Source organism: Phragmites australis, chromosome 14 (genome assembly GCF_958298935.1).
Source record: "Phragmites australis chromosome 14, lpPhrAust1.1, whole genome shotgun sequence".
Lineage (NCBI taxonomy): Eukaryota > Viridiplantae > Streptophyta > Magnoliopsida > Poales > Poaceae > Phragmites > Phragmites australis.
Window position 1 is genome coordinate 5,643,786 of NC_084934.1, and position 72,089 is coordinate 5,715,874.

General features: G+C 40.4%; 3 protein-coding genes across 4 annotated transcripts; all 3 read right to left on the reverse strand.

Moving 5' to 3' along the window:
* Positions 1 to 321: 321 nt before the first annotated feature.
* LOC133891784 (probable serine/threonine-protein kinase WNK3) lies at positions 322 to 3,261 on the reverse strand. The gene is given in 8 exon segments (XM_062332533.1): positions 322 to 960; positions 963 to 1,307; positions 1,414 to 1,867; positions 1,988 to 2,145; positions 2,239 to 2,459; positions 2,537 to 2,764; positions 2,904 to 2,941; positions 3,064 to 3,261. Coding segments are annotated over 8 exon segments (1,707 nt in total). The 5' UTR covers positions 3,166 to 3,261; the 3' UTR covers positions 322 to 799.
* A 20,507-nt stretch (positions 3,262 to 23,768) lies between these two features.
* LOC133890828 (uncharacterized) lies at positions 23,769 to 28,189 on the reverse strand. The gene is made up of 6 exons (XM_062331412.1): positions 27,706 to 28,189; positions 26,884 to 27,043; positions 26,137 to 26,313; positions 25,977 to 26,060; positions 24,588 to 24,669; positions 23,769 to 24,452 (listed from the first exon to the last, which is right to left on the reverse strand). The coding sequence occupies exons 1-6, from the start codon at positions 28,086 to 28,088 to the stop codon at positions 24,016 to 24,018; spliced, it is 1,323 nt and encodes a 440-aa protein (XP_062187396.1). The 5' UTR covers positions 28,089 to 28,189; the 3' UTR covers positions 23,769 to 24,015.
* A 1,154-nt stretch (positions 28,190 to 29,343) lies between these two features.
* On the reverse strand, positions 29,344 to 34,089 carry LOC133891319 (ylmG homolog protein 1-1, chloroplastic-like). Of its 2 annotated transcripts, none has more exons than XM_062332037.1 (2): positions 33,456 to 34,089; positions 29,344 to 29,789 (listed from the first exon to the last, which is right to left on the reverse strand). In XM_062332037.1, the coding sequence occupies exon 1, from the start codon at positions 33,990 to 33,992 to the stop codon at positions 33,474 to 33,476; it is 519 nt and encodes a 172-aa protein (XP_062188021.1). In that variant the 5' UTR covers positions 33,993 to 34,089; the 3' UTR covers positions 29,344 to 29,789; positions 33,456 to 33,473. The 2 variants fall into 2 exon arrangements, with proteins under 2 accessions (XP_062188021.1, XP_062188020.1); XM_062332036.1 differs by having other exon boundaries at positions 29,344 to 29,737; positions 33,456 to 34,088.
* Positions 34,090 to 72,089: the final 38,000 nt, after the last annotated feature.

Sequence of the window (72,089 nt, forward strand, 5' to 3'; positions counted from 1 at the left end):
TTGGTCTTTGGATGCAACTTTAGACAAGACTCTTGTTTCTCTAGCATTTCCTGCCTAATTGAGTACATAAAGGTAGATACCAACTTGCCATCTTTCATATGTCAGCTCAGGAAATTTCTGCATAATACACCTTTCTTTGCTGCATCTCAGCTCAGCATGTCACTCTCCATGTTGCTTTTTGGGAACACTGAATAGGATCAGGGATAAATGATTAAAATATGAAACTTTCCTGATTATTTATTCATCTATTATAATTTTTAAATTTTGCAAAACTGGTTTAGAGTGAAAAGGCTAGATTCTTGTTATTGTGGCACTTGTCTGTCCAAAGTAGTATATCTATTATTAGATTTGTAACTTAATAAAAATACAAAAGATTACTTACATGCAACTCAACCCTGATCACATTTCAGTTTCTTGCCTACCGAATTTGCCTGATCTTTGAAACAGAAGAATCAAACCAATCTAGAAACTGTAGATTGACGCGGCCGGAAGTGTGCCAAGCATCAATAGCATTGTTCATCAGTACAGATTTTGTTCTTGCAGCTGATCGAGGTTGTGAAAAGGCTCATCAAGGTTGCTGTCAGCCATCCTCATCACAAGGCCGGCCCTTTGAATTCCTGTCCCTGATCACGGTAGCGGTACCGACATGCGCAATTTTTCCTATCTGCAAGCTGGTCGGTGCTCCGATCCCATGTCGACACGCGAAAATTGCGATTCGTATCGACGCAGGATGACTCGCTCGATCTTGCTATGATCATAGCGATCAGGTAAATAGGATTTGCCTCTGTGAGGAAACAAATCAAGGCTGTTCTGAGCATTCAGTAGTGTCATTCCGTGCCAAGTCATTCATGTCCATGAGCTCCTTGTCTTTGGCACGCTGCTCAGCCTGCCTGCCTGCATCGTCGGGGCTGCACCCTGAGACCTGGAAATGTACCTGCTCTTCGTCAGCTTTGAACGTGATTCCTCGAACCGGCCGTGCAGCTCCGCGCACCGGCAGCCACGGCGCGCCGCCGACGACATGTAGTCGGCGAGCGAGCCGCTGGAGGACGCGCTGGACCGGCAGTTCCGCCAATAGCTAGCGCCTGACGCGTCCGGAGCATCGGCGTTGCCGTCGTCGTCGTCGTCGTCGTCCATGCCAGGACCTGGTCTCCAATGTGGCAGCAGCGCACCGACCTCGCCGTCGATCATCTCGGCGATGTGCGTCACCTCGTGGTCAGTGATGTCCAGCTCCGCAACCATCTCTGTGGCCACGCTCAGCGCGGTGTCGGCCTCGGCGTCGAAGGGAAAATAGATTTTCCGAACCAGACCTGCGGCATGACAAGGAAAAAGTTCAATTCCCTTAAGAACAAGGAAAAGTTCCCGCGTTCCAAACACGATCTAAAAGTTTCAAGTTTCAATGGTCAGAGTCATCACCTGTGCCGTCTTTGTCGGCGATGCTCAGTCGGAGGAAGATGCTTCCATCCTCCCTTCTCTTCCCCTTGATTGTGATATCCACACCAGCAATGTGCTCATCTTCATGCTCATTGAACAACTGGTGGATGCCATGGAACATGCTCCCATCATCATCGTCGTCAGAGTCCCATCTGGCGCCGTCGTCGTCGACGACGCCATTCGACAGCCGGTTGCTCGCCGTGGAGCCATTGCTGCCGGCATGGTGGTGGTCCAGGCAAGCAGGCTGGTGCAGGTAATTGAACATCGCACTATAATCCCCATCTCCAACACAAAAGCCGTCGTCTTCCGGCTGCAGGAAAGGGTCGTTGAGCAACTCGATCGCCGACGGCCGCCGTGCTGCCGGCGCCAAGCACTTGTCAATGAACCGCCTCACCGCGGGGTCCCTCACCTTGTGCAAAGCCGCCGGCTTTATCCCCTGATTAGAGGTATCACAAACGATACTGTGATCAATCGGTCGATCAAACAAAGAAAAGGAACCAGAAATGTTAATCTGAAAACAGAAAAAAAAAAAACCAGAAATGCTTCATGATCGTACGGAGGTGACTTTCTTGTAGATCTGCACGGGGTGGGCGCACTCGCTGTAGGGGTACTCCAGGGTGACCATCTCGAGGACGCACATGCCGAAGGAGTAGACGTCGGCGAGCTCGTCGTACGCCTCCGCGTACACCTCCGGCGCCATGAACTCCGGCGTGCCTGGCCATCAAGCGCAAGAACACACCTTCGGCCGTCAGAAAGATCTCACCTCTTGTTCTTCCAAGGGCATGAGATCGCTGGTTGGTTTCCTACCTACGCAGTGGGCGGCGTGCGGCGAGGTGCGGCGGCGGACGGCGGCGAGGCCGAGGTCGCCGATCTTGACCTGGCCCTGGCTGCCGTTGACGAAGATGTTGTCGCACTTGAGGTCCCTGTGGATGATGCCGTGGCTATGCAGGTACGCGAGGCCGTCCAGGATTTGCCGGCACCAGTGCTTGATCGCCGCCGCGCTCACCCGCCGGTGCTTCTGCCGATACCTGCCACGCCGCGCCCGCCATTGGCACCACCGCGAGCAAACCGAGAAACGCACTGTCGATGAGCTAGGTGAGCTTACTGTCGGAGTGTGCCGGAGGTGAAGAGCTCGGTGACGAAGTTGACGGAGCGGCGGGGTGCGTCGACCCAGGAGGCGTGGAGGCGCATGACGGCGCGGTGGCGGAGGGACTTGAGCAGGTGGATCTCGCTGTAGAGGCGCTCCAGCTCGCCGGGGCTGCGCAAAAAGTCGTGCAGCTGCACCTGGTTCCACGCCACCTCCATCCCAAGGTGCTCGTCGAAGCCCCTGTACCTGATCACCACCATCATCACAAACAAGAAGAGTGAGAAGAAATCAATCACACAAGCAAAGATCGATGCTAACTAGTATTAGGATCAGAGATGAAATAGGTCAAATTTCACATGAGAAAAAAGGATTGTGATGATCTTACACTGTCTTTGAGGAGCCCTTGCCAAGAATCTCACTGTACTGCAGTAGTGCAAAGTGCAAACAGGGGAGGAAAGGAGAAAAAGAAAAACAACAACAGAATAAGAGTTTGGTGAAGAAGATGAACTGATCAAGAAGGAGGTTGTAAGCCAAGATCATCTTACCCGGCCATATCTCCCTGTGGGATCAACCTCTACATACCCCGGGTAAGGGAAGACCCCATCACCATCGTCGCCATTGCTCCGCACCTGCAGAGCTCCCATCATCCTCTGCTGCACCGCACCTCACCTCCTCCTTCAAATCACACACAAGCAAGTAGCCATAGCCTCACTTGCTCAGACATCTCCTGCATTTATCTCATCTCCTCCCATGCATACATCTCAAAGTTCTGCTCCTAGTTTAGTATTTTTTTAAGATGGAAAGTCGCCACTAGAAAAGGTGAATAAACGTTTTAATAATGTTTTATAAAATAGATGACATTTTTTCTATTTTTAATCAGCTAACACACCTTAAAACTTTGAGTGGAAACAAAATACTTAGAGATACAAAACAAGATGGAAAGTAAGACAATATGACTCCACAAATAAAATATAAATTATAGGTTCCATTTAAAACTATTTCATATGACTTTGTGACTAAAAGCTAGTAACTTTGAAGATAAACAAAACAGAGATAAGTTCATCAGACAAGTAAACTCTTCAAGATGATAGAAAATTCAAGACTCCATTATATATGCATGTGTATGTGAATTATATGTCTCTAGTATTAAGAAAAGTAACTTCCTAAGGTGTTAAAATTTCAGTTCAAAAAGAAAAACGAAAATCAACAACAAAATACTAAGAATTTGTAAATTTGCAAGGAAACTAATAGAAGAAAACTAGAATGAGAAGAATTCAAATATATGTAAAAACTTAAACTTCATTACTTAAAGAGCCTAACCCTATTTCATCGGATTACAAAGATTTATCTCTCAATATTCTCACATATTACATAGGTTAAGTATTTCTCTCTCCTCTAAAAACCTAGCACAAGGCTCTCATATGGATGGCTCAAGAGGTAGACTTCTCAACCAACCATACCCCTCCATTTCTAACCTAGGAAACCTAACTCCCAAGTTTTCTTGACTGTTCCTAAAATATCCCTCTTGTAGTACACTCATACCTACCACTAGAGATATTTTAGTCTATTTTCTCCTCCATCCATCGGACGATCGTGGCGACTTCACGACTTAGCTTTGCCTCGACGCAAGCTTTGTGATGATGCCACGTGCACTCCATCCACACGTGGTTTTGTGGTCAAACCGGGAAACCGACTCGCATGCTTCTTAAGGCGTGACTCATAGCTGCTTGCTTTGACCTCAAGCAAGTCTTTCGATGTCGACGTGTGTCCTCCGTCTTGCGATCTTGACCACCAGCAAGTCTCTCTCGCTCCCGATCCCTCAGACCGCCTTGTCACTTGCACCGGCATCCCCTTCGCTTGACTTTGTCAACACGCCGCCTTCATCAACCTTCATCGCTTGCCTTGCTTGACCTTCACGTGTACTGCTAGGATCATCTTTGATTCCACCCAGCTTCCTTGATCGTTCGGCACCATGCACTCAGCTTAGCTCAGATCACTCGTCGTCGACCGCCAAGTTGCATCCATCACCTGCACACCATGAGACCAGCAAACATGCATCTCCAGAATCATATAACATCATCACATGTTAGTTCAAATCGAAATCAAGTTGAAAAATATCAAACGTAACAAGAATATGAACACCGGATGGTTCGTCGTTCACACCAGTGCAACACCGAGCCATCCAGTGAGTACAACTCCACTGGAACCCGTTTTGCATTCCTCTCTGAAAAAATTAGTCCAATGATCATAAAATCCTAACATCGGACAATCTTGTGAACACCACAACATTTGCCTCAAAACTGAAAAGCTCCAATGATACTCTTCGGTGTTCACACACCCATCATCAGACCATCCGGTGAGTACATCATCTCTAGAACTTAGTTTTTCAACCTCTCTAGAAATCTTTGTCCGGTGAAGCCTCCAGTGATCACTCGTGCACACACCAGACCATCCGGTAAGACTACCGCACCAGACTTTCACATTTGCACCCTTCTCTGGAAAAATTAGTCCAGTGCTCACACTCACTCACACCAGACCTTCCGGTAAATGAATTTCTCTGCCTCTGCGCTAAAAAGCTCCGGTGCTCACATCTACCACACATCGGACTATCCGGTGAGGTCAAAAACTCTCACACCGAACTATCCGGTGAGTGTAAGCTTCCTGCACCGAGACAACGATACAAACTCTAATTCTTTTCAACTTTGGTTACACAAAATCAACGTTGCAGTATATAACCATGCATATACTAACCAACAAAAGCCACACAATGTCGATCACTCATCACATAAGATAAATCAAGGCACATCTCAACTTTGTTTCTCAATCTCCCCCTTGATGAGTGCATTAACAACATCACAAAGAACAAAGGAAGGTTTGAAGATCGCATAAAAAGCTCATCCAAGTGACAAAAACTCAAGAAAGAGTAAAAACATATCACTTAGCATAAGAAGATTGCAAAGGCTTGAAGAGAAGAAGAGACAAGCCAAAAAAAAAAAAAAAACAAATAAAAACGCAAAAATGCAAAAGATACTCTCTCTATGCTCCCCTTGATGAATGCATATGTTACATTTTCTCCCCCTTTGAGACTTTCTTTCATGATTTCTCCCCCTTTGGCAATGCAAATATTAAGGATAAAATATTATGCATTGCATGAATATGCAATCCTAATGAGCTTTCACAAGTATACCACAAAATATTTGCAAGAGCTAGAGTTGTCAAAGGTCTGCGAAACAGAGAAGGTGAAGCTCACAATTGCATAGAGGCTCAACAAGAGACAGTGACACAAGGACATAAAGTATTACAAGCTAAATCCGAAGAATTGGTTGGCGCATTGAAGTTCACGTAGCCGAATCATGTTCAAAGTGACCACCACATAAGCATCCGCTTATGCCGAGTCAATACAAGCATGAAGAACTAGACAATTTTAACCTCAAACTAGGCAAACAAGAGTTCAAGACATAGAGCTTTGCAAACGCTCATATATGAAACCAAGACTTAGATTGATCAAGTGGTTAAAAAGAAATTAAAATTTAGGCACATTTTTCTCTTTTTCAATTTATTCTCAAGTTGCCTCTTATGCAAGCAAAGTGTCGCGCGGCTAGATATGGCAAACAACTTGAGGCTTCAGGACAACCGTATTGGATCATATTTTAGCACAAGAGACTTGATTTTTCATAATTATTCAATTTGCACAAGTTATCAAGATGGTCACAAGATCAAGTTAAGTAGTGCCTTTGCGACACAAGGAACACATGTTCCCTAAGGTTCTATCATTAGCTAAACATTTAACAAAGATAGAAAACATAGTGCAATGTTCTCCAATCCACTGTCTTGAACCAAGAAATCCTAGAACAAGATATTCATCAAATTAGTCTTAACACAAGTATTGACTAAGCCTAAGCAAATACGAACATGGTGATCAAGAAAGTAGCATTTTATAGCCTATATAATTCATAAAATTACCAAATTTCATCTTAGAAAAAGCTAGCTTGCTCGAGATATTTCATGTCAAAGCATCAAGAAGAGCCTAAGATTAAAAGATTATTCCGCACAACTACTCAACTTAGTCCAAATTCAAGTCTAGCACAAGAAAAAGCTAAAAACATACAAGTCAAAGCTCAATTACTATGGATGCAATGAAAATGCTCAAAAGTATTTACAAGGGCAACTCCCCCTCACACAATGCCATAGGAATGGCACACTTCAAGCTCTCCTCTCAAATAGGCAAATCTGGTTGTATCTAGAGGCTTGGTGAATATATCATCTAGCTGGTGTTGGGTATCAATGTAGCTCAACTCAATATCTCCCTTCTCATTGTGGTGTCTCAAAAAGTGGAGTATCACATCTATGTGTTTGGTTCTTGAATGTTGAATTGGGTTATTGGCTAAACTGATAGCACTAGTGTTGCTACACAAAAGTGGTACACTCTTGAAATCCAATCCAAAATCTCTCAAGGTAGTAACTATCCACAAAATTTGTGAGTAACAGCTAGCAGTAGCTACATATTCAACTTCAGTAGTAGACTGCGTAACGCTAGACTATTTGCGAGAAGACCAACGCACAAGAAAATTACCCAAGAAATGACAGGTACCAGATGTACTCTTCCTGTTAATTCTACAACCAGCAAAATCCGCATTCAAAAAACCTCAAAGAAAGAGAAGAAGTGGCAGAATACCAAAGACCATACTCCAAGATGTGCCTGAGGTACCTGAGTATGTGTTTCATCGCTTGGCGATGAGACGTCCTTAGTGAAGCTTGGAAGCACGCACACAAGCAAACAGCGAAGTGAATATCTGGTCTTGTCACCGTCAGGTACAGGAGGGAGCCAATCATGCTCATGTACTCTCGCTGGTCCACCTCCTCTCCATCTTCATCTGGATCGAGCATTGTCGAGGTAGCCATCGGTGTGGCCAAGGACTTAGCATCGCTCATATCGAACTTCTTTAGTAAATCCTTTGTGTACTTCATCTAGTGGACGAATGTACCTTTCTTGCATTGCTTGATTTATAATCTAAGGAAGAAGTCGAGCTCGTCCATCATCGACATCTCAAATTCCCCCCTCATAGTTTCTGCAAACTTCACTACAAGAGAATGAGAAGAATCACCAAAGATGATACCATCCACGTAAATCTGAACAAATAGGAAATCATTACCATACCTGAGAGTGAATAAAGTTTTATCTACAGACCCCATCTCGTACCCATGCCCTAGCAAAAAAACTTAAGACTATCATACCAAGCTCGAGGAGCTTACTTAAGCCCATACAAAGCCTTCCTAAGCTTATACACTCTATGAGGGTATTTAGGGTGCTTAAAATCTGGAGTTGCTTGACATAGACCTCTTCTTCTATGAAACCATTTAAGAAAGCACTTTTGACATCCATTTAGTACAACTTGAAACCTTGGGATGCCGCAAATGTAAAAACAATCCTAATGGCTTCTAGCCTAACTACAGGTGCAAAGGTCTCTCCAAAATCTATCCCTTTTACTTGAGTGAAACCTTGAGCCACAAGCCTAACCTTGTTTTTCACTATAGACCCGTCTTCTCCCTGTTTATTTCTGAAAACCCATTTTATGCCAATTGTGTGAACATTATGAGGTGGTTATACTATGACTCAAACTTGGTTTCTCTCAAAAATTTCTAACTCTTCATGCATGGCATTGACCTAATTTGAATCAGATAAAGCATGTCCAACATCATGAGGCTCAAAAAAGCAACGAATGCAGAATCAATAAAGTGAGCATGATGAGCAGATTTGGAACGAGTTACCCTCTCGCTGAGATCACCAATCATTTGGTGTGGTGGGTGATGCCACTAAATGTGCTAAGGGGCCTCACGCTATAAGAGGAACTCTCCCTCAAACACTGCTAGTGCAGGCTCGAAACAGCTGAAATGGAAGAAGAGGCTACAGGACCCTCTACCGGTGTAGAAAAGGCAGGAGCTAGCTCGGGAATGAATGTAGTAGGAGGTAGTGGATCATCCTCGTCATCCCTAAGAGCTAGAAGGTCGTCATCCAAGAAGATGCTTTCACCAATCTCATGGTCACCTGCACACTCAAAGGAAGCACTAGCATAAGTGGTTGATTCATCAAAGGTCACATCACAGGACTTCACGATGATGTTAGTGTCAAGATTAAAGATCCTATAAGAATGACCATGAAGAGAATACCCCGAGAAAATACCATCGAAAGAATGCGACTCGAACTTGTCAATGTTGCCACGCTTTAGGATGAAGCATCGACAACCAAAGACTCTCAAGTGTGAGACCTTCAGCTTCCTCACAAAGAGCAACTCATAAGAAGTCAAATTTAAAATCGAGCGCAAGAAAACCAGACTGGAGATGTAGCACGCTGTGCTAATAGCCTCAGCCTAAAACTTCATAGGAGTCCACACACATCGAGCATCGCCCTAGCCATCTCCACCAAAGTACGATTTTTCCTCTCAGCCATGTCATTCTGCTGAGAAATGCATGGGGCAAAAAATTGATGCTCAATGCCATACTCAAGACAGAAAGCATAAAAGAGATATTTCTTGAACTAGATGACATTATCACTATGAATTGATTTCAATGCACCAGGAAGTTCCTTGAACAATCTCAAAACCAAGCTCCAAAAGTATGAAAACACTTCATTCTTGCTCACAAGAAAGTAGACCCAAGAGTAGCGAGAGAAATCATCAACAATGACAAGTATATATCACTTCCCACCCGCGGAATGAACCCGGGAAGGACCAACATTGTCCATATGGAGAAGTTCTCTCGGTCATTCAGTCATCACCAGATTGACTGGTGGGTGAAAGGCAGCAACCATCTTACCATGCCGACAGAGAGCACAAACAAGATTCTTCTTAAACTTGAGCTTGGATACTTCTCGAATCAAGTCTAGGGCACTCAAACGAGTAAGTAAATCAAAGCTCATGTGCCCTAGCCTCCTATGCCACATCCAAAGCTCAGAAGAAGGTTGAGCAATCAAGTAATGAGAAGAACCAAGAGACTCAGAAAAATTAGCTCCAAAAACTCTCCCAACTCTAGAAAACTTGCAAATGAAAACGCTAGAAGAATCAAGAACTCGATAAGTATCGCATTTGAAACGCACTTCCAAGTCATATAGCAACTGAGATAAAGAGAAGATTATATCTCAGATGCTCCACCAAAGCCACATCATTGAGTGTAAAACTCTCATTCACCCTTACCATACATTTGGCTTTCACCCTTCCTTTCTGATCATCCTCGAAAGTGATGTACTCATGCCGCTTCGTCAGGGTGAGGCTGGAGAACCATGATGAATTTCTGGTCATATAGCGCGAACAATCGGAGTCAATGAGTCACTTGTTCTCCAGACGTCCGTCTGCCACCTACATGCGAGAAGAGTAGTAGGTGGATGGCTCAGTACTGGGTTAGTCATAAACTTCTTGAGAATCTAGTACTGGGTCATCCACCCTGAAGTAGCCAAAGCAGGTACATGCAAATCAATCCTAGCAATAGCATGCTGGGGGCGAGTTCCACGTCGAGGAATGCGTGGTCCGCCAAAGCGCTACAACTCAAAACCTCTTACACATGAACATAACCATATGAGTCATGGTAGGATCCACGCCGGGCAACACTTCTAGGAAGAGACTGAAAAGTGCTAGGGACTCGTGAGTAGAAGCGAGGAAAAGTCTCATGTATACCAACATAGGGGTGGTACATGTCCCGAGTGCCCCACTCCCACTCATGCCGCTCATCTCTCCTACGGCGAAAGCAAAACCCAAGCAAGTGACCCTCTCTCTGCAAGTAGGTGCAGTGGTAGTATCTCTCGGGAACTCGATTGTCGGTCACTCAGGGCTCTCTCACATGCTCTCTCATCTTGGGCTACGGAGCTCTCTTGAGTTGTGAGGCGAGCTTCTTCTTTGTGGGTTGTGGAATGGGTTTCTTGATGGTTTGTGGTGTGTTATTGATTTTAGACTTTTCAGATTCTACGGTAGTAGGTGTGATGAACACAGTCTTACTCTCTAAGTCATCCTCTCAAAATCCAACCAAAGAGTCAAACCCGCCTTATCGGCACACATCTTGGTCCTGGTCAAGATCAAGTTCATTTTGCCTTTGCCCTCTGAGCATTTCTCCACTAGTGAAAGGAGATACTCATTCTCGACCAAAAGCTTCTCAACTTGCCCTCTAACCCAGTTGAGTTTGTTCTGAAAGATGTTGCAGGTGGAACAATTTTGCTACACATCCTTCGAACTTCCAGCACTCTCCAATCTAGATTCCAATTTCTTAATGTGCTTGGCTTTCAGTTCAATATCATTTGCAAGCAAAGAGCAATTCTTGCAAGCACCTAAGAGAGTCGACCTAGACTCCTCCTCAAGAGACTTCTTCTCAGCAGTCTCAAGTTGACTGACAACTTGAGCATGCGAAGCCTGAAGCTCGGCAAGTTCTGTCATAACCACCAAACAACTCTCACACTCCTCATCATCACGCCAAGACCTAAGTAATGCAAGCTCAGAAAAAATAGACCCATACTTAGGCCTAAGCTCCTTCAACTCACGCACAGCTTTCTTAAGTAACCTATCCTAGCTAACGAGAGTATCATTCAAGGTATTGACTTGGATGGAAAGCTGATCATAGAAAGGCAATACCTCAGAGGGATTAAGCTCGGAGTCATTGTTGCCCACCATGAAGCAGAGGCATGTGAAGTCCTTGGCTTTCTTCTTGCTCTTCATTTGCGGTTCATCCTCCTCCGAGCTCTCCTTCTCGCTTGAAGAGGTGTTGATGTCACCAAGAGCTTCCACGAATGACATAGAAGCCGTCTTGGCCATCTTCTTGGTCATCTTATCACGGTTCTTCTTAAAGAAGGGCTTCTTATTTTTCTTCTTATGCTTGTCGTAGTCGTGGCCGCGGTCTTCTTTCTTCTTGAGTTTGGGGCAGTCTGCCTTGAAGTGGGTAGTGCCACCATCTCAAAGTAGGCACGGGAACTGCCCCTCCTCTGGCCTCGGCAGTTGTTGCAGAAGCGGGTGAATTTCTTCATAATCAGTGCAAGATCCTCATCATCAAGCGTATCCACTGCTCCTCTGTGATAGAGAACGAGGAAGACAAAGCAAAACCACTAGATAAAGTGTTAACACAAAAAACACCAACTCCAGACTGGTTGCCACCGCTAGATCCAAAAACCAACTCCATGTTTTGAGACAGGGGTTTCTGAGACCAATACGAGCCGCCTTGGCTATCTCGATGGACTTGAGCTTGCTAAAGAGTTCATCACAAGTTAATGTGCCGTAACTTGATGACTCTTCAATGCTCAACATCTTCACTTCTCATATGCTACGATCCAGAGCATAGAGAAGCTTGATCACTCTCTCGTGGTCAGAATAGGGTAAAACACCAGTTGATCGAAGATTGCTAACAATTCCATCAAAGCGAGCAAACATAGCATCTAGAGACTCTATAGGGCCTTGCACAAACATTTGATATTTTTGGTCATATGTGATTTGGCATCTGGCCTTAATTTGATTAGTGCCTTCATGAAAGACACTCAGAGTAGTCCAGATCTCCCAGGCAATATGGAGGTGCTGAACCATGTTAAACTCATTCCGACTCAGACTTGTGAACAAAATATTTCTGGCCTTGTTGTTGACCTCATACTGTTCGATTTGAACCTGAGTCATGTGAGCAACAGGGATCTCGTAGTTGGAATCAACTACCTCCCAAATTGTACTTCCTTCGATTAAGAGATAAGCCTCCATACACACCTTCCAGTACGAAAAATTACGACCATCAAACAGCAGAATCTTCCCACTCATCTCCATGTCGCCTACAGATCACAAAACCAGTTAAAGTCAACAAGTGATCAAATCAGTTCTGATACCAAGTGTAAGACCGAAAGTAACGACTAGAGAGGGGTGAATGGGCACCTCAATAATTTCTTGCGAAATAGATTGTCTTCTCCTATTTTTAATCACCCAACTCACATCAAACCTTAGCGAAAGCAAAATACTCAAAGATAAAGCAAGATGGAAAGTTTCAAGGTAATATGACTCCACGAATAGAATATGAACCATGTGTTCTATTTAAAACCATTTCATGTGTCTTTGTGCCCAAAAGCTTGCAACTTTGAAGATAATCAAAACAGAGACAAGATCATAAGGAAAGTAGACTCTTCAAGATGATGGTCTAGAGTCAAGAAAATTCAAGACCCCACCACATATGCATGTGTATGTGAATTCTATGCCTCTAGCATCAAGAAAATCAACTTTACAAGGTTTTAAAATTTCAGCTCAAAAACAAAAACAAAAATCACAACAAAACATCAAGAACTTGCAAACTTGCAAGGGAACCAATACAAGGAAACTAGAAGAAGGAGAATTCAAGCATATGCAAAAACTTAAACTTCATTACTCAAAGAGGTCAGTCCTATATCGATAGTGTCATAGACAGTATCAAAAGGAATTCTGATGGCATGAGCAAAATCCCTGAATGAAGCTTCATATCTCCTAGATCTAGTCATCCACTCAATTTTTTTAGAATTGTGAGATATCTCAACAGTAGCATAGAATTGTCGATTGACTGTTGCATTCCAATCACACTTGAAATTGACAAACTCATAAAGACCTAGTTCTTGAAAGATATTAGTTAAGACAATCATGCTAGGTTGACTTCTCACATAAGCCCAATCAATCAATTTATGATCAAATATGTTCTTGCGCAAGAGATGGTCATAGAAAGCATCTTGTTGTGTCATGGTATAAAAGTGAGGTAGAGTTGCATCATTATCAAGACCATACTAATATGTATTTCAGGCCCTAGTATATTCAGTTGAATTCTAATTTTTCTTATGCCCAACATAAGCTTGATAGTTTATCTCAATATCCTCATCACTAGCATCATCCACATCAAAATCAACATTATCAGCATAGGATGAAGCTTCCTCACCAATATCTTGTGAGGACACCCAATTAGAATCACCATGATCACCTTCTGACTCTGAATTTGCCAATCTTCTTTTACCCTTGCCCCGATCATCCAACAGTTTTCTCAACTTCCTTCCAAGACCACTTCCTCCTCCACTGATCATATGATATATCACAATGCATTAGTTAAAGTAAAATATTGACACAAGATGAAAAACAGAGAAAATCTGGCTCTGCTCCCGCTGGCAGTCAAATCGATGAAGGCCGCGATCAGACCGTCGGCAGGTAGACAGCCCTCCTTTGATCGATTTTGATGAATATATGAGGCAAATTGAATTCCCATCTCACCAAACCTTGAGAATAGCATAATAGAGATGCTAGCAACTAATTCCAATAGAGTTCATCTCAAATCCATGCCTCAAATTATAGATCACACCCTTCAAACCCTAAGCACAAAAAACCTTTTAAAAATAGTAAAAAAAAGTAGGGATCCAAAGATTACCGAGAGGCCATGATAGAGGAATCCGCGGTGAGACCAGAGAAACTCTCAGATCGACTAGGGACCAAAGATTTTGTCTTCCTTGAGTTTCCTACCGAGAGCACGTTTGTGTGGAGAGAGAGAAAAAGAAGATACTCGGTGGAGGAAAAGAATGGGGACCGGAGGAGATAAGGTCGACCTGGACAAAACCTTTGGTGGTAGTTAGACCGGGACACAGGGCGGTCAAACTACCAGAGTCTAGAGACACCAAACCTCTCTGTATAGATCAGCGGTCAGACCGGAGAGAGAGAGTTGCGGTCAGACCGCTGGAACATGAGCTTTTTGATCTTTTGGGGATAGCGCTATAAAGAGAGATGCAAGGTAACATATGATCTTTTGATATGGAAAAAAAAAGAAAGAAACATATGTAACAAATCATAACCAATATTATTGAAAAAATAAACTTGAATTTAAATATGCAACAAATTTACATATTCAAAGAAAATAAACATGAACAAGATGAGTATGTAAAGCATTGAGAAAAAATGCTAGATCATGAAAATGCATAAACATCATGTGTCTAAAGTTTCAAGCAACATTTGAGAAGTCGATGATATTAAGCTCATTTCTTAATTTGCAAAAACAATTCTCATCTAAGGGTTTGGTAAAGATATCTGCTAGTTGGCCTTCGGTCCAAACACTGTCTACTAGGATATCATCTTTGCTTACATGATCTCTAAGAAAGTGATAGCGAATATCTATAAGTTTGGTTCTAGAGTGTTGGACTGGATTTGTGGCTATTTTTACAGCACTCTCGTTGTCATACAAAAGAGACACTATTTTGAAAACAACACCATAATCTAGCAAAGTTTGTCTCATCCAAAGCAATTGAGCACAAAGTGCTACGGAGTTTTGTTTCTTGGATGACCATGAAACTAGCGATCTACCAAGAAATTGGTAACTACCGAAGGTGCCTTTCCTATCAACTTTGCAATCTACATAATCAGAATCCGAATATCCAAGTAGCTCAAACTTAACACCTTTAGAATACCAAAGCCCTATACTAGGAGAGAACTTTAAATACCTCAAAAAGCGCTTAACAGCCATCAAATGACATTCTTTGGAAGATGCTTGAAACCTTGCACACATGCATACACTAAATATGATATATGTTCTAGATGCGGTAAGATAAAGCAAACTACCTATCATTGATCTATAAAGCTTTAAATCTACCGGTTTACATCTTCCATACCAAACTTTTTCAATAAATCCTTCAGATACTTTGATTGGCTAATAAAAGTTCCATCTTTGAGTTGCTTGATTTGAAGTACAAGAAAGAAACTCAATTCACCAATCACAGACATTTCGAATTCCTTAGACATCATTTCTCCAAATTCTTCAAAAAATCCTTGTTAGTAGTTCCAAAAATGATGTCATCAATATAAATTTAACAAACAAAGAAATCATTGCCAATAGATTTAGTGAACAAGGTAGTATCAACTTTCCTAATTTTGAAGCTTTTAGAAACAAGAAAATCTCTAAGTCTCTCATACCATGCACGTGGAGCTTGTTTAAGGATATAGAGAGCTTTAAAGAGTTTATATATATGATTTGGCTTTTTAGGATCTTTAAAACCGGGAGGTTGTTCAACAAAGACAAGTTCACTAATTTTACCATTCAAAAATGCACTTTTTACATCCATTTGATATAACTTAATGTTATAAGATGAAGCAAAAGCAAGCGAGATTTTAATAGCCTCAAGTCTAGCTACGGGAGTAAAAGTTTCACCAAAATCCAAACCTTCGACTTGAGTATATCCTTGTGCAACCAATCTTGCTTGGTTCCTTACAACAATTCCATCTTCATCTTGCTTATTTTGAAAAACTCATTTTGTGCCAATAACATTATGATCTCTTGGTCTTTCCACCAATTCCCATACATCATTGCGGGTGAAATTATTTAACTCTTCATGCATTGCATTTACCCAATCCGGATCATTTAGTGATTTTTCTACATGATTAGGTTCAATAGAAGATACAAAAGAATAGTATTCACAAAATGAAGCAATACAAGAATGAGCTTGAACACCCTTACTAAGATCACCAACAATTTGATCAATGGGATGGTCCTTGACAATGGTATGATAAACTCTTGGATGAGCTATTGGTTCTTGTGATGGATTTTATGAAGTGGTAGCTTATTGTACATGATCATCCATATCTTTCACATTTTGAGTTTGAGCTTGATCATTTGTAGTGGAAGAAGAACGAATAGCTTGAATAGAGATAGATGGATCATCCTCTAGTTCATCTTCCTCTTTTGCCTTGATGTCACTTATTGACATATTTTTTATAGCACTTCTCAAGCCTTCATTACCTACATCATCCAAATTTTCTTGCTCTTCTTGAGAGCTATTAGTCTCATCAAACTCAACATCATGTGTCTCTTCAACCAAACCGGAATTTTAGTTGTAGACACGATAAGCTTTACTATTGGAAGAATAACCAAGTAAGAAATCTTCATCATATTTTCTTTGGAATTTTGATAAACATGTACCTTTCTTGAGAATATAGCATTTGCATCCAAATACCCAAAAATATGAAATGTTTGGCTTTCTTCCAATAAGAAGTTCATATGGAGTTCTTTTCAAAAGACGATGACAATATAATCTATTTGATGAATGGCAGGCGGTATTAATAGCTTCAGCCCAAAAATTGTCCGAAACATTATATTCCAAAAGCATTGATCTTGTCATATAAATAAGAGTTCGATTCTTCCTTTCTACTACTTCATTTTGCTTCGGAGTGTATTTGGCCGAGAATTCATGCCCTTTTCATCACAAAAGTCCTCAACCTTTGTGTTCTTGAATTCGGAGCCATTGTCACTTCTTACTTTCTTGATCTTGAAATCAAATTTATTTTCAGCCCTTTTAGCAAAGCTTTTGAAGGTGTTAAATACAATAGTCTTATCATGTAAAAAGAATACCCAAGTAAATCTTGAAAACTCATCAACAATAACAAGACAATAGTTATTACCTCCAATACTTACATATGTAGTAGGACCAAATAAATCCATGTGTAATAATTCTAAAGGTCTTGAAGTTGATATGGAACTCTTGTATGGATGTGAATTTCCCACTTACTTTCCAGCTTGACAAGCACTACATAACTTGTCCTTCTCAAATTTCACATCTTTCAATCCAATTACAAGATCATGCTTCAACAAACGGTTTAGTTGATTCATACTAACATGACCAAGCCTTCTATACCAAAGCCATCATTTTGAAGTCTTCGTGAACAAGCATGTGCTAAGGCTTGCATCATTAGAAGAAAAATTAACTAGATAAAGATTACCATATATAAAGCCTTTGAAAATAATATTATTGTCCTTTATGCTAGATATGATCACATCATTTGGAGAAAAAGTGCATGTAAGATCAAGATCACATAATTGAGCAACGGATAACAAATTGAAATTTAAGTATTCAACTAGTAAGACATTTGAGATAAACAAATCATTTGAGATAGCAATTTTACCTAATCCTTTTACCTTTCCTTTGATATTGTCTCCAAATATGATTTTGTCATATTACAATCCATTATTGCTCATAGAAGTGAACATCCTTTGATTTCTGGTTATGTGTTAAGTGCATCCACTATCTAGCACCCAATGTCTCCCATTGAACTTGTAGTTTACGTACAAAACAAAGTTAAGCTCTTTTAGGTACCCAAACTTGTTTGGATCCTTAGATGTTAGTCACCAAGGTTTTAGCTTTTTATCACCAATTATAAAAGTGCCAATAAATCTAGGTTTAACAATACCATTAGAGCATTTCTTAAGGACATAGCATGAATCAAAAGATACATATGAATTATCCTTGGTATTTTTGTAATCCTTCTCAATATGCCTGGTTTTCTTGCACCGCGTGCAATAACCGCTACCTTTCACAAAAGTAGTTTTGTGATGAATGAATGTCTTCTTACCCTTCTTGGGAACATACCCAAGGCCTTCTTTCTTGATGGAGAATCTTTGACTATCCAAAACTTGTCTAATTTTAGACTCTCCAATATAGCATCTTGCAAGATCATTTGTTAGCTTTTTAACTTTTTATTTCAACATGATATTTTCATCAATAATCAAGACATTATTGCAAGATACATCTTTAGTGAAGTAAACACAACATTATGCAAGGTAGAAGAACTAATATGAGATAAATTAGATACATCATCAAGAATATTGCAAGATATACTCATATCTACTTTTGATTTGTTGGTTTCATGAGCAGTAAGAGAGTTATGAGCTTCCTTAAGCATCTCGTGAGTTTCTTTTAGACCCTCATGAGCCGTCTTTAGCTCCTCATAGAAATCTTGAAGAGAAGTGTGTCTCTTTTTCAATTCCTTAAATTTGCTCTTTCTTTGCTCATGAAATCATCAAAACCTTTTATTAGCTCAACTAGATCATCATATGAATATTCATCTTCATCATTTAATACCTTAGAGTCACCCTTTGCCATAATAAAATGAGGTGTGGAGAAGAGTGAATGTGCTTCCTTGATGGCTACACTGGCAAGACCCTTTTGAGATGGCTTCTCATCATTGGAGTCAGAGCTTGAGCTTGCATCCGAATCCCACTCAACATAGCATGCTTGACCATCTTTCTTTTTCTTGTAGAGTACTTCTTGAAAACTTTCTTGCCTTCACTCTCCTTCTTTTTCTTAGAATGTTTTTCTTCCTTGTTCTTGCAATTTGTGGCAATATGGTCTTTTTCACCACATTCAAAATATCTTCTTTCTTCGAAGGGATTTCCTTTTGAAGATTCTCCCTTCTTACTATATCCACCTTGATATCTCTTCTTCTTCATAAATATTTTGAACTTTCTCACAAAGAGAGCCATCTCTTCATCATCCTCATCATCATCATCACTCTCTTCATGATCATCTTTGCCTTTTGATGCTTGAGCCTTAAATGCGATATTCTTCTTCTTAGCATCACTAGCATCATCATCATGAAGATCCTCTTGTGACTTCTTGAAAATGTCATAAGTGAGAATTTCACTCAAGATTTGTATTGGAGTTGTCTCCTTCAAGTTGGTCCTCATATTTGTTAGGCAAAGCTCTAAGAAACTTATGAGAAAAATCAACCTTGGAAACATCCATGCCAAGCTCCTTGAGTTCATTTATTATGTTGTTCAAACGATTGAATATTTCTTCAATGCTTTCGTTTGGTAACATAGTAAATTTCTCAAGTTACCCTTTGTAAACAAAAAGCTTGGCATCCTTAACCATGGTTGAACCTTCATGAATCTCTTTAAGCCTTTCTCAAACTTTATGAGTAGTCTCAAGCTTGCAAATACGATTGAACTCATTAAGATGTAAAGCACTATAAAGAACATTCATAGCTTGAGCATTAGCAAGAGAATTGGAAACATCCATGCCAAGCTCCTTGAGTTCATTTATTATGTTGTTCGAACGATTGAATATTTCTTCAATGCTTTTGTTTGGTAACATAGTAAATTTCTCAAGTTACCCTTTGTAAACAAAAAGCTTGGCATCCTTAACCATGGTTGAACCTTCATGAATCTCTTTAAGCCTTTCCCAAATTTTATGAGTAGTCTCAAGCTTGCAAATGCGATTGAACTCATTAAGATGTAAAGCACTATAAAGAACATTCATAGCTTGAACTCATCAACATCGGTAAGATTAATGGGATCAAGAATTACATAATCCTTATCCATAATATCCTAAAGCTTACCGCCCATAGCCTTAAGATATACGGTCATTCTAGCCTTCCAATAGGCGTAGTTTGACCCCTCAAAGAACATAGCTTTCCCCACATTGATATGAACGTCACTAGCCATAATCCTACTCCGGGATGATTAAATCCGCAACAAAAGGAGTCCTAGGCTCTGATACCACTTGTAGGATCAAGGATATCGACTAGAGGGGGGTGAATAGGCGGTTTTAAAAACTAATTGCTAACCGACCAAGAAATTAAGTAGAGAATTAAGTAGAAAAACTAAGAGCTAAGTTGAGGTTTGCAAACCTAGGGTGACATGAAACTTGACCTTAAGCTGAAAATGAATAAGAACTACTCAAAACCTCGATTCCACTAGCTAAGCACTTTATCACTAGCTAAGCACTTTACCACTCCGGCAAGGCGTGCTCAAACCTCTCACAATCACCACCATAGCTCCTTCACAATCTTCCTTGAAGGGCTCGACGGTGCCATAACCTCCAAGAAGTCTAGGTGACGGCAACCTCCAAGAGTAATAAGTTGATGATGCTTGCTTGAAGGATCACGAGTGCCTAATTGCTCAAACTCTTTAAAATTATGCACTAGTTGCTCTCAACCTCTCAAAGATGCAATCACCGAGTTAATGGAGAGGGAGAGTAAAGGCAAGAGCTCAAGGTGTTGTATTTATATGCTAGGGTCAAGGGATACATCAATGAACCAGCCATGCCCTTATTTATACCCCTCCACGCAAAAACTAACCGTTACTGTCATTCTGACAGTTCTACGCAAGTGACGGTCAGACCGCAGAACCATTGACGGTCAGACCGCCCCCGTACAACGGCTACAGACAATGTTGAAATTAATTCTGACACAGCCAGGCGGTCAGACCGCCATCCTTCTCAATCAGACCGGCACAACCTTAGCGGTCAAACTGGCGGACCCTGCATTCAGACCGTAGGACCCAAAACTCTCTGTATGATTCTCGGTCAGACCGGCACACCCTTCGGTCAGACCGAGACTTGGTTTTACTCAGTGTTTTGAGAAGATTTTATACAGCGGTCAAACCACCACTCTCAAAAGAGTAAGATTGTTCTAGTTTTTATACAGTGGTTAGACCGCCGCCTGGAACGGTCAGACCACCAACACATAGAAGCTCCCAAGAGCAGTCTTTTCGATGGATTATCTCAAACTATAATTTTCAACTCTATATGAAATGCAAGTTTGAGCAATTTGGCACCACAAAAACCTTAAGTAACCACACATCAACCCTTCTTAATAGTACGGCACTTATCCTATCAATCCGGTCAATTTTTCTTCTCTAATCTTTGTTGACCGGGAAAAGAAAAATGCCCTACAATTATACCTTTGCCTTGAGCTAGCCATTATTCATGTTTTCCACTCATGCAACTTCTAGCTCTGCAACATCTTTGTGACTAACCTTTTTATAACTTATTCAAACATATTAGTCTACAAAAGACATATTGACATTAATTACCAAAACACGAATTAGGGACCTAGATGCTTCACTAAGCACTCATCTATCTCTCCTTTAAAACCCTAGCACAAGGCTCTCATATAGATGGCTCAAGAGGTGGGCTTCCCAACCAGCCATATCCCTCTATTTATAGCCTAGGAAACTTGACCCTCCAAGTTTCCTTGACTGTTCCCAAATACCCCTCTCTTATAGTACATTCCTACCTACCACCGATGGTATTTTGGTTTATTTTCTCCTATATCCATCAGACGACTGTGGTGCCTTCACGACTTAGCTTCGCCTCAATGCAAGCTTCACGATGATGCCACGTGCACTCCATTTGCCCGTGGTTTTGTAACCAAACCGGAAAACCGACTCGCACGCTTCTTAAGGCATGACTCACAACTGCTTGCTTTGACCTCAAGCAAGTCTTCCGATGTTAACGCGTGTCCTCTGTATTTCAATCTTAACCACCGGCAAGTCTCTCCCGCTCCTGATCCTTGGGACAGCCTTGTCACTTTCACCGGCATCCCTAAGGGTGGCAATTTCCCCCGTCGGGTCGGGTCGGGGCCTTAACTCGGGTCAGGTTTGGATCTGTTTTTTCACATGTGGGTGTCACCCAAAACTCGAAACCCTGCCCGCCCATCCCCGCTCGCCCACCCCGCCCCGACCCGCTGTCGTCACACTACTGGGTTTCGGGTTGCCCCGTCGGGTTTCGGGTCCTCGTCGGGGCTGGGGGCAAGGGTGGTTTTGCACCCGATATTGATTTCGAGTTCGGGTCGGGTTTGGCGAGTTGGGTTTCGGGTTCGGGTCCATTCCAGCAAAACCCGACGGGGGCAGACCCGTTACCATCCCTAGGCATCCCCTTCGCTTGACTTTATCAACATGCCGCCTTCATCAACCTTCATCTCTTGCCTTACTTGACCTCCATGTGTACTGCTAAGATCATCTTTGACTCCGTCCGGTCTCCTTAATCGTCCAGCACTAAACACTTCGCTTAGACCGGATCACCCGTCGTCGACCGCCAAGTTGCATCCATCACCTGCACACCATGAGACTAGCAAACATGCATCTCCAGAACCATATAACATCATCGCATGTTAGTCCAAATCCAAATCATGTTGAAAAAGATCAAACGTAATAAGAATGTGAACACCGGATGGTGCGGTGTTCACACCGGTACAACACCGGACCATCCAGTGAGTACAACTCCACTGGAACCTGGTTTGCATTCCTCTATGAAAAATTAGTCTGGTGATCATAAAATCCCAACACCGGACAATCCTGTGAACACCTCAACATTTGCCTTGAAACTGAAAAGCTCCGGTGATACTCTCTGGTGTTCACACGCCCATCACCAGACCATCCGGTGAGTACATCATCACTGGAACTTAGTTTTTCAACCTCTCTGGAAATCTTTGTCCGGTGAAGCCTCCAGTGATCACCCGTGCACACACTAGACCATCCAGTGAAGCTACTACACCAGACTTTCACATTTGCACCTTCTCTGAAACAATTAGTCCGGTGCTCACTCTCACCCACACCGGACCTTCCGGTAAATGAATTTTTCTCTGCATCTACGCTGAAAAGCTCTGGTGCTCACATCCCGTGAGGTCAAAAACCCTCACACCAGATTATCCGGTGAGTGTAAGCTTCTTGCACCGAGACAATGATATAAACTCTAATTCTTTTCAACTTTGGTTAGACAAAATCAATAATACAGTATATAATACATATACTGACCAACAAAAGCCACACAACGTCAATCACTCATCACATAAGATAAATCAAGATACATCTCAGCTTATTTCTTAATTTTTCTTGTATTGTACGTGAGGGGACCAAAAAGGAAGAAGAGCTTGCAGATGTGGCATGCCCTTGTGGGATCTCGAGGGTAGGAGCGAGAGGGAAGAGGCACCTCTCTCTCTGTTGTCGGGCTTAAATATATTTGAGAATTGGCACGTTAGAGACAAATCGATGATTTTGTTTACTAAAAGCAGGTATTTAAATTATTTTATATTATCTATAAACTCTAAATTCCATATAAATATCGAAGCTGAAGATATTTAAATTATTTTACTTTTCTACAAATTCTAAATCTCATATGGAGATCTGTCCAACATAGCTTATACCTTGGGCAAGAGCATGAAGTGGTTACAAATAGTAGTGATTTGTGGAGGCAGAGACCTTCCTCGCGGTGAGGAGATCGAAGTGGAGGATTTGGCTTGGTGGGCCATGGGCGTGGAATCCTGGAACTAGGGATTTAGGACAAGGAGAACATAACTTTGATTGGTTCAGCTATATATATTACTAATGAATCACCAAGGTTGGGAGGAGTAAATTCCCATGGTCAGCTGCACCGAAATTCAGTTGTTTATTACCAGGGGTAATTAAGTAAACCTTCGTTACATCCGTAAACCAAGAGTTGTAAGGTACGAAGAAAGAGCAAATGGGTTTCGTTTTAAATATGATACGGTTGAGCAACCAAGGTCACTCCAACTAATGTCATGCTAGTCTTCATTGAAGAAAATGTCCACGAATCGGCTCCGTTTTCTGTTCGTTCCTGGGCAGCGTAATCACGGTGATGTCGGGAATTACGAAAAGTGACCTGAGTACCTGACGGCATAGGAATTTTTCTCAAAAATAGATTTGAACGTAGAAAGCCGAGGCCGAAAAACATGCAACATAGTAGTAAAATCTTTTAATAACCTCTTGGATCTTCAGATACATTATCCAGCAGCGATTCCGATACCACGGAATCTGTTATGGCAACACGCACGTGAACTACTTACTGCATAAACGCGCGATCCAAAATTACGCACTGTAATTACCTTCCTCTCGTCGAACCACATCCATTTCTTATTATGTTTCGCCTGTACGGTTACAGCTACCGGCTCGATGCCTTCTGCGGAGGCTGAAAGGTGCCCATGGCATCATTTCGTTGCCTGCCTTCTTGCTGCTCCAAGCAACAGGACCTTCCCAACCAGGCCCGTGTTGAGCACACAGACCGCGGCCACTGCGCCACCAACCATCACCCATTTCCAGTCGAAACCGTGTTGAACTGCCCTGGAGCCATCATCCACATCGCTGATTTTATCTGCGCTGCAGAGTTCTTGATCCAAGGGACCATGTGAACCAGCAATAGATATCTTGGTGGTCGCTCGGGCCATGATGGCGCTGTGCGACAGGGTGTCTTCTGTTTCTCTCATTTGCTGATATGCTCTAAATCCGGACTGCAGCTTCTTTACAGCGCCCCACATGCCATGCCGGACGCCAACCTTGGCAACATCTTTTGGTATGCCCATATCCTCATGGTGGACCAAAGTTACTTCACATGCAGATTGCTGGCCACCTTGTTTGGGCGATGGAACTGCATTTCGCAAACAGATAATACGAATAAAGTGTCAAGGTTTGAGCTTTTGCATTCATGCATCATTGAAACTTTGCGATGTTCAGAATGAACACAGTTCAAGATACCATAATGATAGTAAGAAAAAAGAGTTACCAGCTCTAATACGCCAACTTGAGAAGTACAACTCCACACGCCTTGGTTTTTCCTTCTTGGGCAAAGGTGGATAAGGAACGCCCTGCAAATGGAGGTTATTGAGCACTCACAAGTCAAAACCAATATATATGCCCTTACATTCTAGCAAAAAATTTCTACAGACAGCAGTACTAGCATATTGAAATACCATGTGAACCTTATCCTGATCAGGGATTTCAATTTTGTTTTACAATTTTTTCCGTTCACCGGTGAAAAGACCAAAATTCACGAAATTTTGCCGAAACTTCAGTCATTTTTCATCCTCTGCTTTGTGGGTCTCACATGTCAGTGAAAGAAATTCTAGAATTAGATATTTCTTGTTCCCCTTCGAAATTCATGAAATTTCACCGAAATTTTAATCTCTGATCCTGATTACGCAAGCATGGTAGATAAGGAGGCACTTGGCTCTATGTGTGGAGAGCAAAGGTTCGATTCCCCAGCACAATGTGTATGAGAATTTTCCAACAATAGCTAAACATAAAGATGTATCTCATTTGTCAGTATGTTGGTTCAATCTTGACTCACATCAGTTACATCTTCTATGTCTTCAAATACTATAGGGTATGTGCTCCAATCAGCTACTCCCAAAAGTAGTTTTTTTCTTCTGAAAGAACTACTCTCAAAAGTAGATGACCCAGTGAAATGTTTTCTTCATGTGATACAAACCCATCTCTTGTTTCCTAAAAGTCTAGCACGTACCAATCAACAAAAGAGCATAGCTATTAAGGTATGTCCATCTCCTCATAGACCTAAAAACCTCATAAACTGATATCTCACAAAACATGCTGATGAAATTATGGAAGCAGTTTAGTTATAAAAGATGCTGAAATGTAATAACTTCAACAAACATCATGCTGGCAGATCATAAAATGGTTTACTATCTTAATAGCTAGGGCAAAGATGATTACTGTTTTGTGGATGGAAAAAAAGAAAATCAGAAAAATCATGACAACTATGACCCTAGGAAAGAAAGCATTTATATTGGGTCTAGGTCAATTACAAAGCTGCTGCTGAAAACTTTCTAAGGTCAAACTTTCTAAGCCTAGATATATTAAATAGAGAGTAAATAAACTTTTGGAGAAAAAAAGGGGCTTAGGGAAAGGAACATAAATTTAACGCAATAGGTGTGAAGTTATAAGTAAAGACAGGAAAATAGAAAGAAGGGGATACCAAAACATCATTTTTGTCATTAATAAAATTACATGCATCTTTTTTTAGATAATGGAGGAACATTTTTCTCTAACATGCAGGAGAGTTGCGTATCATTGCATTAAGAAGAAGAGATAATAGAGGAACATAACATTACATGAGTGAAAGTATCTATCCAGAAAAGCTCTGTCGTACATATACCTTTGTAACACAATAGTAAGTCTTCCCAGATTCCCATATGCGCCCTCCAAAGATGTATTCACGATCACTGCAAAAGAATGGGAACTGGAAAACAAACAACATGTTGGAATTGTGAAGTTCAACATGAAGGTACACAAGGCGCAACAGAACCTGGTCATACCTTTTTTATCCAGTGAACAATCGTGGTTCCATTCTGAGGGAACTCATCCAAAGTTTTAGAGTACGCGAGCATGGGATCCCACTTTAGACGAAAATCACCATCCCAGAAGAAATCTCTAACCAGTTCAGGAGTAGCATCCTCAAAAATAGTGCGGCTGCAATACATTATAGGTCCCACCTAAAGACATTTAAGAATAAACTCAGTAGATGTATATGAAGAGAACATGATAAAAACATTTAGTCATGATACAGATTTTACTGCAATTATCTAATTTTTTATTTCAAATTATGTAGATTCAGTAACAAAAAAAGGTGATCAAATTATGTAGTCTCGGAATTTTTGTTTGTGTTCAAAAGCTAACATGCCAACTCTCATTTCTACTTCTTTGTTAATCTATAGTTTTACAATATGCTATGTTCTTCATATGCTTTTCTTTCAAATTACATAGATTCAGTAAAGAAAAAGCTAGAATCTAACAGAGGATAATAAACAGACACACCGTACGTATAATGCTGCAGCCCTATGAACTGATAATATTACCATGAAGGAAAAAGGACATGATTGGATTTTCAAAAATTAAAATCCTGATCCTTCGTCTATTTAATTTAACACCCAGAGTTATTCTTTGCATTTTGACACTAATATGTTTATACACCACCTCTCATTCATGGTCCCTATAACTTTTTATGATCTCCTATATTCTTAGCATTGGTTTCCCTTTTTACAACCCCACTGCTAAAAACAAACCTCAGGTTCACGCCGCCAGGCCTTGTAGGTCATGTTGGAAGTTGTGCGCTCCATTAAATGCTGCCATGTTGTATCCCCACTCTCCTTGTTATCTAAAAGTTGCAGGAGATGCTCTAGGTCCTTCTCAGTGACAATATCATGCTCGCACTCAAAAATTGTCCTGCCATTCATGGAAAATAAGGAACTTAACAAATAGTTCATTGCAGAAAGCTACATTAGAAATTTAGAATCAATTTTAGAAGATGGGACCTTGTGGTGCATTCATATGTCGAAAGCACAAGTTGAGTGTCTGTGCTATTTGCATCTACAATAACAACAGAAAAATGAACTAACAAAGGCCAGGCCATGATCAATCCCAAACAACAGGCAAGGTTATGTTGCAATCAATCCATTGTGCAATCTGTACGAATCTACCAATCATCAAAATCCCACATACAAAGCAGGCAAGATTTCACGGATCCAATAAATCTACACATGGTATCACTTAGCCGCTATGCACTCTCAGATCATCAAACACCTCAAATTTTTACCATCATGTCATCAATTCGATATGCACTCCAGTTCAATCTCACTCTGCCGACTCTATCACTCCATCATCAATTCAGCTGACAATTTCTCATAAGAAATGATCAAATATCCTAACCCACGTCTGACATTCATCACCGCAGATTGAATTGCAAAAGCATTCAATTCAGTTCCGAACTGAAGAGCACGCCTTGTCTCCAACAGACACCCTTAACAAGGCAAATGCCACATTTCCACCACCTACCCCGCCAACCCACAGCAATAGCCAATAGACAGATTCAACCCCTACACCCTCACCTGCCATCGGCGCAAGCGCCAGCGTTCCCGGCGACGTCAGAGGCAGCCGAATCCTCAGGGGAGACTTTGTCCTGGTGCTTGCCTCTGCAGCGGCGGAAGGCGGAGGAGAGCAGCCTGGGCGCGACGGAGCAGGCGGAGAGCGCGGTGCAGGCGAGCCAGAGCCTCCGCGCGCCGAGCCCAGGGGGCACCCAGAGGATGCGGAGGCGGCTGCGGAGGCCGAGGAAGAGCAGCCCCGTCCAGCGCGGGCGCCAGGACCAGCCGACGACGAGCCCGATCATGACCGCCGCCCAGATCGGCACCGCGCAGAGCAGCACGTCAACCGCCATCTCCGCCACCGCGGGGCGCCGCAGCAGCGCCACCGCCTCCTCGCACCACCCCGCCATTGCTGCTAGGGCTCCAAGCTCCCTCCCTCTCTCTCTTCTCGATTTTTTTCTAATTTATTTTTCCACGCAAAAATGGAGAGGGGAAGAGGAAAGAAACGAGACGAAAGGTGAGGGGGACTCGTTTTTGGAGGAGGTGCCGGTGACTCTGAGCTGTGGGGCACGGGTTCTGGGTCCCACATGTCATCAGCGTCGGAAGGGGAAGTTTGGTGAGGAGGGCCCACGTGTCAGTCAGGGGGAGGGGGCTGAGGGCCGGGCGGTATATGCCGCGGGACATACGGTTGCGAGGCATCCGCTGTGGATTAAGCGATCAGTTAATGCGCGGGGTTTACGAGGGTACCGCTGCTGACGTGGCGAGGGTGCTTTGGTCCCGGTCGGTCCTGACTCCATGACTAACTGTTCCTTCTGCAGTGCAACTGTGCAAATGCACCCCTCCGTTTGCAATATTGGTGCTTTTTTTCTTTGGGACGTTTGCAATATTTGTGTTTTGGAAACTTGGAAGGCTGTTTCTCGCAAGGTCTGTTCAGTAAGAAACCAGTAAAGTTTCAGTAATGGCAGGCGTATCGTCAAGAGTAGGTGGTCGTCGAACAGGGATATGATATGTGTTGCCTTTTCTCAACGATTTTCTACCAAGTATTCATTTCTCGCCTTACATTCGGAGCGAACCCGGTGACATGGTTTTTTCTTTTCTTTTTTTAAAGCCGGGGCAAACATCTACAGTGTCACCTCTACTGCCATGGAGGGCAGTGAAAGAACCCAACATTCATAAAATGTCAGTTTCGGATTGCCAGGGGGCATAGAAGTAATCCAGTTAGACGGTTGCCTGCATTTTCTAAAGGGAACAGCAGGACCACTACAGTTTTTTAACCCCAGGACGGCAACAGCTAATAGCATGCTTAAAATATGGATGCAGCTGTTCAAGTATGACTCAGACAAAGCTGTACTGTGAGAGATCATGAGCCTCAACTCCCAACCACAACATGTGATTCAGGCACAACACATTTATTAATGTCAAAAGGAAGATAAGAGACTCGTGAAAAAGGAAAATAAAAAATCGCACAAAAAATGGACAGAACATGGGCCCGTGGCTGGTTTAGTTGGGTGGGATGCCGGATGAGTTGTCAACACAGAACTCTCACGGAATCGCGGCAAAGCGTATTCTGGAGAACTGATTTTCTTATGAGCTCGCTCCTACAATTCGGATAAGGTAAGATAAAATCTTATAGAAATTAGTTTCGACCAAATAAACCATGCCAAATTCCTTCAATCCAAAAGGGGTCTTCACGCTTAAGATCCAATTCTCTGGATCACGTAAAAAAGGCATGCAAACTACACTGTCAAATTGTATGGTAGAGAGACTGGATGGGTTACAGAACAAAACTGCATATGACAATATGCAGATAGCACATATACTACTACCGTAATCATTGAATACCGTAAATGGAAGAAGTTTTAGCAAGGAAGCTACACTTGTCTACAGACATGGCGAAATAATTCATAATGCACTATCTTCATGATAACTATAGTGAGCTTGCAACTCTAACCCATTCAACCACCACTTTGTGTCATGGTAGGATTCGGCAGCACCTCTCTTTGACATTTAATGACCAAAATAGCCTATGCTCGACATACCAGCCACCATCCTCCAATCCCTACAACATCATTCCACGATGTAAATACAGATGACAACATGGATCTTATTTTCTGCAAGATAAATAAAACACCTCAATGGACTCAGACTTTGGGCAAAACTGGCAAAAGAATTGCGAAATTTTCTATGGCTTGGGTACAAAAAATACTTGGGTTATACCCAGTGCCGGAGCCAGCGGAGGCTCAAGGGGGGTGCTGATCTCCTTCATCCCAAAAAATTTCAAACAAGGGGTGCTGATCCTCTCCTTCTTCTTCCATCTCCTCTTACATCATCTTCTCTCTAAAGAAGCTATATGAGAAGTTGTAAGCTGGCAGGGGGTGCTGCAGCACTCCCAGCACCCCTCCTGGATCCGCCCCTGGTTATACCGTATTAGTACAAACAGTCTTAGGTCTTCACAGATATTCACCAAAAGAATACCCCAGTCCTATTTGAACCCCTACTATTGGGATATGGGGGTAATTCAGGCTCTTGTACAACAACAACAACAACAAAGCCTTTGTCCCAAGCAAGTCGGGGTAGGCTAGAGATGAAACCCACAAGATCCAACTAAAAAGACCTATCTTTTATGAGGAAAAATATTCTATAAGACCTATCTTTTAGACTATCTTCATCACTGTATTCATTGATCATGCAAATGGTTGGGAATAGGACAATACTGTATTTGATTTTTAATCAACAACACAAATACAAAACAAGTACTAATCATAAAGATCAACACATCCAGTAAACATATCAGTTGCCCCGACTGCAGTAGAAATCCAACTGTTACTTGTCCACGAGAATTTAAGGTGCATTAGGAATACTGAAAAGACCCCCAATCAAGAGCGCCATCAAGCATGCTTATGAAGAGTAAAATCGTGTTTTTTCGGCTGGCTGACTTGCACCTCTGGTCTACTTTACATACGAACTTGGATCACACCCATGGAAAGTAGCCAGACAACCACCACCGAATGGAAGATCAACAAAGGCAAGGTGAGTCATCAGAATCGACTGCAGCGCTGCCATGACGTATTGACGTCAATGGCGGACATGAATCTGTGGTGTTGCCACAGCACGCAACACCTCATACTCAGTGTTGGCCATCAAAGGGCAGCGGTAATCTTATTGGGATGGAAACAGGGAAGGTGTGTTAAGGGAAATTAAGCTTTAAATACCCCCACATGCCATGCTTTAGAGAGGGTCCAAGCTGATAGGACAAAGATCAGTTCTTACAGGATTCCTTCCTCATATACACTTCTACTGTCGACTCTCAATCCAGGAGGTCCTGCTTTATTCTAAATTATGGCCTTGCTTTATTCCAATGTTACCTGGACACAGACACGGGTGTCGGAATCCGACTTGGACTTGGGTGTCCGATTCGGCAAAGAAAATTTGGACACTCGAAATACAACTCGGAATCCGACACGGGTGTCGGAATCCGACTCGGATTCAGGGTGTCCGATTCGGCAAATAAATTTGGACACGGTTGTCCAGGTAACACTGCTTTATTCTAGATTCCTAATTAATGAAAAAAATTAGACCAACAAGCTGCTTATTTTATATCCACATTAATATGTATTCTCATCGCAAGTTCACAGTATCAACAAGGAATCATTCGATAACTTTCACCGATGCAATGCAGTTAGAGGGCAAAACAAACCAAGGGAAAATAGTGGAAACAATCTTATTTCACAATCACTCATAATATGGTCAAAAAGGGTAGTTATTGTTTCCCCTTTCTATCATAGTTATCTAAAAATGCATGTCCAAGGAAATCACATATATCATTGGTGGCTTGAACTTCCAATCCTGTTGCATTTTCGGACTCAGTACTAGTTAAGATGCCTCTTATAAGAAAATCTGCAAGCACATCAAAAACTCATTCATGCATTGATAAACCAGGATGAGATCTGACGGAAAAGATCATCCTAGCTATCTGCAACAGATGGGAATAGCCAATACGATGGTCCAGAGAGAATAATTGATAATGTCTCTATACACAAACCCCCTTTTAATGCACAATTAGTTAAGTATGTATTACACATTTAGCCTTTTAATCATAAAAAAAATTCCACATAACTACTATTCTCAATGTAACTAATCTCTTCACATTTGTATCTGCTACCTTAACTAACATCCAACAAATTTAGAAATTAGCTGTATTAGTCATAGTTGTTACAACGGCATGGCGAGACGCGGCGACCCACCACCTTCACAACTTTACATGTGGCGCTTGCTTGCTACTTATCCAAGGTTGCTATAGGGTTCTAGCATTTTTAATTGAGCCCAAAATGGCCACATTCTGCTGTCAAGACGAAGCCCATCAGCCATGGCATATTAGGCCCGGCCCAAAAGCCCATAGCAAATTAGGTTTTCTCACCCACAGTTACCCCGTTCCCCAGCGCCCCTCCATTTTCTCCTCGTCAACCGCCCCTCCCACTCCCCTCACGCCGCCGCTTCCCTCACGCCCCTCCTGCTCCCACTCCCTAGCACGCTGCCGCTGCCCTCGCGCCCCTCCTGTTCCCGCTCCCCAACGTGCCGCCATTGCCCTCGCGCCCCTCCCACCTGCCGGATCTGCCGCTCTCAACCGTCGAATCTGCAAGGAGGGCAGGCGGCAGCTCAATGGCGTGTGGCGCAGGGAGGACGGGTGGGTGGCGCGGTGGCGAACGAGCGCCTGGACGAGGAAGCGGGCAAACTCAGCGACGGCAGACGCCATACATGCCCGAGCTGCGGCGTCGCCGTGGCAAGGCACGATTCTCCGCCACGGCGATATGGTGACGCCATGACAACTATGGTATTAGTAGGAATTGCAACATGATTGCATGCACTATCAATCATACTTGAATCATGAACCCTATATCATCAATCATATGATTGCAAACTGTAAAAATGAATCATTCCTTGTCCTATTCGCTCAGGTCAGTGGACAGACGGACACTAAACTTGGAACGAACAACAATACTAGTAAAAAAGCCAGGTAGAAGCCTGAATTTTTTTTAACATATGGGATATCTATGTTCCCGCTTTCACTTCTAAAACAAGTTCAAAATTCAAAACTTCCGTTCGATACTATTATCCACTATTTCATTTCCTCAAATCACGAAACAAAAGGTATGACCAAGAATATATGTTGGTCATTTGGTGTCCACCAAACAGGATGAAGCTTCACTCAGTCAGTATTCCCTAACACTACAATATGCAAGTTGAATTATAATGAACGACATGATTAAAAGTATGATTGTTCACAAAAACAATAAAAAGTGTCACAACTCACAAGAGGTCACCAAACTCATTTGTAACCAGAAGACAAGTACTAATTGAACCTGGCAGCATATGTATATCAATGTGATTTATCATGCCTATTCTTCAAATGCATAGCATCGTATATCAAAGCTACTTTATATATGGCAAGCATGTGATTGGCCCAAATGAGCAAGATAATTTGTATGATCACCAGGAATCATGTGACATTTTCCTGAATATAACATTGAGAAACGCAATCTTTACTCAATTACAAGGTGCATTTGTGTTATAACATTGTGTGCCTAATTGGTGCCCCTTTGCAAATTAATAGCCATATCACAACATGATCAGCTCACTGTACATGCAAAATACTCCATGATGATATCAAAACCAACACAAACACTACAACGAGATTAATTACTCTAATTAAGGCTTCACCGCAACATTTATGCACTCATATGCATTTTTAATTATCAAAACAAGCAAGAGAGCAGTACCATTGCTGAAGGGAGTCATCACATGCGTGGCTGCGGGCGCAGGATCATAATGATGATGTCGATGGCCATGAACGCGACAAGCGGGCTGAGGTCGAGCTTGCGCCCAAACACCGGCGGCATGACCTCACGGCAGAGGGCGAGGAAGGGGTCGCAGAGGTCCCGCAGCGCGGAGAAGGGCTGGCGGTCCCAGGGGATGTTGGGGAACCACGAGAGCAGCACGCCGACGAGAAGCACCTCCCGGTAGACCCCCAGCCACCGCACCGCCGCCGACATCGCCGCTGCCACGGGCGCCCGCAGCGGCGCGAGGTTGACGCTCCGCAGGCCGACCTCCAGCGTCGAGAGCGGGGCAGCAAGAATCCCGCCCAACACCGACGTAGCTGCCTCCGCGGTGGCGCGCGGCGGCCGGGACGCGCGGAGGCCGCGGGGGAGGCGGGGCGAGGGGAAGGCTAGGGTTTTTGGGAGGACGCGGGTGCCGGGGCTCGGGAAGGCGCGGAGCAGAGGGGCCCGGGGGCAGGGAGCGGTAAGGAGGCCGTACATGTCGCCGCCTCTCCCGGCGGGTTCCAGAAGGTTCTAGAAGGGAGAGAATGAGGAGGGGGGGAAGGGGAAGGGGAAGGGGAAGACGAGGCGGAGGAGGGGTGGAAGAAAAGGATATGGTTTTGCTACGATTTAGCGTGGGCCCTACCTGTAAGGGGAACAAACTCGCGTAAAATGACGGGAAGGGTTTTCCTACCGTATATACGGTGGAATGTCCATCGCGTCTGTAACATTCAAAAACATGCAACAAAGGTGGAAAAAATAATAGGAGGCTGCAACATTTTATAAAACTAAAATTGCAACATCATCTTTTTTTCTTTCTGAATACATATTACTCCCTCCGATAAAAAATAATTACTATTTTAGACACGATATAGTCTCTAATATGTACATTAGACCACTATTTTCTACTATAATATATTTATAAAGTTAATAAATTTATGAGTTGTGAAAAAAAGTCGAGTCAAATCTACCTATATGATTTTTCCATGTTTCCAAACTAAGTATTTTAAAAGTCATTAATAGTCAAAGCTTGATTAGATCTTATCTAAAACGTCAAATATTTATGACCAGAGGTAGTACATCCTAACACAAGCATTATTATTGCTGAAGCTCTTAATTAGTATTATCTTTTTTTTATAGGAGATGGTCATCCATGCAACATTTATGTCGTATCCTTGTATGGCATGGTGTCTTTATAGAATGGTGATTGCAAGTACAACCGAACAAGGCAACAAAAGTATCATCTAGATTGGACTACATTAGAACATAGCTTTACAAGACTTGTCAGTTCATAGGCCATGCAAGTTTCTTTGATGCACGTTCACCTCAACTAGACACACTGCTCTTTGATGTACAATTGTCGAAGATCCTTCCTTATTGCAGCTACTACCGCCTCAGCACCAAAGGCCTCCTTTGAAGCTTGCATTGGGAGTGGAAGTTCCAGGTGTTCCAAGCAAATACAAACTAATTAACTTGTTCTTACACGGGACCGAAGAATGTATACTAAGAGATTATTAACGATTGGTGAATTACTTGCGCAACATATTAGTAATTGGAGTGTTAGGATGGATCATGACAACATCCACATCATATTGCCTTTGTTCAAAGATCCAGCCGTTGCTAACTGCTCAAAAGAAGTTCATGTATAACAAGTAAGTAATATATTTATTTACACCGAAATAGGGAAGAAGTAGGATTCGAGCAACGTAAAATACTTCAAGAAAATCAATCATGCCAATCTCTTGTGCACTTTCATTTCTCTTAATCTTATCCGTATGTATGCAAGGACATTGAAAATGTTAGTTGTTGGGAATCGGTGTGGCCCTAATACCGGATAAGTTGAGGACCTACACCTATGCTACACCAACTCACACGAGTCAATTAGCCATTTTTAATTGTTAGTTACTTAGTGCATTGGGTCCTTTCAACGGCAGAGCCTTCTTCTCACTTTCAGGTGTTAGAGCCTACCAACAGATAAAGCTAGATTCTGGATGACAGGGTCAACCTTCAAATAAAGCCCCTTGTGATCTTGGGTGACAGAGTCAACCTTCAAATGGATCACAAATTAGTATGCATTAAGTACTTAAAAGATACGGCTTACCGGGGAGACCAATTCAACTCATTTTTACACAACAACAACTTGATACAATACAAGATACACTCTTATTCTTAGTGGTTATCTCTACTGCTTACTCACTATCTAAGACTCACCATGATGCTCTTAGGCTCTAGATATATCATGGAAACCTTGACATGCTCATGTTATGGTGGCTCCTACTTGAAACTCTTATGTCATGGTACTTAGTATGTCTACTTAGCTTGGTGGATGAGGAGTGACACTTGTATATAGCCATAGGAATATTGTCATGTGACAACATTCTACACTTTCTCTATAAAATATCTAGCTCTATAAAATGCATTCATCCTTATCTATTTCTTAAATATTTTTCTCCATGGCAAATATCTTATTCTAGACTTTTCCTTTCTTTTTCCATGAAGCACGGAAAATCTATTCTTATGTGATCTCCAAATATTTATAGGGGATTCCAACAATTATGCATTGCGTATTTCAACAATAGTGAATACACTTATAAACAATCATGAGATGAGGCCAATGAACTGAAGAAACAATTTCTTATGAATAATAATATGTCCATTGCAGTACTTCACTAGTTCTTCAATATGATAAGCTTTTGGTTCAAAACCATGCATACTTCACTAGTTCTAATTGCAGGTTTTTTAATACATCTATGCTGGGATTGGTTACTAGTTCCAATTTGAAACTTTTTTTTAACTTGTGGGAATGTGTTCCTATTTATTGATAGACTTTTGGTTTACACAGCCGATTTGCAACAAATGCTTGTCTAAAAGCTTTTGTAACTAATTGTGTAGGTGATTTTGGTAATTTAATAGGAATTTAAGTTTTTTGATAATAGGTAGTTTAGAGTTTCGGGATTTGTTCAAAATACCTAATAATTGGATCCTAATAATGGGATTACTTTCTTACTTACTACTTTGTGTGCTTTTTTATTATTTCTTGGTGCAGTTGAAAAATCTTTATAATTCCCTCTTCTTACCCGATGCTATGGAAGGACCCACTCCCATTTCGACTCTTATACAAGCACCAACTATGATTGTTGCAGGATTTTTTCTTCTAGCTCGACTTCTTCCTCTTTTCATAAGTTTTTTGTGATAAGCCCAATAAACTAAATTAGTAAGACAAATAGGTCATCAAAACAACTATTTTAATCAACAAATTTTTCTTTATCACAATTAGAGGTTAATATGATGATCAACCACTATCATAATTAGAGTTTTGCATCCTCTTCTAGATAACCACTTGGATTAGAATTCAAGCTACATTAATGTCATTAATACGATGGCAAAATCCAAATAAAAATTTTATTAGTGCATGTGCTAAAATTGAACTTCGATGAAAGGTATGAAGTCCAATGACATTCATCAAATTATTATTGTAACAGCCCAAAGGGCTTAAGTATGTCATCAAGCATCATAAGTATCATTGGCATCATGCTTAATTATTTTGATGAATTATGAACATGCATTTTCAATTAAACATAATTTGTGAAAATCAATGTTAATTGGTGCATTGTTAAGCAACTCATAATATTGCTATACAACATAGGGTTGGAAACAATTTTAGAAATTAGTCCATGCAATATGAAGAATATAAATGAATTTTCCCAAATTTTTGGAGATGGTTTTGAAGGTATAAAAATTACCACAAGTTAGAAAAGGTGGCATTTTTGGAGAATTTTAGTTTGAAATTGGCTCATGCATTATGGGTTAAACTAGTTAAAATGGGTTCCACATGAGTTATAGTTTCACACAAAATTTGTTCTGTGAAATTTGAACCACAGGAAGACATCCAAATGAATTAGAAAATTGGTGGGGATATTTTTGCTTCGGTTGTCACTGTTAAGGGGGTCCCACCCGTCATCCCCTTCACCCTCACAGCCTCGCATCGCTGAAATTGTTGACTCGGGCGACCGGCCATGTAGCCGAACGAGTTGGGCAAGGCACCAGTGGCCAGAGGCATGGGTGTCGTCCTTATCCCTCCCCGGCCTCCTCTCCCTCTCCCTCGTTCCTCTCGTGCGTGCCCAGAGCAGAGGCGTGGCGCAGTCAAGCTCACCTCCGCCCCGACCAAGCCCCCGGAAGCTCAGGTGGAGCTTCATCGAGCCCTTCCCCACTGTATTGACGTATTTCCTCGTCGGATTGAGACTCGCTCTGTCATCTTCTTCGTCGTCGGCGCCTGTCTCCGCCCCTTCGTCATTGAGCCACCATCTCCGAGCCTCCTCCTCTCGAATCCGTTGCTCAGTAAGCCTCTGCGCGACCTCTTGAATCCTTTGTGCACGTCCATTTTTGTTTGGTGCGTCACCGATGCGCTCCTCCGCGGTGGCTGAGCTGTTGCCGCCTCCCCACGCACGCCGTCAGCCAAGCCGCCGCTGGGCCCATCAGCAGCTAGTCATGCCGTTGTGTTCGCCGTCATGCGTAGAAGCCGTAGGTGCCATTGGCTGGTCCATTTGGGCTGTCGTTCGCCGTCGGCATGCTCGGATCGGGCCGTCGTCATGTTGCTAGCGTCGTGCGCCGTCGCCACCGCTCTCCGGACCTCACCATCGACCACATGTGCCACCGGCAGGTTCCCCTTGGCGCGCTGATGCTTGTGCTACCCTCGGCTAGCCGGAGTCCGCCGCCGTTCGCCGCTGGCGAATCGCGCCAGCGCCGCCCGCCGTGGTCCGCCTTGGCGCGGTTCAATTTTGACCCAAGTCAAAGCACCCGGGCCCACTGTCAGTGACTGTGGCTAGCTCAGCTTGGGTGCAAAAGGATTCCAGGCTATTTTTAATTCGGATATTCCAGAAAATGTGAAATTGAATTTTGGTTCAACACATAGTTTGGCTGAAACGTGTAAAATACATAGAAAATTGTATATATCTCCAAAAATTATGAAACCAATTTTGTTAGGTTTATATGATCATTATCTACATGTTAAAAATACTGGGAGCTATGAAATGTATATTTAAATTGCATGGGTTAATAAAATAGGTTTGATCTTCATTAATCCATAATTAAATATTGGTAACTCCAAAATTGATGAAATAAATTTTGTAAATCTTATTAATTGATTCCCTACTCATTAAAAATAATCACCCTCATTTTAGATATGATTAAATTCCTATTTAGGGTTAATCTTTGTGTTAAGCTTAATTAATCTAGGAAATGATTAGATGTTTAACATTAATCCAAATTAAGAAAATCTTGAGGCTTTAAAACTCATGTAATGATGCATTGCATCTCCACCTTGTCATGCACTGTGGAGCATCCGTCATTGCATGTCATTCATGCTCATCATTACATGCGTTCTTCAGTAGTGAACGAAGAACCAGAACGTGACGCGAGTGTGATTGAGGGCGGCACCGAGGCACAGCACTTATGCGAGTTCTGTTCGTGAAGTATCGGGCAAACCTTGGAGCAGCAAGGTAAGCATCTAAGCATACTGCACCCTTTGTTCAATTTAAATGGAGTCTAAAATTGATAAATTATTATTTATGTATATTTGCATGTGTTGAGTCTAACGTTGGGCTGATGTGGGTAGAACCTATGTTGATGCATTATCTCTATCTTGACTTACTAATGAATCATTATCCTTGTAGCCTTGATGATATAGTTGTTGTCTAGCTTCAAGGTTTATTCGAAATGCTTACAATGCTTAGGTCCTCGGTAGAAGTCGAGCGACAGTGATGCCGTTGTTCGTGAGCTTAGGGCTTAATCACTATTTACAGATACAAAGATGAGGTTGAGATGAATGGTTGAGATGTGAGATTGAGACGAGATGTGAGCGGTGTTAGGGGTATCTTCTACCCAGGAGGAGTCCTCTGGGTAGTTCGGGAGAGGAGTCCGGATGCCATAAATCGCTTATATCGTTTAAGGTCGTTCGTCGATATAGTTAGCTCTAGCACTTTCCATACTCACTACATGCTGATCTAATGGTAAGGTAAGCCGATTATCATATGCTGTACCGACACTTGCCTTGCGACTCTATGACGCGTAAGAGAAAAAGAAAAGGAGAAGCAAGGTGGCGGGGAACCGGAGGTGTCCGGGACACGCTCGCGGTAACCCCGGTGTCATAGGGGCATTGCAAGTGGGTGGTTCTGGGTATAAGAAACGTTGACTCAAGTACCCCCTTGTATGTACTTTCGTGAGTAGCACAAGCCGAATGGTCCTCGAGTCGTGTGGGTAAAGTTGTACCCCTGTAAGATGTAAGAACAATTTGAATTGCCGCGCTCTCAATCATGAGCATGCTATTGTTTCATTTGTATCGGTCGTAAAGTTTACGAATGTGGGATAAGGTGATGGTATGATGGAATTGGTTGGTAATTTGTTGATGAGATACTATGGTTTCTATACATATATGTTCAAATTATGTTTTACAGGGTAGAAATGTAGTTGTTTTTGAGTTAAGTATAGATGTTCACACATATGTGTCTAGATTGCTTACCGTATATGTTTTACTTAACCTTGTGGACTACTCTTGCTAACAGCTCAATACATAATCCTTGGAGTCGAGCTATGTATATGTGCTCTATATGAATTAAGTCTTACGAGTACTTTCGTACTCATGCCTGCACTTTCAGGTTTTGCTGGTGAGGGTGATGCGGTGTTTGGCTACTGCATGCCCACCGATGCAGGTGGTGGGCAAGAGTAGTACATCCTACTCTGGTGAGGCGTAACTTTTGGGGTGGAGCCTAAGGGCATAAAACTCCACTCTCCTTTTGTTGTTATTAAGGTTTTAATTTTTCACTGCATAGTTTCTCTTTGTGTAAACTATTGCAAATGGTTGCATACTTAAGAACTTGTAATATAATTTTAATTACTCGCTCTTTCTTAAGCTATGTTGTGATGTACATGTTGAAAAGACATGTGTTCTGATCTTGGACACAAAATACGTACCGGGACTACCAGGATGGCATTCTGGTTAATCATTGAGGTGGTATTTATGAATGATGATCCTCCTGATGATTAATTAGAATACTGTTTAGACGTTTCCTCATAATTATGTAACCCTCATAAAAAGGATGTGCTGCTAACTAAAAAAAGTAAAAAAGGTAATAGGGAGATGGAGGTTACGCACTAACTTAGGTTGTGCATTGGTAGCTTCATGAGTGAGGACTCAGGAGTAGTCCTGCGGCGTTGTTCACAGGTGAGACAACATAATATGCTCCTCTACTCTCCCCCTCCCTCCACACACACCCACACCCACACCCACACATCTTGGAACCCCTCTAGAAAGTATGCAAGGCCATTTTTTGCCCCACGGAAAAGATAACAGAGGTGAGAATAGTAAAGATTACATATGTCATGTTCAACAAGATGTCACAACCTGAGTACTAGACCATGTTTTTCGCTTATTACTATCCATCTTAGGAATCTTAAACAATATATTTATCATGAATATAATATGAAATGTGCAAGAATGCTTCTAAAAGGTCTATGTCTTTGTATTAATAAAACCAATAAAGAAAACTAAAGGTTTGTTTGTTACAAACAAGGAATTTCAGGTAGTACCATACATATCTACATGGAGCAGTTTATAAGAATAATGATTTGCTGAAATTCCAAGTATTAACCAAGGGTTCTATCTAAAGAGACGATTATATTCCTAATATGTTAAGAAAAGTAACTTCACTGGTATTCTGCAGTATAAAGACTGAATATCCTATTGTAGATATATCATAATCACATAATTCCTAACCGAGCAGTGGCACATGTTGAAATAATGGCAAGGTTTAGGACCAAGGCCACGTTTGGATGCAAGAAAGTTTCGAACTCTAGTCAGAATAAGTGGAATCTCTGCCAAACAGTGCTTTGAGCAAGTGATTAGAATCCAAAATGAGAGAAACTTTCTATTTTTTACACTGAGAGGGAGAAACATATGAAATGTGGTTCTCCCATTTCTGAATCACTTCATTCTAATTACAATCGTCATAATCTCTCGAGAACCAGAATCCAACCAACTAGCCAAACATTTGAATAAAGTGATTTTAGTCCACCAGAGAAACATTTTCAAAAAGAAACTAAAACTTAAACGATTCTGAGAGAATTCGGAACCCTACCAAACGGGCTCTAAGACCCAACAGCTTCCCTTCAGGGGTGATATTCCCGTCATGAAGAGATTTTCGTTCCCTTCAGCGCTCCAATGGTTTCCCTTCACGGTTTCCGTCACGACAGGATTCCTAGTATCATTCCCTTTAGGACGGGATTCTCTCTTATTTTCCTTCGCGATTCCCCTCGAAAAGAAGGTGTTAGAGATAAAAGAAAATAAAGAAAATGAGAACGAGAAAGGGAATTAAGAAGGGAACGAAATAAAGAGAATATGGTTGAAGATGATCTGAAGATTCAAGAACCATTGAACGCTATGTAAGCCACAGGGCCAAATCTTTGGCGAAAAGAAGGCCAATTCGTACCAGATACTACAGAAAAGTTGTCGAGTTCTATCAAGAACTACCAGCTCCCATTTTCCTACTCCAAGAAGCACCCCAAATTTATTTGTCAATCCCAAATGTTCGTACAGCTACGAATGTTTCCAAGAAGAGCGCTAGATTGCTCTTTCATGCAAAAGGAGGTCAATTTCTATAGCATTCCGCAATAAAACAGCCCAATTGATCAAGAATATTCCCCGTTCCTATAATAGCCCAATTTTAGTTTTCCAAAACTAATAGAGCTCGAATTAATTATTAAGAAATGATATTATAGAAATAGCCAAATTTATTAAAAATGTCTTAGAATAAATTGGAAAAAACACGTTAGGCTAAAAATCATTTTAATAAGTTCCTTGAGCCCTAATTGTTGTATTAGGTTTTTGTCTAGAATTGCTTATAGTGTTTGCTTTTCCGAGTTTTTGTTGATGTTTCTAAATTAAGTAAATAACAGAAACAATAAAGAGAGAATAATAAGCAGTAAGGAAAAAGTTAAATGAAATAACAAATAAATGGAAAACAATAATCAAAAGATAAAATAAAATGGGAATTCAGAAATCATGAAGTGAATTAATTAATTATCAGCAGAAATAATAAGAGGAAAATAATAAGGAGAAATCATAAAGGAATTAATAAATAAAAGGGAAATTAGAAAGCAGAAAATGAAAAGATAAGATGAAAGAAAAACCTTAAATTCCCTTTCATGCTTAAACAAACTCACCTCAATCCTGAACTCAGCCCATCTTCACTCTCTCTTTTTTTCCGTGGGCCGTTACCTTCCCTAGGCCGAGCTGTTTTCACCGGCCCACTATATCTTTCCTCCCCTCAGGCCATCTCTCTGGGTCGCGGCCTGTTCCACAGTCGAAGCCGCTTTCTCTTCTGGGCCACCACCAGCTCATCTGCTCTGGGCCGCCGAAGCCAAGGCACGCACTGTTGAGATTTTTTATTTATATATTTCGAAAATGGTAAAATTGTAAAAACAGGCATCCCTGTGAGAAAATTGCTGAACTAGATTATTATCGCCTGTTAGAAGTACCGCATACCGCATTTTCAACAGATGAAATGTTTAAAAATAAAAATACTTATTTTCCCTGTCGCCTTTCAACGGACGAAATGTTTAAAAATAAAAATATTTTGTTATATTGCTCTTAAAATTTAAAATACTATCAAAATAGTCATGAAAATTTCTGAAAACATTTGATGATGTAGAAAATACTATATATAATCTAACTCTAAAAAAATTCAGACAAAAAATATGATTAAAAAACACGTTTCATTGCACGCCCAAGATTGGTACTTCCAAGCTGTATCTCCATGATCAGAACGAGCTGGATGCAAACGTTGTACAGTTCATCTTCTATTTCTTCACCTAACAGCAAACTTTTGATTGAGATAATTATAATTAAGGGAGGGCTACTGCCGACTACTAAGTCAGTTTGAGACACATTTTATGGTTAATTTCTTCTGAAGAAAAGTTTGTTCCGATCTACGTGCATACAGTTCCTTTAGCTTGTGTGCAAATTCAACATAATTATTAGGTGTACTTGAGCAATGTGTGGTGTAGCAATTCAGCAACATTATTGTACCAACACTTCCATTAATAACATCGTCATTGGTTGCTTACATGTATTGCCTTGCACACCTTTCATTGTTGTACTAGATGAGTACATGCACGACTATATATATAGTTAAGCTTATCAGCTGGAATTATTGCTCTATGACCGTGCGTACAATCATTTGAGGTTTTAAAAAATCGAGGGGGAAAGCCATCGCATACGTCAGTTTGGAGCAAGGGTGTTTTTGGATAAAAATTTAGGATAACTGTTAGAGATGATTTTAACAAATTGTACCATTTCATTTAAAATGCTACGAAATTCTTACGTTCCAAATATGTTTATTAGATGGAGTTAAATTCTATCAATTCCGGAAGCATAATAAGATGCGACACCTATATCTGGATTATGTTAAAAGCAAGGCACAATTCCTCACCAATTTAATTCCATTCGGTATGATCTGCAATATTAAGAGAAACAAAAGAGCTAGCATCACTTAGTATGTCGCAAGAGACATTAGTTAGAATAGTCCAGTCTAATAGGATGATCATACCATATATGATGAAACTAGCCATGATCTCAATCTAAAAGACAAGCAGGTAAAAGACTACAAGATATCAAACAATATGCTAGTCAATATCGTCAATTCTAATGAGGATAAAGTCATTGCTTGTCTCGGCGAAGATCACAGATGTGAGGCAGTGCTGATCAGGAAGTAGTGTAGTGTAAGATCATGCGACGGAAAATTGATTTAATTGATGAAATTGACAGAGTAAAGTGATTTAATATAATGATATTTGGTTGATATTTATGAGTAGCTATGATATGCTTGGATAGCATAGTTGGTTTGATGTGTTATCATTAGTTGGGTATGCTTATGTTAGCGTGTTAGTTTTGTTTGGATTTTGCGTGTTGTTACGTGAACTGATCTTGAGTCAAGTCGGGAAAGACTTGTGCTTGTACTCGATTGTTGTTTGATTCATGTGCAGGTGTTGCTCGAAAGAGAACGTGGTCGATGACGGATCGATGAATTAAGTTCAGGGAGGAATTGAAGTTCGCCGACTAGGTTAAGGAGAAAATGAGGTCGTGGTGATCGAGGATGTCATGCAAGACGTTCGAGCTGAGAAAACAATGCATATGGAGACAAGGCTTCGCGATGGACGCAGGAGGCGATCTGATCATGAGACGATGTGAAGACTAATTCGTGTTTAAGTCAGAGCAGGCACGAGGGAGTCGTGTGGTGGCTGGACTTGAGACAAGTGTTAGTGTCGAAGACAGACTCTGAGTTGGTTACGTATATGCATGCATGCATGGGAGATGTGCATGCATGATTACTTAAGAGTTGTTGGCTAATTAGATTAATTAGCAGAAGTTATTTGTCCTCTTATGATTAGAGAAGGATAGAGACCAGATTGAATATGATAGGGAGTTGTAGTTCGATTCGGTCACGTTTGTGTGTTGGCTACCCTATAAATGGAGAGGTCTGTTATATTTGGTAGTAAGGGGCGCAGAACAATGCAACATAGAGATAAAGAAACTCGAGAGAGATGTTTTGGGATTTCGTGAAAATCTTTGTTGGATGCTTTGGAGAGGCATCTTGTAAACTCATCTATGCAATGAAAATTAAGTTTCGTAAGTTGATGAGTTGCTGATTCGGAATTTTATCTATGTTCTATATTCTGCATGTTTGGTTTTAGTTTTTGATTAATCTAGTGCTTTTATCAAGTTTCATTTTGGTTTAATCTATCCAAAATCTTGCTAGAATATCTAGTGTTTGGTTTGAGAAAAATTCGAGTGGATTTGATTTGTTCTCGAGTAGCTTTTTGTCAACTCGACTAAGTTTTGATCTACTCGATACTGGTTGACACAGTCTGATTTGACCAGAAATAACTTTTGATCTCATATCCGATTTACTCGATACTTATTGGGTTAGTTTGGTATTTGAATCTAGTTTCTACTGACCAAATTTGAGAGCAATCTGACAAGCAGATCTTTTTGTACATCATTCTTACTAGAGCGTGTACAATCTATTTCGAGTGGAATACCGAGTTTAAATCAAGTTTCAATTTGGATGAGTTAATCTTTAAATTTGGTTTTCGCAATCATTCACCCCTCTTTGATTGGGTATTTTGCGCATATTCGATCCTATAATTAGTATCAGAGCTTTAATCCTTTCTAATTGATCTTAATTGGTAATTAGAAACATATCTTAATTTGGTTTTCGCAATCATTCACCTTGTGTTTTTTATGGAGCTAATTTTCAATTCTGGAAGGCAAAGATGGAGACCTATATTCAAGAACAAGGCTTTGTAATCTGGGAAAAGGTCTATAAGCTATATGGGGTCCTTGAGAATAATGAAGTGACGGCACAGAACATGTCTCATGTCAAGGAGAACATCAAGACAAGGAACCTGATCATCCAAGGCTTGGGAAGGAGCGACTTCGATCGAGTAATACATCTCAAATCAACGTACGAGGTATAGAAAGCACTCTATGATTATCATGAAGGTTCAAATACTATTAAAGATGTACGTCAAAATTTATTTAAGAAAGATTACATGCGTTTTGAGATGAAGCCTGGTGAGTCACTAGATGATTTCTTTGCTCGATTTAATAAAATTCTTAGTAATTTGCGTGCTGTTAATATTACATATACTGATGCTGAGAATGCACGTCAATTACTAGGAGCTTTAGATATATCAGTGCGGGAGATGAAAGTTACATCTATTAGAGAATCTACTGTCATGAGTTCATTTACATTAGATGTACTTTATTCTAAATTGAAAACTCACGAGCTAGATGTTTTTGCTAGGAAGAACGTTAATAAATCAATTGCTTTGGTCTCTCAACCCAACATGTCTTATACTGAATCTTCTTCATCAAGTTTTTCATTATCTTATATATCTTCACTAACTGATGATCAGCTTTAGTTTATTCCTGAAGAGCATTTAGCACTACTTTCTACTCGGTTTTCTAAATCATTGCAGAATGTGCGTATGAGGAAGAAAGGAAGTGGAGGTCCTCAAAGATGCTATGAATGTAGTGATCTCAACTATATTCATTCTAATTGTCCTAAGCTTGCAGATAAAGCATCAAAAGAGGAGAAGGAGAAAAAGAAGCGATCGTTCAACAACAACAAGAAAAAGAGCTTTCTCAACCGCAAGGTTGTGCATCGAGTTCTTTTAGCGCTCGAACAAGTCAACTTGAGTGACGTTGATTCAGAGAGCAGCGAGGATGACACAACATCTAAGAGTAAGATATTATGTGATTTGACTGGATTGTTTCTCATAGCAAGCAGCAAAATAAAGCTCAACCGAGGATGAACTTGACAGTGACAGTAACGAGGTATTACCTACTTATGATGAACTATCTAATATTGTTGTTCATCTTGGTACATGATATTTTAATTGAATCGCTTAATTCTGAAATTGCAAGACTTAAGAATTTAATTCCTGATGATGATGCTTACAAGTCATGTGACTTAATTTATTTTGAGCTCACTTCTTTTAGAGATGTTCATGCTTCTACTCTTCAGAAACTTAGAGATGAAATTGAGAAAAATGAGAAACTTGTTGTGTTAAATTGCAAATATGTTAAAAATGCAAGTTGTTCAATGTCTGATTTGCATGATTTAATTTCATATTCTAATTGCTCAATTCTTGAATTGAAGTTGCATGATGTTAATACTAGAGTTTCTCAAATAGCTAATGATATGATTACTCATGAGGTTCTTTCATGCTCTACCTGTCGTAACAAAAGAAACCTATGAGTATTGCTTTTGATAAGTGCCCAACTCTTTCTAAATAGGTTAATTATTTGAAAAGAATTTTAAAACATTTTTCTAAGGGAAAGAAAAATTTGAACCTGATTTTAGATTCATCTAAGTCAAGTACATATAAATAAGGTTTAGGTTTTGATCCCTATGCTCGTTCTAAGACAAATGCATCCACTATTGTTAGAGCTCTTGGCTTTGGCAAATTTGAAGCTTTTGCTGAATCTGAACCTAAGAAGAGTGTTTTTAAGTCTGCAGGATTTTTATCCTCTACACTGAATACAAATGTTGCTTCTTTTTCAAAATCCATATATCAGGATAAATATACTTGCACTCATTGTGGTAGAGATGGACATTTAGTAGATTTTTGTTTTATACTAGCTAAATAACAAAAAAAAAAGTCCAAGACTAGGTCTAATTTGTGAAAGGCGCATTTTACACCTCGTGAGGTTGTGGCATCTCATTTTATGCCTCAGGTAAAACAGTCATCACCTTTTACTACTGGTGTAACTCGAGTTGAACCTACTCGAGCTTCTCGAGTTAAGATTACTCGAGTTGCTAGTGTTTCTCGAGTTGAACTCACTCGAGCTTCTCGAGTTAAGTCTACTCGAACTACTCGTGTTTTGCCTACTCGTGTTGTTGGTCGAGTGACTCAGTACTATATTCCCAAAAACTTTATTACTAACCCCAGTACTGAGGCCTCGACATCTTCTATTTCCTTGTAGGCTTCTCGAGAGAGAAAGGAGAACATTTGGCTAGTTGATTCTGGATGCTCACATCATATGTCCGGTGATAAAAATTGGTTCTCCTCCCTTGTACGTGTATCTCGTGCTGAAAGTGTTACTTTTGGAGATGCTTCTTCTATCTCAGTTGTTGCAAAAGGTACAGTGCATGTAAAAGACAAGTTTATGTTCAAGGATGTTGCTTTGATCAAAAACTTGAAATTTAACTTGCCTTCTGTCTCACAAATGATTGATGAAGACCTTGAGGTGCGCTTTAAGAAAAATGAACGTAAAGTATTAGATACTTCAGGTGATTAGATTTTTATAATCTCTCGTTTTGGAAGAGTTTTTAAGACTGATTTTGATGTATCACCTTCTTCTAAGCTTAGACGTCTTGCTGCTAATGTTTCTGAAGATTTATTCTTTTGGCATCGTAGACTTGGTTATATTGGTATAGATCATCTCACTCGAGTTAGTGGTTTTGATTCGTGGCTTGCCTAAGCTTAAGGGTAATAGCGAGTTAGTTTGCTCTTCTTGTAGACATGGTAAAATACGTTCAGGTTCACATCCACCTATTACTATAGTTATGACAAATGCACCCGATCAACTTTTACATCTTGATACTGTTGGTCCTTCTAGAGTATAATCTTTTGGAGGTAAATGGTATGTGCTTATTATTGTTGATGACTACTCTAAATATTCTTGGGTTTATTTTATGGCATCTAAGGATGAAGCTTTTGATTATTTTAGAAGTTTGGTTCTTAGATTGACTATTGATCTCCCAGGATCTTTAAGAGCGATTAGAAGTGTTAATGGAACAGAATTTAAGAATTCTTTTTTTATCACTTTTGTGCTGAGAAAGGTATTGAATATCAATTTTCATCACCTAGAGTTCCTCAACAAAATGGTGTAGTTTAAAGGAAGAATAGAACTCTAGTTGAGATGGCTAGGACCATGTCAGATGAATTTTCTACTCCTAGAAAATTTTGGGCTGAAGCTATATCTACTGCTTCTTTTTTTCCAAACCGTATTTTCTTGAGATCTAAATTAGGTAAAACTTCATATGAGCTGCAGTTTGGACATAGGCCTAGTGTATCTCACTTTCGAGTTTTTGGCTGCAAGTGCTTTGTGCTAAAATCTAGAAATTTGGATAAATTTGAGTCCAGATCAACAAATGATATTTTTCTTGGATATCCTGCTCATACTCGTGGCTATCGAGTGCTTGTTTTGGAGACTAACAAAAAATTTGAAATCTATGAGATTACTTTTGATGAGGCTAGTCTTGAAACTAGATCAAGTGATGCAGGTATAGGTACACATATTCAGGGGGAGTTCGAGAGCATTTTTGTGGATGATGATGAGATCGATGAGAATGAGATTTTAATTCCAATGATACAATCAATTGTAGATCCCTTGACACCTTCAATCACTTCTGCTACAGTTGGACATCCTCAAACTACTACATCATCAGTGCGCATTGAAGGAGAAGAAGAGATTGCTTCTCGAGTGGCAGCTCCTTTGCACATTCAGCGGAGTCATCCACCTGATCAGATGATTGGAGATTTGCATGAGTGAGTCACACGGTCCAGTTTTATTAATTCTAATTCTCATGCCCATTCAGCTTTTGTTGCTTCTTTTGAACCCAAAGATGTTTCACGTGCATTAACTGACGAATCTTGGATCAATGCCATGCATGAGGAACTTGAAAATTTTGAACGCAACAAAGTATGGAAGCTTGTCGCACCTCCTCTGGGTCATATATTTATTGGTACTAAATGGGTTTTAAAAAATAAATAAAGTGAGGATGGTGTTGTTGTTGGAAACAAAGCTAGACTTGTAGTTCAAGGTTTTACACAGGTAGAAGGGCTAGATTTTGTGGAAATTTTTGCTCTGGTTGCTAGACTAGAAGCCATTAGAATTTTTTGCTGCATCTAAAGGCTTTAGATTATATCAAATGGATGTTAAAAGTGCTTTTCTGAATGGCTACATAAATGAAGTGATTTATGTTAAGCAACCACCTGGTTTTGAAAATCCTAAATATCCAGATTATGTATACAAGTTGTCTAAAACTTTGTATGATTTAAAACAAGTCCATAAAGCAATGTATGATAGGCTTAAAACCTTTTTGCTTGAAAAGGGTTTTGAAATAGGAAAAGTGGACAAGACGTTGTATGTGCTCAAGCATGGTAATAATCAACTATTTGTTCAGATTTATATAGATGATATCATCTTTGGTTGTTCTTTTCATGCTTTGCTGTCCCAACTTTTAGAAAAGATGAGAAGGAAATTTTAGATGAGTATGATGGGTGAACTAACGTACTTTTTGGGATTTCAAGTCAAACAAACCAATGAAGGTACTTTTGTTCATCAAAGTAAGTATACACGAGACCTGCTATGACGTTTTGAGATGAAAAACAGCAAGTCGATCATGACACCTATTGGAGCAACAGCGACATTTGATCCTGATAAAGATGGTGAGCCAGTTGATCAAAAAGAATATAGAAGTATGATTGGATCACTTTTGTATCTCACTGCTTCAAGGCCATACATATAATTTGTTGTATGCTTGTATGCACGATTTCAAGCTTCTCCACGTGTTTCACATCGACAAGCTGTCAAACAGATTCTAAAGTATCTTCATGGAACTCAAGATTTTGATATTTGGCTTTCTGCTTCTTCATCTATTAGCTTAAGAGCTTTTTCTGATGCTGATTTTGGAGGTTGTAAAATTGATAGAAAAAGTACGTCTGGTACATGTTATTTCTTGGGTAATTATCTTTTTGCATGGTCATCTAGGAAACAGTCCTCTGTTGCACAATCTACTGCTGGATCTGAATATGTAGCTGCTCCGAGTTGTTGTTCACAAACTCTTTGGATATTTTCTACACTTAAAGATTATGAGGTTAGTTTAGATAGTGTTCCACTTTTCTGTGATAACACTAGTGCTATAAGTATTGCTAAAAATCCCGTGCAATATTCTCGGACTAAACACATTGAAATCAGATTTTATTTTCTTAGAGACAATGTTGAAAAAGGAAATATTGAACTTCTTCGTGTGAATACTAAATACCAATTGATAGACACTTTCATAAAACCTTTGGATTCTTCTCGGTTTACTTTTGTTCGGAGAGAACTTGTGTTATTCATCCTATGTGATTGTTTTGAGGGGGAGTTCTTATATTTTTGGAACTCGTCAAAGTTTATAAAAATAAGAAAACATTGAAATATGATGAGCATCATATTTAATACATATATGACTTTTGAAGCCAGTGCTTATGCTACATAGGAGTTTTTTACTTTCATATCTACATATGTAACTCTGTAGTTTTTGTCATGACCTTTTAAATCGAATGATAACTTGAATTAAATTTTGTCATGGTTAAACTCTCTTGATTACTTTGATTCAAAGAAATGAAAAAGTGCTGAATAATAGTTGATAGACAAAAGATCAAGGAAGTATGCACTGTCGCACTTCTTTTTTCGAGACTGCTTATCATTGCACTTTGATATGAACTTGGAAGAAGTCATGTATGACCAAAATCATTGTCTTAAGCTTCTGATTATCTTTTTGACATAGGCTTTGTATGGTTGGATATAATAAGGCCGATGGTGCATATAATTCCTTGCAAAAGAATATGAGAAGTTCTTGACATTAAAATTGGCTTCTTTTATATGACTTTGTAAATCAAAACAATGACATATTTTTTATATTCATGTTTTTGATAGCATATAAATTGAGGATTCGAGTGATTGAGATTGGGAGACTATGCCTTACAAATAAATCATTAATTATACTTGATAAGTTGTGCTTACACTATATTTTTATATGTGTAGACGGGTTGGTGCAAGTATTCTAGATAGTGTGGCTTGATCGAGTATTTGTTATATATGTGGATGAATTCTGATGCTCATTGAAATAATTGAAATAACAAGATTTGATTATCTCTTTTGAACTTTTGATAAAATCATTGCCAAAAGGGGAGAGAAAGTTGCTCATTTTTGCTTCAAAGGGGGAGAGAAATTTTTTCTTCAAAGTTTTTTTTTATCTTTTTGATTTCACTTTGCATTTGATTTTAAAATCAAATCATGTTTGTTAAAAGGTTTTCAATGTTCACATGAGGGTTGCCAATGTTTTCATCAAGGGAGATATTGTGAGATCATGTGACGAAAAATTGGTTTGATTGATGAAATTGGTAGAGCAAAGTGATTTAGTATAATGATATTTGGTTGATATTCATGAATAGCTAAGATATGCTTGGATAGCATTATTGGTTTGATGCGTTATCATTAGTTGGATATGCTTATGTTAGCTTGTTGGTTTTGCTTGGAGTTTGCGTGGTGTTACGTGAACTAATCTTGAGTCAAGTCGGGAAGGACTTGTGATTGTACTCGATTGTTGTTTGATTCATGTGCAGGTGTTGCTCGAAGACGAACGTGGTCAATGACGGATCGACGAACTAAGTTCAGGGAGGAATTGAGGTTTGGCGACTAGGTTCAAGAGGAAATGAGGTCATGGTGATCGAGGATGTCATGTAGGACGTTCGAGCTGAGAAAATAATGCATATGGAGACAAGGCTTTGCGATGGACATAGGAGGCGATCTGATCGTGAGAGGACGTGAAGACTAATTCGTGTTCAAGTCGAAGCAGGCATGAGGGAGTAGTGTGGTGGCTGGACTTGAGACAAGTGTTAGTGTCGGAGACGGACTCTGAGTTGGTTATGTATATGCATGTATGCATGGAAGATGTGCATGCATAATTACCTAAGAGTTGTTGGCTAATTAGATTAATTACTGGAAGTTGTTTGTCCTCTTGTGATTAGAGGAGGATAGAGATCAGATTGAATATGATAGGAAGTTGTAGTTCCATTCGATCACGTTTGTGCGCGTGGCTACCCTATACATAGAGAGGTCTGTTGTATTGGGTAGTAAGGGGCGTAGAACAACGCAACAGAGAGATAGAGAAACTCGAGAGAGAGCTGTTTTGGGATTTCATGGAAATCCTTGTTGGATTCTTTGGAGAGCCATCTTGTAAACTCATCTATGCAATGAAAATTAAGTTTCGTAAGTTGATGAGTTGTTGTTTTAGAATTTTCTCAACATTTTATATTTTGCCTGTTTGATTTTGGTTTTTTTATTAATCTCATGCTTTTATCAAGTTTTATATTGGTTTAATCCATCCAAAAGCTTGCTAGAATATCTAGTGCTTGATCTGAGAAAATTTTGAGTGGATTTGGTTTGTTCTCGAGTAGCTTTTTGTCAACTCGACTAAGTTTTGATCTACTCGATACTGGTTGACACAGTCTTCTTCGATTCGGAATAACTTTTGATAGACATATCCGATTTACTCTATACTTGTTGAGTTAGTTTCATATTTGAATCTATTTTCTGCTGACCAAATTTGAGAGCAATCCGACCAGCAGATATTTTTGTGCGCCGTTTTTACTAGATCATGTACAATCTGTTTCGAGTGGAATACCAAGTTTAAATCGAGTTTCGATTTGGGTGGGTTAATCTTTGAATTTGGTTTCCACAATCATTCACCCCCTATAATTGGATATTTTGCGCATATTCGATGCTACATGTAGTGACGCAATCAGCAACAACATGTTGTAGAGGACATAGTCGAGGCAGTTGCGTATACCAGATGATGTCATACGACTTGCCGAGGATGTCGAGTGGCCTCTGCCTAGAAACTTCTATGCCATCCCCATGCAGGGACTCACGCTACTACAAAAACACCAATCCACGACCCGCTATCATTATGGTTCTTTAAAATTGACAGTGATAATATATCATTGTTGGTTTATATCAGGAGCCGATAGTATCAGTCCATTTAAAGAGAACTGGAATTGATAATGGAGGGAGTATCACTGCCGGTTCATGTTATGAACCAACAACGAAAATGGTTGGCAGCTCATCTTTGAAAATTCATAGCTTTTTTATACGTAATTTTTAAATGAAAACTATAGCTCTGCAAGATCTACAACTTTGTAGCTGACAACATTTTCATTTGAGGCCATATAGATGACAAAATCTGGCCTACAACTATTTTGGCATCAGTAACTTATCGAGCTCTACTCCTTTCATCATAGTTCACTCATGTGAATTCATAGCATTCTTAAACTAGATAAAAAAAGATAAAATTAGTAATAACATGGTGAAATAATAATATATGCAATGTGTAACCACTAAATAATGACTAACATATTGTATATGTAATGCTCTTATCAGACTTTCATGTGGGCCAACTCAATTCTAAGTTGGATGCAGTATAGAATATTACAAAAATATAACTTAGCCAAATGATCATCTCTAATGGTAGTAATTGCATGGTGAAATTATAATATATGCAATGCTTAAGTTGGTTCATGTTCAAGCAGATTAAAACAAGTGTCATTTGCATATTTTTAGTGAGATATTCAAAAATTCGTAAAATATTCATATATAGTAAAAATATTTATATGAAAATTGTAGATCTTAACGAGATCTATAATTTTTTAGTTGATAACTTTTCATTTAAAGTTATTTTGATGCCCAAATAATTATCAAAATTTTTGGACAACTAGGGTCAAAAGAAAAAATATCTTATTGCTCTTAGCAATCAGTGATAGGTGAGATGGTATAGAGGCTTCACGCAAAATGCGAGGTCATGTGATATGGATATAGGTGTCTTGATCTTTCAATGATAAACACAAGTCGGTTTGGTGGAGACGACTTTGATGGTCCGGCTACACTCATACGACGACGAAGCGCCTATGCAATTGCTAAATCAACTCTTAGAGGTTACTAACCTTGCCGTGGGCATGATCAGCCTGAACACGAAGTTTTTATCCCTGCAATCAACAAAAAACAAGCAAGAATAATTAAGGGCAATCTAAAATTACGAATATAGATGAAGAATGATGTATTGATGTGGTGGAGTTCTACAAAATAGTCAACTAGGTGGTCAGAAGACACAATTCGAGACAATGATGTTTGGCTCTAGATGAAACTATTATTCAACAAAACTCAAGTATTCTAGCTGCACCTGGCCTCTATTTAATGGCATGCAATTCCCCTAGACGCTACAAAACAAACTAAGAAAACATAATCTGACTCTAACTCTATCTGTTACAATGTCGACTTGTTTTGAGGTTTTTGAGTCGCTCACAATTATCCTATTGATGGGGCTAGATCGGTTGGAAAGACCACGACCTGTGGCTAAACACATTCATTGGACTTCGTATGAGAGAGATCTCTTCTTTTTGTTGCATGGCTATTTGCTGAATCCGAAATGAATTTGGAGTCTGAGTTGTAGTCGACTTCCACTCTAAATTGATGATGGAACCTTGACGTGGCAAATCCATCTTTGGACTGTTGGAGAGCTAGACACGTCTATTGCGAGCACGATTTCTTGTAGAGGATATCTTGGACTTTGGTTCCTAAACATAATGGCATAATCTGATTTAGGCAGCATCATATAATTCTTAAAATCATTAGACGTGTGCGCCAATAAATGAAATCACCTGATAATTAAGTTCACGTGCACGAGCTTGAGTAAACTTTTTATGTATAACTTTAGGAGTTGTGGCAGCAATGGTGGGTGTAACAATAGGAGGAATGTTCTCAATTAGTTCTGCTATTAAGCAAAACCCCAAATCAAGAAGATTCACATCTCGTTCCTCGCCCTCCAATTTTGTGCTAGTCTTTCAAATCTAAGTATGAGCAAAGTAAATATATTAGGTAGTATACTATTCTTATAAAGAACAAAAATTAAAGTATTTAGGAATAGAATCACCTTATTTTTTATGTTTTCATGCACGTGCTCGCATAATTGATTCTTTGTATGCATCATAAATATTTTCAACTCTCTTTGTGAGTTCATGTCGTTCAGATGTACTTGAAGCATTCACATCGGTTGGGTTGGAGATCCGCAACATCCTCCCCTTCTTCAAAAAAAGCTCTTATTGGCTTTTGATAGCTTAAAAATGTACATAACAAATAGAACAATGTTTATACATGATATATGTAATTGTCATCAATTTTAGTTGTCTCCTTGTTATGCATATAACATGTATTATAACAGTAACAACAAGTATATAATGAATATGTCAAATAACCACTTGAATACATATCATTCTCATCATTCCTACTCCCAAAAGAGGAACATGATATTGTACTTTGTTCTATTCAACAAGCACTATCATTTGCATTCATTTCAAGGTTATCAAAATATGGTATAAAAGATTGTAGATCCACAAGATTCGGACGCAAGCTAGCAAGATTATCACAAGTAATGCATAGTCTATAAATATTGAACTGGTTATCCACACCACAATTTGAAATCAAATTAAATTTGCACTTCTGAGTGTAGGAACTAAAAAGTGATCTCATGAATGCAATTTAAAAAATATGTTCCAATATAGAAGATAATCTAATAGGCTTGCCAAACTTGATATAAAATAGCTAATCAACAAGGGTATTCTAGAAATCACTTCTTTGTAAGTAATGATTTCCACATGAGTAAAACTGTATGCAACTAATTCAGAACATGAATTAATCAAATCTGTACACATAGGCTCACATATATTCATTGTAGCAAGTGTATACTCACAATTACTTGCATTCTCTTGTTGTTTGGCCAAATAAATTCCTTTTTCATTACCTTCCATGTCAGCCTTACATGATGTAGATGTTGTGAGTGATGTGTCTTCACCATCTTCCTCAAGTGATGTAGGTTCTTTATTAATCTGCACAATGTAAGAAACACTAGAAGCATATATAAATTTGTGAGTTTCAGAAATATCCTCACTTTTGCTATAATCTACTTCTCTCATTTCCTTTTCTAGATCTCTCTCAATCTCAATGTTGATGCTCTCAACCTCACGTAATGCAGCTCGCTATGTTCAGCACTCTCACTCAAATGGGCTAGTTGGCTCCCATACTCGTATTGGTTTTGATGCACTTTATCATCAACTACGATCTTCTTATGCTTTTGAATTCTTTTCTTTGCATCAATAGCTCAATGCACAAGATCATGCATGCTATTGAAATATTTATCACTACTACATAATAGACCTTATATGTCAGCCCATCACTACCGGATCGCCAAAAACCGACAGTGATAATGGCATCACTACCGGTTCGTAAAAATAGGTATCACTGTCAGTTCTAAAAAAAATAACCGGTAGTGATAATAACTTTTCATTGCCGTCTAGTATTAAAAAATGACAGTGATATTATCACTACCGGTTGTTAATTTGAACCGGAAGTAAAAAGTCATCCAGACCCAAAATTTGACATCAATCCAGTTTTGACTCGCAATACTCACATACGGCTCCAACTCTCTCTCTCTCTCTCTCTCTCTCTCTCTCTCTCTCTCTCTCTCTCTCAGCGTGTGGTCGCTCTCTTTGCCTCCATCGCTCTCTTTCTCCGTCTCCCTCACACCCCTCTCCCACCCCACCGCCCACACCACTCCTCCTCCTCCAGATCTCCTCCCTCACCGGCCTCCTCCCCAGCCTCCTTTCCCATCGGCCTCCTCCTCCTCCTCCTCCCCTCACGAGATCTACAGTGGGATCCAGTAGGGATCCGACCATGGATCTCGCTAGGGGCAGAGATAGCGAACGGTGTTGGCGACAAGGATGACAAGGGGGATCTGGAGGTCGGCGCGCCGTGCGGCGGGTCCAAGGGCAGCGTCGGACCCTTACCTTCATCGGCATCACCGTCGTTGCAGGTCCAAGGATGCGGGCGACTAACCAGGGCATGACGACAGTGATGAGCAGATGTAGGTGACCAAGAGCGACATCAGCGGTGTGAGCCTTGAGGGTGTGGAGCACGATGGGCCCAAGGGTTGGCTCGCCGTGGCTACTAAGATCTTCAACGTGTCATCGTCCATGCTCATGGCTGACATCAAGAACGACAATAGCGACATGATCGAGTACCCCTCCTTCTGTAGCAAGGAGCTCCGGTCGGCGCTCAACGTCATCTATTGCCTCTCGTTCGTGATGATCTTCACCATGCAGGATGAGGGCGGCGGCGGCAAGTAGGGCGTGACCATGTGTGCTGTGGTGGTGGCCTTTGTGCCGTCGTGTTTTTTTGTACAGGGCGGAGTAAGGCCGAGTTGGTGCTACAATGGTGACAGTGCGCGCTGGCAGCGGCGGTAGCCGAGCTGGCTCATTTCCTTTTTTGGCTTCTGGAACCACTTTCACTGTTGGTTGTACAACCTGTAGTGATTGGGGCATGACTTTCACTACTAATCAATCACTGCTGGATGTAAAACCAGCAGTGAAGGCACTTTCTGTAGTAGTGTATGTTGAAGTGTAACATCAAGCTCAGAATCTAGACCACTCATAAAACTAGCCATCATTGCATCTTCATATTTATTAAGACCACAATGATTCAAACCAGTTTGCAACTTTTGATAATACCCTTTTTATAGAATTATTTCTTTGTTTCAAGCGTTGTAATTTATTCAGCAATTCATGAGCATAATAAGGAGGCACAAACATATCTCTCATTTATTGTTTCAAACATTCTCAAGTGGTTTTATCATTAGGATGTTTTTACGACAATATTCATGCCACCAAACAGATGCAAAACCTAAAAATTCACTAGCGGCAGTACTAACTCTTCTATTCTCAGGATATTCATGACATGCAAACTTTTGATCAACTAAAAGCTCCCAACTCAAGTAAGCATCTAGGTTATTTGCCATCAAACGAAGGAATTGTAAATAATACCTTAACATAATCATCATTTCATGGTGATTTAAGCGTAGCCTTTGACGATCATGATCGTTGTCCAAGTCAACGTCTTCCTTATCCTCCGAATAACCGATGTAACAAGCAGAGTTCTCTCCTTCTTGTTTCTATTCTAGCATGCCCGAAGCGTTGGTGATGGCGCATCGATGATGATGGCAGCCATTGTGGCAGTATCTTGGACCTTTGTAGCAGCAAGGGGGATCCACCGTGCTCGCTGAAAAGGTGGTGCATAAGGTAGAGAAGGTGAAACGGCACTTGATCTTTCTGTAGGCAAAGGTAAACGAGTCAAAATAGCTTGAAGTGTCACATTAGTTATGTTTGAGCAGCCACGATTGCGTTAAGATTTACTTCTCGTAAGGACAACTGCTGATTGGTTAAATGGACGTTTTCCACAAGTCATTCCGTGGTGATCCTTGTAGGCTACGATTCATCATCAACTAACATGGTTAGTAGAAACAAAAAACAAAACAGCAAGTGTATTACTCCTATGTACTATTAGGTTGTGGTGATAGGTCGCTCAAAATCTCAAGCCGTTCAAAAATTCTTGTAAGTTCTTACCAAGCAAAACAATAGGTGACGGTCGTGGTGGTGTCAAAGTCCTCCTGAATATTGGATGAAGCGATTGTTCGATAACCGAACAATCCATACGAGGTAGAATTTTGAGGAGCTAGAACAATGCTTTCAATATGTAGCAATGATTAGCAATATTTAAATCAGCAAAGCACATTGAAAATTTGCTAAAAGTACTATTCAAGCTTGCTGGCCCTAAGCTAAACCGTGCTAGAGATGCGAGCCTAGACACAAGCGATATCACGGTGCAACACCACCCAAAGGAAGACAATAGTTCATATTATGGGGTGGGCGTGAAACAATAATGCGGAAAGATGATGTCAATGATTGATGAACTGCCAATCTAATGAACTTGTTGAAGAATTGGAGGATGCTTTGAGTAGAAGAATCACGAGGGGAACACACAGGGATTTTAGATAGGTTCGGGTTTCTGAGGGGATAATAATCCTACATCTTGTTTGTCTTGTATTGATCTGAGCCTATTACAAGTGGGGTGTAGCTAGCCTAGATAGATCTAAACCTAGTCGATGACTTCCTCCTTGGCTTCTAATGACTTCATGTCGCTTGTCTTGACTTGTTTTGGGATTTTTATCTCTTTGTTTGGGCGTGTCCTCTGCAGGACCCTCTGGCTCCGCATATATGGGGGTGTCGTATGTCCTCTGGACTCCTCTTTACTGTTCTTAGAGATAAACCTTCCCGGTTATAAGACGCTTTGGGTACCTACGGATAATTTTCTTTCATCTAGGGGTTCTCTTTCTAGAGATAGATATATGCTTCAAAAATTGCAGGAAACCCTGAGGTGCCCAAATATGGTAACTATCCATTATTTATTATCAAGCCTCCATCAATACGTGAAATGAGGCTTCGACGGGTCAAGTATATGGCCAGCAAAGATAAGTTTTTTGTTCGACCATATTATTGAGTAGGACTCGGGTCCCCGAGTAGGATGATGTGTCAAACCGGGTTCTCTGGGTTATCATATCATGTACTTGGGAATCTGAACGCCATTGAGTTCTCAAGCGAGTCCTCGAGAATATGTTCCATCTGAGTATGGTTTTCGATTAGCCCAAAAATATCATCACATCCTCGTGAAAGGACAGGGGGTGAGACTCATCACTGGCCAGGCTTGAAAGTTGAACCGTTGTAGAAAAAGTTTTACGTGGTGTTGAAGAAATTCTCTATCCTTCTTTTCTGGCAAAAGATCAGGATGAAGTTTGGAAACTGAGCGCCTTTGTCGGTGTAGTGCTCCAACTCTCCTGGTATTTTGTACCAATAGCCCCTGCATGCACCAGAAGAAATCCCGAACAGAAAATGCAATGGGACCCTAGCAGAGAAAATCATAGCTCTAAGTGGCACTCGGAACCACCGTGGTGGCTAGTTGAAGAATTGCTGAGTCTGCTTAAGCTTTCTTTTGTATCATATTCTTGGAAATAGAAACTTATTCTTTGTTAGTAAAAACAAAAAATAATGTAAATGAAAACAGTGGGACTTCTTGGGAATTCGATACCAAGAAGATACTGACAACCTTACATGCTCAGTGCTACTCGCTTACTCCTCCGGCTAGGGTAGGATGATTTCGTTACTAATCGTGGACCTTAATCGGGTCAGCCCTATGTCTGACGTAAGTGGGAGGCGTTGTAGCCCCCAAGCACTCGAGGATGCGATAGGGAACCTTTATCACATCCCGTGAGGTCCCAACTTAGAACATCATCCCTATGTGAAGGAAGTCACTTTGGCATACGCACAGTATGTTGCCGTTAGCTCTTGGTATACTATATTCATCCAGCCCTGGTTGGTTATATGGGAAGAAAGCTTAGAGATAATAAGATAAAATTGTCAACCAACCAGTGTGAATTAGCCGTTCAGGGTAAGAAAAAAAGAATTGAATGCTCATATTCCCCACTTAGTCGTAGAAACTCTTGTTTCCTAAAGTCGATTCTCATGTGACCTTGTCCGAGCTTATCTCAGACCTGGCTTACCACTAGTATACTTGTCTTATGGGTGCCAGACGTTGAGTTTAGGGGAGAAAAAAGAGAGCACAAAGAAATTCAAGCGACCTTACGGAAAATATAAATATTTACTAGTGTAAACTTACTCATAGTACTTACACATATAACTTTTGGAGTTGGTCGATGTTTCAAGAATTATTGAAGACTCATCCACCCTTCATTGCTAAGAGACCTAGGGCGAGTAGATTCAACCATCATGTAAAGACCTTCCTACTTCGGAAATAGCTTGTTGCTCATTTTCTCGCTATGTACGAGTCATAGAACCAGACCTCTGGGTTCGAAGGACCTTTTGTGAATGTTCTAGTTGTGGTAGCGCCGGAGAGCTTGCTAGTACCACGCTGATCTTATTAGCACTTGCGTCCTTTTTTCTTCGAGAACATTGAGGTCGTCCTACCTTAAAATTTTCACATGCGTTAGAGCTTATTGATGACCCATGAGGTATTGTAGACCTAAAACTATAAACCTAAATGGCACAGACTAGATTAAGTTGATAAGCAGTGAACATTATTACTTCGAGGGTAGCATAAGCGTTGTTACATGGGTTCCGAACTAGTCGTGGAACCCAACCCCCAAGTTTCTAGGTTTGCATCTCGATGCACTATAGTCACAGTTACAACGAAAGCTTCTTGTTCACCTTGATCCTTAAACTCTTAGGTTCCTTGTTTGGTTGGTGTTGGGATGTCATGTCAAGACTCCGCTTGTCGCAATGGAGACCTACCATGGGGCAACCCCGGATAGTGATGATCTCTTCGGGTTCCAGGATCTTTACGCATTGGTAAGCGTAATACGTGGTTGTCATGAACTTAGCAAGACCAAGATGTCGTTGTATGCCGTCTCGAAGTCGAGCACGTCGACCAGAATCTTTTACGTCAGGAAGTTGTCATGCTTCGTAAAAGTAACGGGGAGTGATATATGGCCAATGGGAGTGGACAAAGATCTGGGTACTATACCGTGAAAGGCTTGCGTAACCGGCTTGATGGCAGATCCACAATGGATTTTTCATCAGATTGCTCTGTATAGGTGTCTCGACAATCCATATTGTTGGAAATTGCTGGGGGGAGATCCCAACTTGTGGTGAATAGGGCATTAACGACTATCTTGGTAGCTGAGTGGTTTGAACTCGATACAGTAACCTTGGTGCATTGATCCATAAAGTGACTTACCTCATCACTAGAATCATCACCGTGAAGTCTTAGAACCCCTCATCCGAAAAACCAGTCATGGGCGTATGCGTAATCGACGACATGTTCACTGTAGAATTTTCAATGCCTATTGTCATGATCCCTACGGACGGCGCTAACTGTCGACAATTGGTGAACCACTAATCTAATAAACTTATTGAAGAATTGGGGGTGCTTTGAGTAGATGAATCACGAGGGGAACACACAAGGATTTTTAGACAGATTCAAGCCTCTGGGAGGATAATAACCCTACGTCTTATTTATCTTATATTGATATGAGCCTATTACAAGAGGGGTGTAGCTAGCCTAGATAGATCTAAACCAGGTCGGCAACTTCCTCTTTGGCTTCTAATGACTTGGTGCCGCTTGTCTTGACTTGTTTTGGGCTTTTTGTCTCTTCGTTTGGGCATGTCCTCCGCAGGGCCCTCTAGCTCTCTCTATATATATGTTGGTGGCGTATATCCTCTAGACTCCTCATTCCTATTCTTGAAGATAAATCTTCCCAGTTATGGGACACATTGGGTACCTACGGATAATTTTCTTTCATCTAGAGATCCTCTTTCTAGAGATAGAAATATACTTCGGGAATTGTGTGAAACCCTAAGGTGCTCAGATATGGTAACTATCTATTATTTATCATCAGATGGTAATATGTAGTGTGTAGCAATATGCACAATAAGGAGTTGGAGGCACTTTCCAAACACTCTTGTAACCAAATTGGAAACAAAACTCCAATATCAAACCTTCACAAATTCAAAATCAACTTTTCAAATAGATTTCACGTCAACTTCATAATCAAATCATATTCTCGTTCTTTTCTTTTCTTTTTTTCTCTATTTTTTTAACCTCTCCTCTGGGTACAACTGTAGTATCTGAACATGCACATAAACACACACCTACCCCTCACACATACACACACTCGCTCACACCTTACGCATACATCTAGACCTACAGACTACACACAAAGATAGTTGCGTCCTTATAGAGATCGACGGAATCATCCAAGACTCCGTAGACGATGGGTACGTCATAGTCGTCCCATTATAGCTCCACGCGTGAGAGGCTGAAGCAAAATTATTTATGGGGATAAACCCTAGTGAGGCCTGAGTTAGATCCTAGGGATCGAATCCAGGTGGCAGCGCTCGCACCTGGAGTCGCCAGTCCTTTTTTTTTACTCTGAATCAAACTCTTTCTTTGTCCCTTGATCTGTTTCTATTCCAAAACAAATTCTTTCTTTCCTTGTGCACAATATGTAACAATAATAAGCACAACATGATCAAAACAACAAAGCGTGGGGTGGTGGGTGATGGGCGTTGCGTAGCAGAAGTGTATGAGCACAAGTAAACTTTTGAGGGGTGTGTGGAAGCGGTGATGATGGCATGTGCAATTGCGATGTGATGAAAATGTGACAAGAACTCAAAATTATAAATGCTAGACTCAAAGAGCAGCGAATCGACATGACGATGAGCAAAAGTTCAACAATGCAGATACCAAAACAAAATTGCAAGGCACAAAGGGTTTAGACAGTAGATGATCTAACACTTTCTCTTTTTTTTTTTTTGCTTTTTTCTAGACTGTAGGTAAAAGAATAAACTAACTACGAGAAACAAAATCTCTCACCAAACAACCTGGAGCTCTGATGCCACTTGATATGGATATGGGTGTATCAAACTTTCGTTGAGAAACACAAGCCTGGTGGAGACAACTTTGACGATCTCGCTACATTCATACGACGATGGAGTGTCTGGGCAATCACTAAACCGACTCCGGGAGGTTTCTAATCTTGTCATATGCACAATCAATCTGAACACAAAGTTCTTATCCCTGCAAGCAACCAAAAAATAAGTAAAATAATTAAGGGCTATGAAATTGCAAATATAGTAGGGTGTATTGATGTGATGAAGTTCTGCAAAGTAGTCAACTAGGTGGTTGCAAGATACAACTAGAGACAATATTATTTGGCACTAGATGAAACTATGCTTCAACAAAACTCAAGTATTATGGCCACATCTGTCCTCTATTTATGGGCATGCAAGCCCCCTAGACTCTATAAAATAAACTAAGGAAACAAAATACTCTAACTCTATCAGTTACAATGTCGACTCATTTTGAAGTTTTCAAGTTGCTCACAATGATTCTGTTGATGGGGCTGGATGATCTTTTCAACATGTGGCTAAACACTTTCATTGGACTCCGTACGAGAGATGTCTTTCTTTTGTTGCATAGTTGTTTGTTATATCCAAAACGAATTTGGAGTATGAGTTGCAGTCAACTTCCACTCCGAATTGGTGCTGGAACCTTGATGTGGCAAATCCATCTTTGGACTATTGGAGAGCTAGACACGTCTATTGTGAGTACGCTTTCTTGTAGAGGATGTTTTGAACTTTGGTTCCTAAACATAACGGTATAATCTGATTTAGGTAGTATCATATAATTCTTGAAATCATTAGATACGCCAATAAATAAAAGCACTTGATAATTAAGTTCACGTGCACGAGCTTGAGTAAATTTCCCTCGTATAACTTTAGGAGTGGTGATAGCAGTAGTTTGTGTAAAAGTAGGATGAATGTCCTCATCAGCACGTGCACATATTACACACGAAAAATCGCGTGATTTGTGACCATACACATAGCATAGTGTGGTCTAGGTGATTTTTTTGTTTCGAAAAAACTCAATTTAGAGACCAGCTATCATTGTTAATTCTCAAACCGACAGTGATAATCAACAACTATCACTGCCAGGATTATAGTACCGATTCAAAAACCAGTGATGTCAATTATAGACTGGCACTAATAGAGTATTTTTAGTAGTGTCACACGATAAGAGTTCGGAGATACACAGCTCACCGGACTGCAGTTGCACGACGAGCAGCACGCCTAAATTTGGACATGAGACGATGCAGTCCCGTGGCAATGGAATAGAGACATAGGGAGAAGACGAGTTGTGGTGGTTGTTTTGTTCCTCCTATGGACGTCTCCCTCCCATATGAAGGGCTTTGGACTGAGCGTTCGACTCCACGATGCTGCAGCCACTCACTACATCGTTGCTCAATTCATAGATCATATCAGGATATTTGAAGGAGAGAACCATACATGTTGCTTGCTTTCATGCAAGCCTCCACGACATTGGAATTCACCGGAACAATGTATATACGTGCAAATTATTTCCAACAGATTAGACTAAACATTCTTAGTTTCAAGCCAGTCTTGTGCAAACTTAAGGAGACCACTCCACCCTACCTATTTAAGGGAAAACCCCCAGAACTTAATGGTCGCCATCACCTTTCACCAGGGCTTCCTTAAGAAGAAAAAGGCGCATCACAGGATCAGTGCTTGCTTGTTGCATGGTGCAGGCTGCAGCAGGATCTCCATCTCCACTACAACGCTAAAGCAGCTAGCTGCAACATAACTCTACTGAGAAAACAAGTCGCAACTGAACCCACAGACGGTGATCGGATGGATGCATTGCGATCAGCAGCTGGAGGAACAAGGCAATCAAACAATTAATGGTGAGACCACTGGATTACTAATCAGCTTGCCTGGCTTAAGGAAGCTGAACGGGTGAGTGTGAGTGATAAGATAGCATGATGGCAGCCTGCCTGCCATTAGCGTGGTCGGCCTCATTAGCTAGCATCGCTTCTGGACAAAGCGTTGGTGGTTGCGCTAATCGCCGTGGATTAGTTGGATTGGATTGGCTATCAACCAGCGGTCCCATCCGTCCGTCCATCATTGGAGACGGAGATGGCCGCTCCTCCCCGGTGCATGATTTTATGCGTGTGGTGATCGGCGCTGCTCAGCAGGTTGCAAGTGTACGTTGCTGAGACTGACAGTTCGTGAGCAGAAGGATTGTGGACGGACACACACACGCACAGAGAGAGAGAGAGAGAGAGAGAGAGAGCACGGCAGGTTTGTGAACCTTCAATTACTGACGGATTTCACGGGAATGGATCGGGTCCAATTCATACCACTGCCTTTTCTGCAACCGTGTAAAGATCTAAAAGCATTTATACTTGCTGCACGCCGAGGTGATCGTACCAATGTCCCCCCGTTTGAAATGAAATGAATGGTTCTTGATAGTTGGGGGGGGGGGGGGGGGGTGCTAGTTTAAACAGGACGTAATTGTGTGCAGTAGATAGGAGTCTCGACAAATTTTTGTTGCGATGAAGATGGAGATTGGTGGTACCCGACAAATTTGCATTCTTCACGTAAACTAGTGATTGGTTCCAGAGACAGGCCTATTAATATTTTTTAACAATATATACCAGGGTTTTTAATTTTATTTTACAATTTTTTTTCATCGGCGAAAAAACCAAAATTTGCAAAATTTTGGTTATTTTTCGTCCTCTGCTCCGTGAGTCTCACATGTCAGTGAAAGGAAATTCCAAAATAAAATATTTCGTTCGCCATCGAAATTACCGAAATTCGTAAAATTTCACCGAAATTTTAATCCCTGATATACACTTAATTTTAAAATGTTGAGTCCATCACTGACTAGATCAACGGTACCTTGTGACCAACGTCCATAGTTCAAGTCCCATTAGCTATATGTTACTTTTTTTTTTTACTAGAGTTTGACCACGTAATCTCATGGTCACTAAGCCTTAAGAACGCATTTGATAACCAGACCCATTGGGCTTAAAAAGTCTTAAAAATAGCTCCAAATTTGCTTCTGATTTGATCAACGCCGTGCACTACTATAAAACTCGGTGCACACGCCCTCCGTCGCATGACATCACCTCGCAAGCTAGCAAAGGATCCTTCCAGAATTTGCCTCGACAGGGAAAAAAAAAAGAAGAAAGAGGCGGGCAGGCGGCGATGGAATTGCATGTGCGCCTACCGCCATGTGCGCCCTGCCGTGCTTGAAATGGACGTGCAGAGGCTTACAGTGGGCCCATGGTGTGGTGGAGCATCCCGTGTCGGTGGGGGCCATTTTCCGGTGGGAGCGGTCTCCGTCAGGGCAATTCCGCAGGATCAAGCAAGTTTCGGATCTACCGTGGCTGAAACCTGAGGTATCCTTTCGAAAAGAATTGCCTATTTACCATTAAAAGATACCGTGTGTTTTATTTGCACCGTATAACATGATTTTTTTATTTGTCACTATTTTTAATTTCTATTTCTTCCTCGCAATTGTACTAGAAAAAAAACATTTTACCCTTAGGGAGCTACTAGTCAATCGAAGTTTAGCGCTATTTAGAGATAATGTTTACAATATCGTTTGGATCTGAAAATCGGTCCTCGGCGGTAACTGGAAATCACAATTATCGTGAAAATCGCTTAAAATTCGGTGGGAATTTGTTCAAAATTCACTCGGTCCAATTTGAAAATCGGAGAAAAAATCGACCAAATCGACGTTCGGTAACCGATCGAATTGCACTGATAACTGAGCGAATTCACCAATTTATTGATCGTATTTTCTACATTGACCGTATTTCTCGGTAATTGTTCGGTTTTTCTGATTTATCGAGCGGTTTTCTCGAATTTAAGTGAAGTTAAAAAAAAACAAAAACATGGCTCAACCTTGAAAAATTAATAACTAATTCATCTAAGCTTAAAATCAAGTGAAACAAATTTTGTTGGTTTACTTGTAACATGATCTACATGATAAAAGTATTTATACTCATAAAAGAGTTAAATATTTTCTATGAGGAAATATATTGCTAAACCTAGTTAAATGCATAGTTAACTCTTTGCTAATCCGAAAATCATGAAACCAATTTTGTTAGTCTTATTAAATAATATTATGTCTTTTAAAAATACATAAACTCATGAAATAATTATTGTAACATGCAAGATTGTGTAAATGTGTTACAACTAGATTAATTCATAACTAACCCATCACACCTCTAAATTAGTGAAACCACTTTTATTAGTTTATTTATATTATGATTTATGTAGGAAAAATAATGGTAGACAAGATAAAGTTATTTACAGTGATATTTTTTAACATATTCATTTTATGCTTGTGAACTTTTTGAAAATCATGGAAAAATTAATATAACTCTAAATGAAGTGAAACCAATTTTAAAGATCCTATTAAGGTATGCCCTACACAAAAAAAAAATATGTTTGCATGTTAAGATTTTTCTTAACATGAGTTGCACGCTTCAATTTTTTTCTTTTTTATTTCAAACTTCCTCCCTATAGAATATGATGCAAATGATATTATTTTTGAATTTTTTTTTCACATAAGGTCTTAGAATTGTATCTAGTTTTTTAGAATTTTTTTGTTTTTTTTTGAATTTTTTGAATTCAAATTTGAAAATTGTTCGCATTATGAAATCAGAGCGGACCAGTAAGCTCGGTGACTGCGATAATCGCTTGATAACTGTCGCATTTTTGAACCGTGTTTAGAGACCGAATCATAAAATATGATGTATTAGAGATTCGAAAAAAATTCTTTAGGCTTCCATACAATTTTTTAATGCAAAATTTTGATGAATAAACCAGGAGATATGAATTTCTAAAATACACGACAAATATATATGAATTACAGCTCACCAGGTTATTTTCATATATATTTTTCTACAATAGGAAACATAACAAATACACATATTAAAATTATCTATACAAAATTTTCTACAATTTTGATATTTTTCACCTCAAAAATTAATTCTGACTTTTGCTATGCCTAATCATAGTCACAAATGTAACCGTACAGCACCCATAATAGTTGGCAAACAACACGACTTCAGAAATTCATATCTCATGATTTATTCATTCAAATTCCGTGTTCAAAAATTATATAAAAGTATAAATAATTTTTTTATTACTCTTTAGTACATCATATTCTAGGATTCGATTTCTAAATAACCTTAAACTTTGATTAACTGTGTGGCTAAAAAAACAAATATGTCTTTTTTTCTAGGTAAAATGGTGAGGAACGGATGTAAATTAAAAACAGTGACAAATAAGTAAGTTTATTTTGTACGGTAGCAAATAGGGCACTACGGTATCTTCTTAGTGATAAATAAGCAATTCTCTCCTCCTTTTGAGGCTTAGAATTCACAAGATTCTAAAAAAATTGGAAAAAAGTTCTGCCTAAATGTAGATTGCACGAAGATTATCCATCCTGTCCAGCTTCCAACTAGCATTTCAGTTTCACTGGAATTTTAATGAAATTTCATGAGTTTCGGACGTTCTGACGGCGAAAGAGAAAGTCTCTTGTAGGACGAAAATCGTTTTAAATTTGATTTTTTAATTGTATAAAGGTGAAAAAAAATATTTAGTGCCTCAACATAACCGAATACAACTGCTTAGTCAGGTAGTGAACCCATCACGTACCAATTTAGTTTCCCGTAATTTTCATTTACTGACAAGAGGCATTATTATAGAATTAGTTATAAGCGTCAGCTCATCAGTATCAATTCGCCTAAAACCGATATTGATAAAGTATCACTGTCGGCTCATAACAAAATCAAACATCATCCCATTCATTCAAACAAAAAAACGACATTGATAATTAGTATCATTGCTTATTCGTATTATGAACCGACACATATACTATCAGTGCCGACTTATAATATGAAACTGTAGTGATACTACTCTCGAACCTGAAGTTTTATTTCAATGTTGTTTTTGCTCATCAATCTCCGCGTCTGCCGGCTCTCTCCCCTTTATCTCTTCGCACTGGCGTCCGACTCTCTCTCTCTCCATTCTCTCTCTTGCTCTCCACTGGCTCTCTCTCCATTCTCTCTCGTTCTCCCTCACCGTAGCCGGCCCTGCTCCTCTCCCACTCCTGTCGTAGCGGGAGCAGCAGTCGAGCGGGGGTGGTGGACAGGCTATGGCCGAGCAGGAGCGATAGCCGAGGGCCGACCGAGCGGTGATCGGGCCGCCAGTTATTGTGTTTTGCAGGTGTGTCCGGCAGGCCCGGCGACAGTGGCTACGGGAGCGGCATTTGAGCCAGCTTGATCCCGCCATCACCAATTCTCCTTTTTTTATTCTCTGAAAATGAAAACAGTGCCGGGTGGTCAACCGACACTAATAGTATCTGATTATGGGTACCGAGTAAAAAAAAAATCAGTTATAAAATCATCACTAATATGCCTTTTTATAGTAGCGAGGGTGCAACATGCCCATACTCGGGTGACTAGGGCTTACTAGTGGGCTAGTGACAATTACATGCCACGCAACATGTACTATTCATTGAATCTTTTTTCAAGTTTGAAACAATCAAATATGTTTAAACTGTTTCAATGGATACCGAGATGAAATTTCCAAATTTTGCGAATTCCATCATTTCTGCTGGCGAACGAACAAATAGTCTGAAACCGAATATGAATCCCTTCTTCTAAATTCTAACCCTCACTGCCGCTACTTTTACCATCACCTTGCTACTCCATTTATCTCTCCTTCCTCGTGAACTCATAACAGTGTTGTGATTGTAGCAACCACCTCACATGTTGATTCTAGCTTTAATTACTTGCATGCGGTGTCAAACACGGTGAAGAAGTCTAGAGATGAAGTTTGACTACTGGGGCTAATGCTACTATTACAAAGGGAGCAGAATTGTAGAAGGCTGAGCTTCCGATTAATACTAGACCCACTAATAACCAATGTTTACCTTGATTATTATTTTTCGAAGGCTCTATAGTTGAAATTTACTTTACTAAGCATTATCTCATTGGTCATTGAGGGCTGAAAGTTTGGGCTGCACCGTTTGTGAGGTATATACAGCTATGTGCCCATGCCATCATCTATCAAAAACAAGACTGATTATTTTGGCATCTTATGTACCGTCTACGCTACTCATTATCACGTCACATAGAAATAATCATATAGTATTAATGTTGTTGTCCCCACAAATAAGACTACAATGATTTTTTTCTCAAAAGACAGACCGGACATGAGAGGTATGTGCGCAACTACTTTCCATAGAAACATCCAAACCAATTCACAGAAATATACGGAGAGAAAAATATCATTTTCTCAATTACTTCGGAGCAATATGTGAAAACCCTTATTGCCTTCCCAAAAGCTAATGCTTACGGACCGCGATGAAAATTCTACCATAATTCCTACTCATCCCTTCTTAAGAGACAATGTTACTGTCACATATTCGATGATTAAGATTAGTACCTCCAATGATCATTATACTTAGTTCACCTATTACCACTGCCAGTGTGAAAACCCCAATGTACCCATCACTTCATCGGGCCATCATCACTAGACAGAAGGAGAGCACACCAAAAGTTTTGCTTTGAAGTGAGGTGCCGAATTCCATTTCGCTGCTGTTGGCATGGGGGGTTTTCAACGCCCGGGACGTTGACAGCCGCTGATCCGCAGAAGATCCCTGACCCACCGCGTCGTGCCAAAAACTGGCGGGTTTTCAAAAGCGCCCGCACCGACGTGTCGTTCTCGATATATCCAATCTCATCCGTTCACTGACGCATCAACGGTCCTGATCTATCGTAATGTGGGCGGGTCCGGGGGCACGGGCGTAATTAGCCACGCCGCTGATCAGTTCCACCATGATTAAAGACAGTACTAGCTATAATATATTTTTTAAAAATTATGTAAATTTCGTCATTCACAATTTTTTATACCTTACAATTTTCCATA

Bases quoted from the DNA above. Each gene is read 5' to 3' on its own strand.
- LOC133890828 (XM_062331412.1), bottom strand. From the start codon at position 28,088: ATGGCGGGGTGGTGCGAGGAGGCGGTGGCGCTGCTGCGGCGCCCCGCG. The intron at 27,044-27,705 runs GTGAGGGTGTAG...CATGAATGGCAG, and splicing joins GGCGCTTGCGCCGATGGCAG to GACAATTTTTGAGTGCGAGC. The intron at 26,061-26,136 runs GTATGACCAGGT...TTTGTTTTCCAG, and splicing joins TTGTTCACTGGATAAAAAAG to TTCCCATTCTTTTGCAGTGA.
- LOC133891319 (XM_062332037.1), bottom strand. From the start codon at position 33,992: ATGTACGGCCTCCTTACCGCTCCCTGCCCCCGGGCCCCTCTGCTCCGC.